This window comes from Aegilops tauschii, chromosome 4 (assembly GCF_002575655.3).
Source record: "Aegilops tauschii subsp. strangulata cultivar AL8/78 chromosome 4, Aet v6.0, whole genome shotgun sequence".
Classification (NCBI taxonomy): Eukaryota; Viridiplantae; Streptophyta; class Magnoliopsida; order Poales; family Poaceae; genus Aegilops; species Aegilops tauschii.
This window is the reverse complement of record NC_053038.3, coordinates 442,605,731-442,675,521: the sequence shown is the minus strand read 5'-3', so window position 1 is coordinate 442,675,521 and position 69,791 is coordinate 442,605,731. Positions and strand designations below refer to the sequence as shown.

The window sequence follows — 69,791 nt, the reverse complement described above, 5'->3', positions numbered from 1 at the left end:
AGAATCTTTTTGAATCGCGGGAATGAAAGACAATTAAATAAAAACCCACTAAAACTTGGCCGAATGCGTACAATAAATTACTGAAGCAGTTATTGGATAGATGGAAAATATGTAGCGTCTCGACCTAAAAAATAAAGTGTAGACAAAGGTACATTGCACATTGACATTTCTATGGAATTCAGGACACATGAAGATAAACCATAGGAATTTTGGTAGCATTGTTTTTTTTCCTCGAAAGACTACATTCATATTTAATTTCTAAGGATTACAGTTGAATTAAAATTTATAAGGCATACTCTAAAGAAAGGTCTACAAGGGTCTAGTCAAATCTTACAACATAGAAAGGTCCATCATCATACTAGACTAGAAGGATTGTGCGCTTTACTGTGTCGTTCTTGTTGTTAGGTTTCTTAAGAAAATAATAACTCAATTTCAAAATATAAGGTGTATTACTTTTTTGAAAAGTCAAACATTTTAAGTTTGATCAAATTTGTAGAGAAATATATCAAAATCCATAATATCAAATCGGTATTTTAGATTCATCACGAAATGAATTTCCATACTTTTTTTGTTTAATATTGTGGATGTCGATATTTTTTCTCTGAACTTAGTCAAAGTAGTGCCCCTTATATTTTATAACTGATAGAATATTTAGTTTGGCGGGTGGGCAGATGATAGAGTGTGTTTTATTTTTATTTATAATACGGTGATTTGGTGGGCCTTTCGTGATGTGATTCTGTGTTATCCGCTAACCAACCTATATTTATGTGGGAAAATTTATGTGTCGGTGGTTGCATACTATATTGATGCTACAATATCACACGGTGGCACTTCTTTTTTCTAGGTGGTGGGAGGGTCCGCGGGATTCATATATTTTTATAGGTCGATTGCTGCTGATTGATTTGAAAAATCATTGACTCGGTAAAAATTGTAAACGAAATCAAAATTGAATGCCTCGGTTGAATGAAAGAGCTTCAAAATTTAAAAACATAGTCAATTAAAAGAATTGAATTAGAGAGCTTGAGAAATGTTGACCCGGTCAAAATCGGAGGACCCAGTTCTAAATTGAATACCTTAATTAATTATGAGGCCCTAAAAATATAGGAAGCATGATGAATAGTATAGAAGAATTGAATGATAAAGCTTTGAGAAATTGTTGACCCGGTCAAAATCAAGTGACCCAATTTTAATTGAAGACTTCAACTGAGTGTGGACTTTTTAAAACTAGGGAGCTTAGTGTTATAGAGGAGTAGCTAACTTAATTATTATTGGAAAATGGCATCCACGATTCAAATGTGGTTCTAAAACGATGGCATCGTGATTGATTTGATAGAGTAGTTGCTACTTTCATCTGGAGATTATCTCTATGTTGTTTACTACTCCCTCCGTTTTAAAATAAATGTCGCGGTTTCGGTACAAAGTCAGCACACTTTGTACCAAATTTGTGACACTTATTTAACGGAGGGAGTATTATTTTCTGAAGAAAAAAAGTTATCAGAATTTTAAGCATTTCAATAAACATCCAATCATTATGATTTATCCCATTCCATCGGTACCTTTTGTCGAAACATCACGGTGGAAAACTAAAAAATGAAATTAAAGTTAGAAAATGATGGATACTTGGATGGTATGAACCTACCTAGAAAAAAATTATTTTAAGTTGCTAAACAGCTTTCCTAAATTATTGCATTTATCTAGAATGTAATTTTAGGCTCTTCAATTTACAACCCCCCTTTAAGAAATAATTTATGGTTCTTTAGTTAATGAATACTATAGTTTGATAAAAACTCACTTCATGTTACAATTTTAATGTGGTAAATCATGTTAAACTCGTCTAGTTAAACCCTTTTTACATGTTTCATTGTATTGGTAACGATTTTTGGTGCAATCGGAACAACACATAGTTTGGATACCTCATCCAGGTTAACATGAAAATAGAAAAGATATATCCATCCTTATTGTTAATGTATTTTCTAGGATATACTGGATTATAAACCATTTGTCATGACTGTAGCTATTTTTGTCAGCAATTTAAGGAAAAAAATCACCGCAAACATAACCTAGCTATAATAAAGTAAATCATACTACCTTCGTCCTGGTTTATAAGTCCCCTTTCTATTTTCTGTCAAATTTTGACTAGAGATTTAACTAACAAAATATTAATGCATGTCACCAAAAATAGTTTCCAGTATATTATTTTTTATGACATGCATTAATATTTTGTTAGTTAAATTTAAGGTCAAAGTTTGGCACAGAATACAATGGGGATTAATAAACCAGGATGGAGGTAGTAATTGAAAACCATCCAACACACATATTTAAAAATTTAGGATTCATGTTTCTTTCATGTGAATGGTTGCACTATAAGCTTAAGCAATGTTGGAAAAGAATATCCCGGATGCGACTGTGGGAGTGTAAAACTTATGGCGTCGCGAGTAAAGTTAATATTGTATATCAGGTACGTATATGTTTGGCTTCAACATACTGAATGTCGGATATCGGGTGATATATCGGACGATATGTAAGATATATCAGAGAAAAGATATCTGGATTTTTTTCAATGTTTTTCATTATTTTTCAGTAAAAGTAAAATGTATGATTCCAATGCTCTAGCACAACAACTTTAGATTCCAAGTTTATGGACTTGGTAATTAAGAAACTATTTGAGACAAATTCACAAAATCCTTTCTCTAGTATTAGAAAAAAATATGTAATATATGTGTATCCACAAAAAATTATGCATGACTTTAATATACAATGAAGTTGTAAATATTTATTCTTTTTTTCATTGCTTTCTGATACAAAATTGTGTTCACCGACCTACCGTCTATAATAGTGGGTAGACTGGGTCACATATCGGCCATATCAATTGATAATTTGGGCCATATCGGATGATATGGGCGAAGCTGATATTTACAAAATAATATATTATATTTATATCAGTAGAGCCCGAAAACTGATATATTGGCCTATATATCGGTCGTATCGGCATAGATTTAAAAGCTTGGTCGTAATAGATTTGATCGGACCCTATTTCTAAGTTGTCTAATGATACGTCTCCAGCGTATCTACAATTTTTGATTGTTCCATGCTAGTATATTATCTGTTTTGTATGTTTTATATGCATTAATATGCTATTTTATATTATTTTTGGGACTAACTTATTAACCTAGAGCCCAGTGTCAGTTTCTATTTTTCCTTGTTTTTGAGTTTTGCAGAAAAAGAATATCAAACAGAGTTCAAACGAAATAAAACTTTAGGATGATTTTTATTGGACCAGAGGACACACGTAGTACTTGGAAACCAAGTCAGAAGAGTCCTGAGGCGACAGCAAGGGTGCAAGGCGCGCCCCAGGGGGGAGGGGGAGCCCCCTACCTTGTGGGTCCCTCGGAGCTCCTCTAACCCTATTCTTCGGTCTATAAATTCCCAAATATTCCCAAACCACCAGAAGCGTCCACCAAAATACTTTTCCGCCGCCATAACCTTCTGTTCCCGTGAGATCTCATCTTGGGGCCTTTTCGGCATCCTGCCCGAGGGGGATTCGATCACGGAGGGCATCTACATCAACCCTATTGCCCTTCCGATGAAGCGTGAGTAGTTTACCACAGACCTACGGGTGCATAGCTAGTAGCTAGATGTCTTCTTCTCTCTCTTTGATTCTCAATACCATGTTCTCCTCGATGTTCTTGGAGACCTATCCGATGTAATCTTCTTTTGCGGTGTGTTTGTCGAGATCGATGAATTGTGGATTTATGATCAGCTTATCTACGAATATTATTTGAATATTCTCTGAATTCTTATATGCATGATTTGATATCTTTGTATTTCTCTTCGAATTATTGGTTTGGTTCGGCCAACTAGATTGGTTTCTTTTTTGCAATGGGAGAGGTGCTTAGTTTTGGGTTTCAATCTTGCGTGATTTCACCCAGTGACAAAGTAGGGTAGCGAGACACGTATTGTATTGTTGCCATCAAGGATAAAAATATGGGGTTTTCATTATATTGCTTGAGTTTATCCCTCTACATCATGTTATCTTACTTAAGGTGTTACTCCGTTCTTTATGAACTTAATACTCTAGATGCATGCTGGATAGCGGTCGATGTGTGGAGTAAGTAGTAGATGCAGGCAAGAGTCGGTCTACTTGACATGGACGTGATGCCTATATTCATAATCATTGCCTTGGATATCGTCATAACTTTGCGCTTTTCTATTAATTGCTCCACGGTAATTTGTTCATCCACCGTATTATTTTCCTTCAACAGAGAAGCCTGTGAAACCTATGACCCCCGGGTCTATTTTCCTTCATATATTTTCAGATCTATATACCAAAAATACCAAAAATACCTTGCTGTAATTTATTTACTTTTACGTTTTAGTAATATTTTATATCTATCTCTATCAGATCTCACATTTGCAAGTGACCGTGAAGGGATTGACAACCCCTTTTTTGCGTTGGGTGCAAGTGTTTGATTGTTTGTGTAGTTGCATATATTGGGGACTTGCGTGTTTCTCCTACTGGACTGATACCTTGGTTTTCTTAACTGAGGGAAATACTTATCTCTAATTTGCGCATCATCCTTTCCTCTCTTCAAGGGAAAAACCAACGCGAGCTTAAGAAGTAGCATCTACTTTTTTGTGAAATTAAGTGATCATTGATACGTCTCCGTCATATCTATATTTTTATTGTTCCATGCCAATATTCGACCACTTTCACATACTTTTGGCAACTTTTTATATACTATTTTTGGGACTAACATATTGATCCAGTGCCCAGTGTCAGTTCCTGTTTGTTGCATGTTTTTTGTTTCATAGAATATCCATATCAAACGGAGTCCAAACGCGATAAAAACTTACGGAGATTTTTTTTGGAATATATGTGATTTTTGGGAAAAAGAATCAACGTGAGACGATGCTCGAGGGGCCCACAAGGATGGAGGGCGCGCCCCTGGTCCTTGTGGCCACCCCATAAGGCGGTTGGTTCCCTTCTTCTGGCGCAAGAAGGCAAATATCCGGATAAAAATCGTGTTAAAATTTCAGCCCAATCGGAGTTACGGATCTCCGGGAATTTAAGAAACGGTGAAAGGCCAGAATCAGGGAGCGCATAAACAGAAGGAAACAGGGAGAGAGATCCAACCTCGGAGGGGCTCCCGCCCCTCTGCCGCCATGGAAGCCAAGGACCAGAGGGGAAACCTTCTCCCATCTAGGGGGAAGGTCAAGGAAGAAGAAGAAGAAGAAGAAGGGGGGGGGGCTCTCTCCCCCTCTCTCCCGGTGGCGCCGGAACACCGTCGGAGCCATCATCGCAACGACAATCTACACAAACAACTTCGCCACCGTCATCACCAACTCTCTCCCCCTCTATGCAGCGGTGTAATACCCCTTCTCCCTGCTGTAATCTCTACTTGAACATGGTGCTCAACTCTATATATTAATTTCCCAATGATGTATGGCTATCCTATGATGTTTGAGTAGATTCATTTTGTCCAATGGGTTCATTGATGATCGTGATTGGTTTGAGTTGCATGTTTTATTATTGGTGTTGTCCTATGGTGCTCTTCGTGTCACGCAAGCGTGAGGGATCCCCGCTGTAGGGTTTGCAATATGTTCATGGTTTGCTTATTGTCTGTGTTGCGTGAGTGATAGAAACACAAACACGGATAAGTGGGTTATGGCGTATGGGAATAAAGGGGACTTGATACTTTAATGCTATGGTTAGGTTTTACCTGAATGATCTTTAGTAGTTACGGATGTTTGCTAGAGTTCCAATCATAAGTGCATGTGATCCAAGAAGATAAAGTATGTTAGCTTATGCATCTCCCTCATATAAAATTGCAATAGTGATTACCGGTCTAGTTATCGATTGCCTGAGGACAAATAACTTTCTTCTGACAAAAAGCTCTCTACTAAAACTAAATTAGTTGTGTCTTTATCTAAACAACCCCTAGTTTCTATTTACGTGTTCTTTATTATCTTGCAAACCTATCCTATCACACCAACAAAGTACTTCTAGTTTCATACTTGTTCTAGGTAAAGCAAACGTTAAGCGTGCGTAGAGTTGTATCGGTGGTCGATAGAACTTGAGGGAATATTTGTTCTACATTTAGCTCCTCATTGGGTTCGACACTTTTACTTATCGAAAGAGGCTACAATTGATCCCCTATACTTGTGGGTTATCAAGACCTTTTTCTGGCGCCATTGCCGGGAGCAATAGCGTGGGGTGAATATTCTCGTGTATGCTTGTTTGCTTTATCACTAAGTAATTTTTATTTTCTGTTCTAAGTTGTTTTCTATCTTTATTTATGGGTAGGAAACGCAAAATACCAAGAAAAAAATAGTTGTACTTACTAAACCAATGGTTGAAGAACCACCTAAAATCTATCATACTATTGAAGCTTTCTACTTGGATCATCTTCGATCCATTTGTGCTCCTGCTGAAAACCCAACTAGCCTAGTTGAGGGAAAATCATTAAATGAGCATGCTTATTTTGTGTGACATCGTTTATCTCAAAAAGGGAAACTTTTATGGCATCGTATTAATACTATTCAATGCTATGCTTGGAATTTATGTGAATTATATGATTCTACGTGTTGTTCTGAAGACCCTAAGAAACACCTTCCTTACTAATGTGAGTTTAGTGATAATGGAATCGTATCTTCGTATGCTAAGTGATGCGGAGCATCCCTCGACTACCCGCACCGACACTCCATCACCACCGCAAGCACCAAGAGGGCCAATGACAAGAGCACGTGCACGCAACATCGAGAACGAGGTCACTTCTTTCCTATTCGAGTCTCGTTTGGGTTCGTGTGAGAATTGGATTCTACCATCATCGGAAACATTGTTCATTCTTAGGTACCAAGAAGATGATCGTGAGAAGGAGAGGATGGAGACTCGAGCGACCACGAAGCAAGGGAAAGAAGAGAAGAAGGAGAAGAAGCAAGGGCCACAGCCCCTGGACACCCGGGTGCCCGACCTCCTTGGCCCCGGGTGCCCGGCCTCTGCCTGGGAGGCGCCCCAGCCGGCCCCGGGTGCCCGGCCCCCTCCCCCAGGCCTCGGCCAACCCCGGGTGCCCGGCCCCTCCCGCGCCTGCCACCAGCCCCCGCCTGGGTGCCCGGACTTGGGGACCCCGGGTGCCCGGCCCTAGCCGCCCAGCCGCCAGCGCCTACACCGGGTGCCCGGGCCTTGGACCCCCGGGTCCTCCGTCCCTCCTCCGCCAACTCCCTGTCCGGTCCGGGTGCCCGGCCCCTTTGCACCGGGTGCCCGGACACCTCCGAGGGTCTGCATGCCTTTTTGGGTTGATGCCCTTGTATCCCCTCCCCCTCCTAATTTCGTCCCTAGACTATAAGTACCTCCCACCTAGCTCATTAGAGGGATAGAATAGATTTGGATGAGATATTTGTGAGCTTTGCTCTTCCCCTACCTCCTTGGGAGATCAAGACCTCTTTGGAGAGGATCCACTTGTGGAATCAAGACCTCCTCCTTGGAGTGGACTACCACCATCAAGACCTCACCTCTTAGGAGTGGGATGAACATCATCATTGTATCTTTCCTTTGATTGTGATTGTGAACTTGTGGATCTTGTGATGCTATTCTAGTGGATGTGTCATTGGGATTTGTTTGAGTGATTTCCTCTTGTGTTCTTGTGTGTTCTTGCCCTTCCCCCCCTCCAAGTGTGAAAAGATCCCCTCTAGGGTTTCACCCTACAACATCTTGGTATCATGAGCAAGGTTGATTCACATCTTGGAGTCCCATCCCCCCATTTGCTAGCTTGATTATGTTGTTTTTCGTCCAAATTCAAAAATCCCCACAAAAATAGCCCCCAAAATTTTTTCTTGCAATTTGTTGGATCTTGTGAGATTTGGTTGTTTTGGTCCATGGATTTGATGTTTGGCAAGTGGATCTAGCCCCTCCCCAACAATCCCCACCCTTCCCACCACGAAATCCACGGAATTTTGCAATTCCCCCAAATTTTCTGCCCAAATCGTCAACCACCGGGTGCCCGCACCTCGAACCACCGGGCACCCGCACCCCCGGGCCATTTTCCCCTGACCACCCCGGGCACCCGCACCTCCCACCCCCGGGTGCCCGCACCCCCCCAAATCAGCCCACTTCTAACACCATTTTGGCCATAATTTCCACCTCCCAAGTCCGTTTTTCGTGTTCTTTAGCTCGTTTGGAAGCTCTTGACACCCCCATCCACATATATCATTACCACCACCTTTAGACTCCATCCAAAAATCATCACAAAAACACCCACCTTCCGCATTTGACTGATTTTGAGTTGCGATTTTTGTTTCCTAAGGTGTTTCGGCTACTTAGGAGCGTGTGACATCGACATCATCGCCTCGGAGTCATCTTCACCGCTAACCGTAAGAAAGGACGGTAACCTCGACGACACTCACCTTTGCTTTTACATTGATAACCCGAGCCATTTTGCGTTGCTTACCCATTGAGACTAGCGAGTTGAGAATTGTCGGGCCATGCTTTTGTGCACTGTAGTGATCGTGTTATCATCTTAGTGCCATAAGTCTCTCCCGTGCATATGTTACATACTTGTCTCATATCATACTTGGCTCGAGCATCAAGCATAGAGAAAAAAAAAGAGAAAGAAGAAAAGCTTTTAAGCAAAAGAGGAGAAACAAAGAGCTCGTAAACAATAGCATTGAGCCATTTTGCATACTCATATCATCTTGGTCACCGCATACATAGCATAGTTGGGATTGAAGATGGCACGTTTCTCTTATAGGTTGGTGCACATGCGTATCTTGCCCATTTGAGCAATCGAGCTAGTGTCTCTCTAGCATTCGCACAACAAGAGCATTTTCCGTGGTTGCACATTTTGAGCTCACCCCTTGGTTGTGCGGATCCCATCTATCTTCCGTGTGTGTGTTCCTAGTGATATCCTTGGGTTTGATCTATTTGCTTTACTTGCATTTTTGTGAAACTTCTCAACCTTATCGATATCTTGACTAACATTTGCTTGAAATTTTTGCCACCATCCTAACCGAGCTACTCCATAAGCCTTTTACTTGTAGGTGTGAGAAACAAGTCCCAGTACCAATTCTCCTATTATAGCATCACGTGGGATCGTACTTGTTTCATTCACAATCTTCGGTAAAGGTAACTTTGATTTTGTTCTCTCTTTTTCCTCCTCACCTCCACTTTCTTATGATGGATAGGCCGAGTTCTTCTACAAATCCACTCTTCATCGAGCAAGACGGCGACATGAACTCCTACGTCACCAAGACTCACCTATTTGGCACACAACGAGCTTTGCATCAAGAGCAACTAGCAATGGGCGACCGCATTGACAATCTCGCCACCGACTTACGCCTCTCCGAGCAACGTACAAGAGACTACTTCGACAACAAGCTCGACGAACAAAAACAAGAGAGCAATGCAAGAATGCACGAGATTCGTGCTTTGTTGGTCAACTGCTCTTCTACCGCGCCGTCCTACTCAAGACGGAGTCACTCGAGTCGACACTCCTACGACACCATCTCCAGCTCAAGTACTCCGACATCAAGCACTCTTCGACGAGCGGCGGGCCAAGACCGTCAAGCCAACCGCAATCCTCTTCACAACATCGATCCTCAATACCAACGTCGAGCACAAGACAATCGTCATCGCCACAATCAAGCTACCCTCGTGGAGGCACAAGCAAGGCAACGCCAACGCCTACAAGAAGAAGAGCGAGCGCGCCAACACCAAGAGGAGCAAGATGCCGAAGCACTTCGACAACAACAACTATGGCGAGAAGTTCAAGCTCAAGCGGCCCTAGATTCACTCTGAGATTCCACATGTGCCGTTGCGCAACGCGGTCGGGAAGCACGTGAGCAAGATGAAGCTCTTCGTCGGGAGATACAAGAAGAAGACGTGCATCACGAAGAACAACAAGAAAGGAGCAACCAAGCGCATATCCCTCGTCCTCCTCCACGGCAAGAACGACAACAAGAGAATCAAGTGCTTCAAGACCCTCCTCCACGCCAAGAGCGACATCTCGAGGAACGAGCATTTGAGGACCTTCCTCCACGGCAAGAGCGACATCAAAACTGCTGCTTCAATGAAGAACTCCTCTACGGCAAGCTCAAGTTCACCATGCCCAAGTTCTTCGGAAGCAATGATCCCGAAGAGTATCTCGCATGGGCCTTGAAGGTGGACAAGATCTTCCGTCTTCACAACTACGACGAGGAAAAGAAGATCGCCATGGCCTCCCTCAAGTTCCAAGACTATGTCCTCATTTGGTGGGAACAAGTGATCGAGCGACGACATACAAGAGGCGAACCACCAATCACAACTTGGACGGAAATGAAGGATGTCATGAGAGCTCGCTTTGTGCCTACACACTACACCCGTGATCTCTTCAAGAAGTTGCAACTCCTCAAACAAGGCACGAAGACGGTAGAAGAATACTACCAAGAAATGGAGATTGCCAAGATACGAGCCAATGTCAAGGAAGACGACGAGCAAACTATGGCACGCTTCTTGAACGGCCTCAACCACCAAATCAAGCGGATTGCCGACTTCCAACCATACTCAAACCTTCTCAAACTAGTTCATCAAGTGACCAAGGCCGAGCGACAAGTCCAAGATGACTTCAAATACGCCAAGTACTCGTCCAAGACTTACGGCTCCTACTTTCAAGCTCCCGAGACTTCGGCAACTCCTACCTCAACTAGAGCATCACCAAGTACCGGCGACAAGTCAAGTTCCAAGCAAGCTACGCCTTCCTCGACTCATTCTCTGGCAAGCACCTACAAATCCAAGACTCCCTCATCTTCGGCGCCACCGAACGACCCCGTCAAGACAAGTTCTTTCAAGTGTTTCACATGTGGTGGCCGAGGACACAAGTCCTTCGAGTGCACCAACAAGCGAACCATGATCTTCAACGATTATGGCACATATGACTCGATGAGTGAAGAAGAAATTGAAGCCCTTGAGCACGTGGCCATGCACCGGCGCGTCAACGAAGATGAAGATGATAAAGTGTTTTGTGACAATGATTCAAGTCCCTCTCTCGTGGTCTCCAATGTCTCGGCGCTCCAACACCATCAAAAGGAAGACCAACGGTGCCACATCTTCCACACCAAGGCCGGCATCAATGGAAGTTCCGTGAAGGTCATCATCGACGGAGGAAGTTGTCACAACTTGGCAAGTGACGAGCTATGTTCCAAGCTCCAATTGGTTAAGAAGAAGCACCCTCGTCCCTATAAGGTGCAATAGCTAAGCGACTCCGGCACTATTCAAGTGGAGCATACGGTGCAAGTTTCTTTCAAGATCGGCACCTACGAGGACTGATACGTCTCCGTCGTATCTACTTTTCCAAACACTTTTGCCCTTGTTTTGGACTCTAACTTGCATGATTTGAATGGAACTAACCCGGACTGACGTTGTTTTCAGCAGACTTTCCATGGTGTTATTTATGTGTAGAAACAAAAGTTCTCGGAATGACCTGAAACTCCACGGAACGTCTATTTGGAAATAATAAAAAATCCTTGCAAAAGATGAAGACCAGGGGGCCCACACCCTGGCCACGAGGGTGGAGGGCGCCCCCCCTAGGGCGCGCCCCCCTACCTCGTGGGCCCCCTGGAGCTCCTCCGACCTCAACTCCAACTCTATATATTTGCTTTCGGGGAGAAAAAAAATCAGAGAGAAGAATTCATCGCGTTTTACGATACGGAGCCGCCGCCAAGCCCTAAAACCTCTCAGGAGGGCTGATCTGGAGTCCGTTCGGGGCTCCGGAGAAGGGGATTCGTCGCCGTCGTCATCATCAACCATCCTCCATCACCAATTTCATGATGCTCACCGCCGTGCTTGAGTAATTCCATCATAGGCTTGCTGGACGGTGATGGGTTGGATGAGATCTATCATGTAATCGAGTTAGTTTTGTTAGGGTTTGATCCCTAGTATCCACTATGTTCTGAGATTGATGTTGCTATGACTTTGCTATGCTTAATGCTTGTCACTAGGGCCTGAGTGCCATGATTTCAGATCTGAACCTATTATGTTTTCATGAATATATGTGAGTTCTTGATCCTATCTTGCAAGTCTATAGTCACCTACTATGTGTTATGATCCGGCAACCCCGAAGTGACAATAATCGGGACCACTCCCGGTGATGACCATCGTTTGAGGAGTTCATGTAGTCATTAGCTTTGTTCTGATTCTCTATTAAAAGGAGGCCTTAATATCCCTTAGTTTCCATTAGGACCCCGCTGCCACGGGAGGGTAGGACAAAAGATGTCATGCAAGTTCTTTTCCATAAGCACGTATGACTATATTTGGAATACATGCCTACATTACATTGATGAATTGGAGCTAGTTCTGCGTCACCCTATGTTATGATTGTTACATGATGAATCACATCCGGCATAATTCTCCATCACCGATCCAATGCCTACGAGCTTTTCACATATTGATCTTCGCTTATTTACTTTCCCGTTGCTACTATTACAATCACTACAAAACACCAAAAATACTATGTTTGCTACCGTTACCACTACTATCGTATTACTTTGCTACTAAATACTTTGCTGCAGATATTAAGTTATCCAGGTGTGGTTGAACTGACAACTCAACTGCTAATACTTGAGAATATTCTTTGGCTCCCCTTGTGTCGAATGAATAAATTTGGGTTGAATACTCTACCCTCGAAAACTGTTGCGATCCCCTATACTTGTGGGTTATCAAGACTATTTTCTGGCGCCGTTGCTAGGGAGCATAGCTCTATTCTTTGAGTCACTTGGGATTTATATCTGCTGGTCACTATGAAGAACTTGAAATATGCTAAGACAACAATTTATCCCTCAACTACGAGGGGAGGTAAGGAACTGCCATCTAGCTCTGCACTTGATTCACCTTCTCTTTTGAGTAAGCTTGCGACACCTAAACCTGCTTCTGTTGTTCATTCTGATATGTCGCATGTTATTGATGATGCCACTTCTGCTATGCATGATACTTATGATGAAACTACTTCTATGCTTAATACTACTGTGCCACTTAGTGAATTTCTTGATGAACAAATTGCTAGGGCTAGAGAGAAAGAAATTATTGAAACTGATTATATTGATGAAAGTGATGATGAAGACTCGCCTGTTATTCCTGAGGGTTATGTTTTTGATAAAGAAGCTTCTTTAGCTATTTTAGCTTGCAAAGATAGGTATGAGCTCAAAAGGTTATTAGCTAAATGGAATCAGCAATCTCTTATGGATAGAATGAAACCTGACCCTGCTTTTTCTACTTCACCTATCTGTGTTACCGATAAGGATTATGAATTCTCTGTTGATCCTGATATAATTACTTTGGTTGAATCTGATCCTTTTCATGGTTATGAATCTGAAACTGTTGTGGCACATCTTACTAAATTAAATGATATAGCCACCCTGTTCACTAATGATGAGAGATCTCGCTACTTTTATATCCTTAAAATATTTCCGTTCTCATTAAAGGGTGATGCTAAGATATGGTTTAATTCTCTTGATCCTGGTTGTGTGCGTAGTCCCCAGGATATGATCTATTACTTCTCTGCTAAATATTTCCCTGCTCATAAGAAACAAGCTGCTTTGAGGGAAATATACAACTTTGTGCAAATTGAAAAAGAGAGTCTCCCACAAGCTTGGGGGAGGCTTCTCAAGTTACTTAATGCTTTGCTTGATCATCCTCTTAAGAAAAATGAAATACTTGATATCTTTTATAATGGACTAACCGATGTTTCCAGAGAGTACCTGGATAGTTGTGTTGGTTCTGTTTTCAGGGAAAGAACACCGGATGAAGCTGAAATTCTATTGAATAATATGTTGACAAATGAAAATAATTGGACACTTCCTGACCCAATTCCTGAGCCTATTCCTAAACCAACTCTGAAGAAGAGAGGTGTTCTATTTCTCAGTCCTGAAGATATGCAAGAGGCAAAGAAATCTATGAAAGAAAAAGGTATTAAAGCTGAAGATGTTAAGAATTTACCTCCTATTGAAGAAATACATGGTCTTAATTTACCGCCTGTTGAAGAAACATATGATCTTAATCCTTCGCCTATTGAAGAAACTCATGGTCTTGATAACCCGACACAGGTAGTAAAGGTAAATTCTCTCTATAGATACGATAAAGCTGAAATCCCTCCTACTAAAATTGCTAGCCAATGCTTGGATGAGTTTGATAACTTTATGGTTAAGCAAGAAGATTTCAATGCTTATTTTGGTAGACAATTAAAACAAAATGCTTATATGATTGAACACTTGGGTGATTATATGGCTAATGTTAGAGGTGAACTTAAACTCATTAGTAAACATGCTTCTATGGTTACCACTCAAGTAGAACAAGTACTTAAGGCTCAAAATGATTTGCTCAATGAATTGAATAGTAAGAAAAATGATTATGCTGTTAGAGTGGCTACTAGAACTGGTAGAATGACTCAGGAACCTTTGTATCCTGAAGGCCACCCTAAGAGAATTGGGCAAGATTCTCAGAGAAATAATATTGATGCACCTAGTCCTTCTAAAAAGAAGAAAAATAAAAATGATAGGACTTTGCATGCTTCTAGTGAACCTATTGCTGAAACACCTGAGAATCCAAATGATATATCTATTTCTGATGCTGAAACACAATCTGGTAATGAACATGAACCTAGTGAAAATGCTAATGATGATGTTCATGATGATGCTCAACCTTGTAATGATAATGATGTAGAAATTGAACCTGCTGTTGATCTTGATAACCCACAATCAAAGAATTAGCGTTATGATAAGAGAGACTTTGTTGCTAGGAAACATGGTAAAGAAAGAGAACCATGGGTTCAGAAACCCATGCCTTTTCCTCCCAAACCATCCAAGAAAAAGGATGACGAGGATTTTGAGCGCTTTGCTGAAATGATTAGACCTATCTTTTTGCGTATGCGATTAACTGATATGCTCAAAATGAATCCTTATGCTAAGTATATGAAGGATATTGTTACAAATAAGAGAAAGATACCGGAAGCTGAGATTTCCACCATGCTTGCTAATTATATTTTTAAGGGTGGAATATCAAAGAAACTAGGAGATCCAGGAGTACCAACTATACCATGCTCCATTAAAAGAAACTATGTTAAAACTGCTTTACGTGATCTTGGAGCCGGTGTTAGTGTTATGCCTCTCTCTTTATATCGTAGACTTGACTTGAATAAGTTGACACCTACTGAAATATCTTTGCAAATGGTAGATAAATCAACTGCTATACCTGTCGGTATTTGTGAGGATGTGCCTGTTGTGGTTGTAAACATTACTATTTCAATGGACTTTGTTATTCTTGATATTCCCGAGGATGATAGTATGTCTACTATTCTTGGAAGACCTTTTTTGAATACTGCAGGGGCTGTTATTGATTGCAACAAAGGCAATGTCACTTTTCATGTTAATGGTAATGAGCATACGGTACACTTTCCGAGGAAACAACCTCAAGTTCATAGTATCAACTCTATTGGAAAAATTCCATCGATTATATTTGGTGGTTTTGAATTTCCTCTTCCTACTGTCAAGAAGAAATATGATATTCTTATTATTGGGGATGTGCATATCCCCGTTGAGGTAACATAGTGTTATTCGGAATTTCTCCGGTTCCATGTTATTCGGAATGAGTTTATTAACAAGACTTGATCAACCTTGTTAGTGGATTCTTTTTGATGAGCATGAGATGGATGAAACTAGAAGACACAACCTTCTGTACCCTCTTTCTACTTTCAGTTATTTAGTTGAAATAAAGTAAAAATAGTATTCTTCTGTCTGTTTTCTGATTTATCCGTGCAATATAAAAATACCCCAAAAATAAAAGTTCTCCAAATGCCCTGAAAATGGAATATGATTTTTTCTAGAATTTTTGAGAATATCTGGCAGTGAGAGCATAGCAGGAGGGGCAAGCACCTGGCCATGAGGGTGGAGGGCGTGCCCTACCCCCCCCCCCCCCAAGGGCGCGCCCCTGCCTCATGGGCCCACGGTGGCCCTCCTCCACTCATTCCTGCACCCATACACTCCTTCTTCCTCCCACAAACACCAATATCCAGCTCAAGCACGAGTTCTAGCTCATTTTGCTGCGATTTTCGATCTCCTTGCTCAAAGCACCTCTCACAAAACTGCTTGGGGAGATTGTTCCTTGGTATGTGACTCCTCCATTGGTCCAATTAGTTTTTGCTCTAGTGCTTTATTCATTGCAAATTTGTGCTGCCTAGGTGACCATGTTCTTGAGCTTGCATGTCAAATTTATATGGTTCCAAGTATTTCTAATGCATGCTATAGGCTCTAGGCACTTGTAGGAGTAGTTGCTATCAATTTTATTGAGGTCCGTTCACTTTTGTTTGAAGTTACTAAAAAATTCCGAATATTTCAGAAAATAATGAAGAGATTTTTGAGGGGCTCGTCGAGCCGAAGCTCGAAGGAAAAGCAACATGAAGAAGCACAGAGGCCCAAATATAATTTACCTCGCACCGCGGAGGTTCGGCCGTGTGAATGGCCTTCCGATAATTTCTTGAGAGAAGCCGGGATTTATGATGATTTTCATTGGCTGAGAATGCTGGCCTCACCGACTTCCTCCGCGACCAACGTCATCAGTATCTCTTACTCACTAATACTTTTGTGCAAAACTTCTACTATTTTCCTAAAGAAACACCTCCTTCAGTAGAGTTTCATTTATATGATGTTGTTAAGAAAATGCCACTAGAAGAATTTTGCAAGGTTTGCAAAATACCTTTCGAGGGTACCTTAGATGAACCACATCGTAAATATGTGGACGGGTTTATTGACACCATTACTGTGGGGGAAACTAGGAAGGTTTCCGATGCAAGAATCACTAGCATACATTTTCCTGTTTTACGCTACTTTGCCATATTTGCTAGTCGTTGCCTGATTGGTCGCAGAAACTGTGGAAACCTTAGTGTTCTTGATATTATCATTTTGTTCCATGGTTTATTTTCTGATAACTCTGTTAGTATGGGCGGTATTATTGCTAAACGGTGAAGTTTGAACCGTACTAAGGGTCCCATCTTTGGAGGTATTTATGCTTCACGCCTTGCTGCACATTATAACATACCTATTAGGCTCTATGAGAAAGAAGAAAAATTGCTGCCCAATGCTTATTTAGATTATAAGAGTATGGTAGTGCATGATTTCATTGTTAAGAATAGGGAAGGGGAGCTTAAATACAAATTGTTCTTTGATAAACATCACCATGAGACTATTACCTTGCCTGCTCCTTCCCTGTTTAATTTATCTGAAGGTCCGTATCTCGTTCCGTGGGCGGCCATTCAAGCTTACCGGAACCCTACACCAGCCCCGGAGCCAGAACCACAATTTGAGCCTCCACGACAGTCTGATTACTTTTGGGAACCGGAGATGACTGCCAGCCAGTGGCAGTCAGAGTCCTCTTCATCTCAGTACGACCCCAGCTACACCTACGGGTATCCGCCAGGCCATCCTTGGCAATGAACCAACTTAGGCCAAAAGCCTAAGCTTGGGGGAGTACGTATTTCCCACCGACATTACATTTATGTTCACACACTCATTGCTAAATGTCGGTGCTCATACTTTTTCATTGTAATATCCATGCTAGTTTATTTTCTTTTTCCTGCTTTCTTCTTGTGTGTTTAATAAAATTTAAGAAAAACAAAAAAATTAGTGTAATTTTTAGTTAGTTTACTTTTCTTGCTATAGTAGTAATAATTAAAAAGAAAACCCAAAAAGATTTCCCGTTCTTCTTTTGCTTGTTGGGAGCTTTCCCGTGTAAATAGTTTTTATTTCTTTTCTTTTCTTTGGGGGTCGATAGGAGAAGACCATGATTAAATTGTTGAAGTGGCTCTTATATGCATTATTGTTGATTTAACCAAGAGCCCATATTACCTTGTCTTCTCCTGTTTATTGAATGCTCGCAGATTCCAGCTTAGTCCAATGCATGTGCACTCTTATTATTATTCACATCGTTTGGTCGTACAAGTGAAAGGCAATTATGATGATATATGATGGACTGCCTGAGATGAGAAAAGCTGGTATGAACTCGACCTCTCTTGTTTTTGTAAATATGATGAGTTCATCGTTCCTGATTCAGCTTATTATGAATAAATATGTTTGCAATGACAATTAGAGATCATAGTTGCTCGTGCCATGCTTGATTAGCTATGAGTTATAATGGTTTACCTTGCGTGCCAACATGCTATTAAAATGGTTGTGATGTGGTATGATGGGGTGGTATCCTCCTTTGAATGATTTAAGTGACTTGACTTGGCACATGTTCACACATGTAGTTGAAATAAAATCAACATAGCCTTCACAATATTTATGTTCATGGTGGATTATATCCTACTCATGCTTGCATCCAATGTTTATTAATTTTAATGCATGTTTATGAATGTTGTCGCTCTCTAGTTGGTCGCTTCCCAGTCTTTTGCTAGCCTTCACTTGTACTAAGCGGGAATACTGCTTGTGCATCCAATCCCTTAAACCCAAAAGTTATTCCATATGAGTCCACTATACCTTCCTATATGCGGTATTTACCTGTCGTTCCAAGTAAATTTGTATGTGCCAAACTCTAAACCTTCAAATAAACATTCTGTTTTGTATGCTCGAATAGCTCATGTATCAACTAGGGCTGCCCTTATCTTCCATGTTAGGCGGGTTATTCTCAAGAGGAGTGGACTCCGCTCCTCATTCACGAGAAAATGGCTGGTCTCCGGGATGCCCAGTCCCATGCTTTATGCAAACTAAATCAAAATAATTGCAAACAAAACTCCCCCTAGTTCTGTTGCTAGTTGGAGACACTCGTTGTTTCGAGCAAGTCATGGATTGATGCTTGTTGGTGGAGGGGGAGTATAAACTTTACCATTCTGTTTAGGAACCGCCTATAATGTGTGTAGCATGAAAGATATCGCCATCTCTTGGTTGTTATGTTGACAATGAAAGTATGCCGCTCAAAATATTATTTATCTCTATTTCAAAACCGAGCTCTGGCACCTCTACAAATCCCTGCTTCCCTTTGCGAAGGGCCTATCCATTTACTTTTATGTTGAGTCATCACCCTCTTATTAAAAAGCACTAGCTGGAGAGTACAGCTGTCATTTGCATCCATTACTATTAATTTATATTGGGTATGACTATGACTGGATCTATTTTACCATGAATTACAATGTCTAGTCAGTCCTTGATCTTTAAAGGTGCTCTGCATTTATGTTTTGCGGTCTCAGAAAGGGTTAGTGAGATACCATCTTGTTATATCATATTATGATTGTTTTGAGAAAGTGTTGTCATCCGAGATTTATTATTATGGCTCGCTAGTTGATTATGCTATTGATATGAGTAAACATGAGACCTAAGAGTTATTGCAAATTTGGTTAGTCATAATCTTTGCTGAAAACTTGAATGCTGGCTTTACATATTTACAACAACAAGAGCAAACAGAGTTTGTAAAAGTTTTTCTTTATCACTTTCAGTTTATCAACTGAATTTCTTGTGGACAAGCAAAGGTTTAAGCTTGGGGGAGTTGATACGTCTCCGTCGTATCTACTTTTCCAAACACTTTTGCCCTTGTTTTGGACTCTAACTTGCATGATTTGAATGGAACTAACCCGGACTGACGCTGTTTTCAGCAGACTTTCCATGGTGTTATTTATGTGCAGAAACAAAAGTTCTCGGAATGACCTGAAACTCCACGGAACATCTATTTGGAAATAATAAAAAATCCTTGCAAAAGATGAAGACCAGGGGGCCCACACCCTGGCCACGAGGGTGCAGGGCGCCCCCCTAGGGCGCGCCCCCCTACCTCGTGGGCCCCCTGGAGCTCCTCCGACCTCAACTCCAACTCTATATATTTGCTTTCGGGGAGAAAAAATCAGAGAGAAGAATTCATCGCGTTTTACGATACAGAGCCACCGCCAAGCCCTAAAACCTCTCGGGAGGGCTGATCTGGAGTCCGTTCGGGGCTCCGGAGAGGGGGATTCGTCGCCGTCATCATCATCAACCATCCTCCATCACCAATTTCATGATGCTCACCGCCGTGCTTGAGTAATTCCATCGTAGGCTTGCTAGACGGTGATGGGTTGGATGAGATCTATCATGTAGTTTTGTTAGGGTTTGATCCCTAGTATCCACTATGTTCTGAGATTGATGTTGCTATGACTTTCCTATGCTTAATGCTTGTCACTAGGTCCTGAGTGCCATGATTTCAGATCTGAACCTATTATGTTTTCATGAATATATGTGAGTTCTTGATCCTATCTTGCAAGTCTATAGTCACCTACTATGTGTTATGATCCGGCAACCCCGAAGTGACAATAATCGGGACCACTCCCGGTGATGACCATAGTTTGAGGAGTTCATGTATTCACTAGCTTTGTTCCGATTCTCTATTAAAAGGAGGCCTTAATATCCCTTAGTTTCCATTAGGACCCCGCTGCCACGGGAGGGTAGGACAAAAGATGTCATGCAAGTTATTTTCCGTAAGCACGTATGACTATATTTGGAATACATGCCTACATTACATTGATGAATTGGAGCTAGTTCTGTGTCACCCTATGTTATGATTGTTACATGATGAACCACATCCGGCATAATTCTCCATCACCGATCCAATGCCTACGAGCTTTTCACATATTGATCTTCGCTTATTTACTTTCCCGTTGCTACTGTTACAATCACTACAAAACACCAAAAATACTACTTTTGCTACCGTTACTTTTGTTACCGTTACCACTACTATCATATTACTTTGCTACTAAATACTTTGCTGCAGATATTAAGTTATCCAGGTGTGGTTGAACTGACAACTCAACTGCTAATACTTGAGAATATTCTTTGGCTCCCCTTGTGTCGAATCAATAAATTTGGGTTGAATACTCTACCCTCGAAAACTGTTGCGACCCCCTATACGTGTGGGTTATCAAGGACACCTTGGAGTGTGATGTAGTTCCTATGTTGGTGTGCCGCCTTCTCTTGGGATGACCTTGGCAATTCGATCGCGGAGTCATCCACAACGGAAGAACAAACCACTATAGCTTCAAGATGAAAGGCAAGGAATATGTGCTCCGACCAATGTCCTCAAGCCAAGTGATCGCCGATAAGCAAGCATCCACCCATCGTGGAGATCCTAGTGAGAGAGTGAACCACCAAAAAGAAAGTGAGAGCCACAAGCCAAAATTGAGCGCCTCTTCGCCAAGAGAGAAAAACTTAGTCCTCCTAGCCACAAAAAGAGAGATGAGAGAAGTGTGTGAGAACCCATCGAGTGTCATCCACTTTGTCCTCCTATGCAAAGATGAGGTGGCAAAAACTAACACTCCTAATCCTCTTCCTCTAGTGTTTTCTAATTTGTTGCAAGAATTCGAGGATGTCTTTCCCGATGAGCTACCTCCCGGTCTTCCTCCTCTACGTGGCATTGAACATAGGATCGACCTCATCCTCGGAGCACCTCTTCCGAACAAGGCTCCCTACCGCGTCAACCCCGAAGAAACTAAGGAGATCCAACGGCAAGTACAATAACTCATCGACAACGGCCATGTACATGAAAGCTTAAGCCCTTGTGTCGTTCCGGTTATACTTGTGCCCAAGCAAGATGGTAGTTTTCGCATGTGCTCCGATTGTAGAGCCATCAATGCTATCACCGTTCATTATAGGCATCCCATACCTTGCCTTGATGATATGCTAGATGAACTTAGCGGTGCCACTATTTTCTCAAAAAATGATCTCAAGAGTGGTTACTATCAAATACGCATACAAGAGGGTGATGAATGGGAAACCGCTTTCAAAAAAAAATTTGGTTTGTATGAGTGGTTGGTTATGCCTATGGGTTTATCGGAAGCACCCGGTACTTTCATGCATCTTATGCATTATGTGTTTCGCCCTTACATTGGTGAGTTTGTTGTGGTCTACTTCGATGATATCCTTGTTTTTAGCAAATCTCTCAAAGAGCATGTCACCCACCTTCGCACCGTTTTGCAAACCCTTCGCAAGGAACGTCTTTTTGCAAACATGAAAACGTGCACTTTTGGAGTTGACAAGCTTTTTTTCTTGGGTTTTGTTGTTTCCTCAAAGGGTGTTCATGTTGATGAGTCTAAAATAGAAGCAATTAAAACTTGGCCACAACCCACTAATTTGCAACAAGTGCGTAGTTTTCTTGGCCTTGTGGGTTTCTATCGTCGCTTTGTGAAAGATTTTAGCTCTATTGTCGCACCTTTGCATGCCTTGAGTAAGAAGAATGCACCCTTTGTTTGGGGACCTTTGCAATCAACCGCTTTTGATGAGCTCAAATCATTGCTTACTCATGCTTCGATTCTTGCTTTGCCCAACTTTGACAAAACTTTTGAGGTTCATTGTGATGTGAGTGGTAATGGAATTGGTGGAGTTTTGATGCAAGAAAAGCGAGCTATTGCATATTTTAGTGAAAAACTCTCCGGTGCTCAACTTAACTACCCCATCTATGATAAAGAATTGTATGCTTTAGTGCGTGTGTTGCATGTTTGGGAACATTATCTTAGACCGCATGAGTTTGTCATACATACCGATCATGAGACTCTAAAGTACCTTAAAGGTCAAACCAAGGTGAATAAACGGCATGCTAAATGGACTGAATTTATTGAATCTTTCCCCTATGTGATCAAGTACATTAAGGGCAAAGAGAATGTTGTGGCGGATGCCCTTTCCGCAAATGCATGTTACTTACTCAACTTGAATTGAATGTTATTGGATTTGATCATATCAAAGATTTATATGAGAATGATGTGACTTTTGCTACTCCTTATGCTAAGTGTGTGACGCATACTTCCTGGGAACGATACTACATCAAAGATGGTTATCTTATGAGAGATAACAAACTATGCATTCTCGAGTCTTCTCTTCGTTTGTTACTTTTGCAAGAGGCTCATGGAGGTGGACTCATGGGACACTTTGGTCGCGACAAGACTTTTTCCACGCTCTCCAAGACTATTTTTGGCCCAAGATGTTTCACGATGTCGCCCGCTTCACCAACCGATGCTTTACATGTTGCAAAGCTAAGTCACAATCTCAATCCCATGGTTTACATATGCCACTTCCTATTCCACATCAACCTTGGGAAGATATTAGCATGGATTTTGTGCTTGGATTACCTAGGACTCAAAATGGCAAGGACTCCATATTTGTCGTTGTGGACCGTTTCTCTAAAATGGCTCATTTTGTCCCATGCAATAAGATAGACGATGCTTCACATGTTGCCAATCTCTTTTGTAGGGAAATATTGAGATTGCATGGTGTGCCAAAGACAATTGTGTCGGATCGAGACGTCAAGTTCTTAAGCTACTTTTGGAAGACGCTATGCGCCAAGCTCGGAATCAAGCTACTCTTCTCCACGGTGTATCATCCTCAAACCGATGGCCAAACGGAAGTCACCAACCGGACGCTTGCAACTCTCCTACGCGTGTTGATAAATAAGAACATCAAGGAGTGGGAGGAGTGCCTACCCATCGCCGAGTACGCCTACAACCGCACAAGACACTCTACAACCGGCAAGTCCCCCTTCGAGGTTGTCTACGGCTTCAACCCTTTGTCACCTTTGGACATTCTCCCTCTACCGCTTCAAGAACGAGCAAACATGGACGCTAGCGCAAGGGCCACCTACCTCAAGAAGATGCATGAAGAAACACGTTCCACGATCGAGCGCCAAGCACACCGACTCGCCTCCAAGCTCAACATCAACAAGTCTCCGATGGTGTTCCAACTGGGTGATCAAGTATGGATACATCTCCGCAAAGACCGCTTCCACAAGGAACGCAAGTCCAAGCTACTCCCGAGAGCCGACGGACCATTCAAGGTGATCGCACGCTACAACGACAACGCCTACAAAGTTGACATCCCACGCGACAAGTACAACATAAGCGACATCTTCAACGTCAAAGACTTGGCCAAGTACCATGGTGATGAAGAGAACGATCCGTGGACGGATCTCTCCCAAGGGGGGGGGGAGATGATGCGGAGCATCCCTCGACTACCCGCACCGACACTCTATCACCACCGCAAGCACCAAGAGGGCCAATGACAAGAGCACGTGCACGCAACATCGAGAACGAGGTCACTTCTTTCCTATTCGAGTCTCGTTTGGGTTCGTGTAAGAATTGGATTCAACCATCATCGGAAACATTGTTCATTCTTAGGTACCAAGAAGATGATCGTGAGAAGGAGAGGACGGAGACTCGAGCGACCACGAAGCAAGGGAAAGAAGAGAAGAAGGAGAAGAAGCAAGGGCCACAGCCCCTGGACACCCCGGGTGTCCGGCCTCCTTGGCCCCGGGTGCCCGGCCTCTGCCTGGGAGGCGCCCCAGCCGGCCCCAGGTGCCCGGCCCCTCCCCCAGGCCTCGGCCAACCCCGGGTGCCCGGGCCCTCAACCCCGGGTGCCCGGCCCCTCCAGCGCCTGCCACCAGCCCCCGCCCGGGTGCCTGGACATGGCGGCCCCGGGTACCCGGCCCTAGCCACCCAGCCGCTAGCGCCTACACCGGGTGCCCGGGCCTTGGACCCCCGGGTGCCCGATGCCTCCTTCGCCAACTCCCTGTTCGGTCCGGGTGCCCGGCCCCTTTGCACCGGGTGCCCGGACACTTCCGAGGGCCTGCGTGCCTTTTTGGGTTGATGCCCTTGTATCCCCCTCCCCCTCCTAATTTCGTCCCTAGACTATAAGTACCTCCCACCTAGCTCATTAGAGGGATAGAATAGATTTGGATGAGATATTTGTGAGCTTTGCTCTTCCCCTACCTCCTTGGGAGATCAAGACCTCTTTGGAGAGGATCCACTTGTGGAATCAAGACCTCCTCCTTGGAGTGGACTACCACCATCAAGACCTCACCTCTTAGGAGTGGGATGAACATCATCATTGTATCTTTCCTTTGATTGTGATTGTGAACTTGTGGATCTTGTGATGCTATTCTAGTGGATGTGTCATTGGGATTTGTTTGAGTGATTTCCTCTTGTGTTCTTGTGTGTTCTTGCCCTTTTCCCCCTCCAAGTGTGAAAATATCCCCTCTAGGGTTTCACCCTACAACACCAAGGGTGTTTATAATTACTATGATGTTCAACAAATTAAAGAATTTGTTGCTTTTAAGGGTGTTTATGAAATTGCTTCTTTGATTGAAAAGTATGATGCTACTCTTTACAAATCTTTTTTTTTGCCATACTTAAATATTGCTATGAAAATTATTCTTCTAATGCTTATATTAAACCATATGTTGAGGACTTCTCCGCTGTCCAAGAAGAGACTAATATTTAACTTGCTATAGTAGCTCCATTAAGGATTATGTTGATGCGTTGCATTATGCCAATATGAATTATGCTTATGGAGATGAACTTGCTATAGTTCCTTATGTTAAGAATGAAATTGTTGCTATTGCACCCACACATTATAGTCCTATTATCTTTTTGAATTCTCCAAACTACACTATATCGGAGAAGTTTGCTCTTATTAAGGATTATGTTGATGGGTTGCACTTTGCTACTACACATGATGATTTTGATAAATATAATATGCATGTTCTTGCTGCTCCTACTTGCAATTATTATGAGAGAGGAAATACATCTCCGCCTCTCTATGCTTCCAATACAATAGAATTGCAAGAAATTGTTTATACTATGCATTGGCCTTTACTTTGTGTGCACGAATTGTTCTTTTATGACATGCCGATGCATAAGAAGAGAGTTAGACTTCGTCATTATATGATATATGTTACTTTGTGCTCACTACTAAATTACAAATCATTGCTAATTAAAATTGGCTTTGATATACCTTGGGATCCGGATGGATCCATTACTTGAGCACTATATGCCTAGCTTAATGGCTTTAAATAAAGCGCAGACAGGCAGACAACCTGGAAGTTTTAGAGAGTCATTTATTTTTGTTGAGTGCTTTTAAAGAGTTTAAAAACCAATAAAATAAAGTGGGGAACTTAAAAACATTTTCAAAAAGAAAAGCGAAAGTGTGAAAGACGAGCATTGTTAAAATGGGAGCTAGCCTTGAACTTTGTTCATGCCCATGGAAACTTTGTGAACCTTGATTACAGAAACTTTTCAACAAAAATAATAATCCTCTTGTACAATTCCATTGTATTATAAAAATAATGTGCCAAGATTTCCCTTTAGGATGATTAGATTTCTTGTTTGGTATGTGCGGTGTAAAAACAGAAACTTTGGCTGTAGTGCGTGATTTTACATTTTTACTGGAAAGTCAAACGCTTCTGAAACTTTTTGTACAGTACTTCTATACAAATTGTTTATTTTGTCCTAATTTTTCAGAAGTTTTGGAGTTACATAAGTATGGTTGATGTTCAGATTACTACAGACTGTCCTGTTTAGGACAAATTCTGTTTTTGATGCATTGTTTTGCTCGTTTTGATGAAACTATCGATTGTATCGGTGGTATAAGCCATGGAAAAGTTATATTACAGTAGGTACAATGCAAAACTAAAATATGAATGAGTTTGCAGCAGTACTTAAAGTGGTGATTTGTTTTATTGTACTAACGGATCTCACGAGGGTTTTGTTAAGTTTTGTGTGATTGAAGTTTTCAAGTTTTGGGTGAGATCACGATGGATGAAGGAATAAGGAGTGGCAAGAGCCTAAGCTGGGGGATGTCCGAGGCACCCCAAGGTAATATTCAAGAACTCCTCCCCTCTTTCTTCTAACAATCTTCGGCAATTTTACTTAGAGCTATATTTTTATTCGTCACATGATATGCGTAAATCTTGGAGCGCCGTGTGCCTTTTTATTTTAATAATGCACCATGCTGGTATGAGATAGTCCTTGGTTGATTTATAGAATGCTCTTTGCACTTCACTTATATCTTTTGAGTGTGGCTTTATAGAATGCTTCATGAGTTTCACTTATATGATTTGAAGTTTGGATTGTTTGTTTCCCTACACATAGAAAACCGCCATTTGTAGAATGCTCTTTTGCTTCACTTATATTTATTAGAGCGTGGGCATATCTTTTGTAGAATTAAACTCTCTTGCTTCACTTATATATATTTAGAGAGTTGACAGGAATTGGTCATTCACATGGTTAGTCATAAAATCCTACATAAAACTTGTAGATCACTGAATATGATATGTTTGATTCCTTACAATAGTTTTGCGATATAAAGATGGTGATATTAGAGTCATTCTAGCGAGTAGTTGTGAATTTGAGAAATACTTGTGTTAAATTTTGTGATTCCCATAGCATGCACGTATGGTGAACCGTTATGTGATGAAGTCGGAGTATGATTTATTTATTGATTGTCTTCCTTATGAGTGGTGGTCGGGGACGAGCGATGGTCTTTTCATGCCAATATACCCCCCTAGGAGAATGCGCGTAGTACTTTGTTTTGATAACTAATAGATTTTTGCAATAAGTATGTGAGTTCTTTATGACTAATGTTGAGTCCATGGATTATACGCACTCTCACCCTTCCACCATTACTAGCCTCTCTAGTGCCGTGCAACTTTCGCCGGTGCCATAAACCAACCATATAACTTCCTCAAAACAGCCACCATACCTACCTATTATGGCATTTCCATAGCCATTCCAAGATATATTGCCATGCAACTTTCCACCATTCTGTTTATCATGACATGCTCCATCATTGTCATATTGCTTTGCATGATCATGTAGTTGACATCGTATTTTTGGCAAAGCCACCGTTCATAATTCTTTCATACATGTCACTCTTAATTCATTGCACATCCCGGTACACTGCCGGAGGCATTCATATAGAGTCATATTTTGTTCTAAGTATCGAGTTGTAATTCTTGAGTTGTAAGTAAATAAAAGTGTGATGATCATCATTATTAGGGCATTGTCACAGTGAGGAAAGGATGATGGAGACTATGATTCCCCCATAAGTCGGGATGAGACTCCGGACGAAAAATAAAAAAATAAAACAAAGAGGCCAAACAAATAGTGGGCCCAAAAAACAAAAAAAAAATGAGAGAAAAAGAGAGAAGGGGCAATGCTACTATCCTTTTACCATACTTGTGCTTCAAAGTAGCACCATGTTCTTCATAGAGAGAGTCTCCTATGTTTTCACTTTCATATACTAGTGGGAATGTTTCATTATAGAACTTGGCTTGTATATTCCGATGATGGGCTTCCTCAAATGCCCGAGGTCTTCATGAGCAAGCAAGTTGGATGCACACCCACTTAGTTTTCAGTTTGAGCTTTCATACACTTATAGCTCTAGTGCATCCGTTGTATGGCAATCCCTACTCCTCGCATTGACATCGATTGATGGGCATCTCCATAGCCCATTAATTTGCCTAGTTGATGTGAGACTTTCTCCCTTTTTGTCTTCTCCATACAACCTCCACCATCATATTCTACTCCACCTATAGTGCTATATCCATGGCTCACGCTCATGTATTGCGTGAAAGTTGAAAAAGTTTGAGAACATCAAAAGTATGAAACAATCGCTTGGCTTGTCATCAGGGTTGTGCATGATTTAATACTTTGTGTGATGAAGATGGAGCATAGCCAGACTATATGATTTTGTAGGGATAAGCTTTCTTTGGCCATGTTATTTTGAGAAGACATGCTTGCTTTATTAGTATGCTTGAGGTATTGTTGTCTTAACGTCAAATGATAGACTATTGCTTTGAATCACTTGTGTCTTTGCCATGATTAGGTTATATGATCAAGATTATGATAGGTAGCATTCCACATCAAAAATTATCTATTTTATCATTTACCTACTCGAGGACGAGCAGGAATTAAGCTTGGGGATGCTGATACGTCTCCGTCGTATTTATAATTTTTTATTGTTCCATGCTAATATTCTACCACTTTTACATACTTGTGGCAAATTTTTATACTATTTTTGGGACTAACATATTGATCCAGTGCCCAGTGACAGTTCCTGTTTGTTGCATGTTTTTTGTTTCACAAAAGTTCCATATCTAACGGAGTCCAAACGCGATAAAAACTTACGGAGATTTTTTGTGGAATATATGTGATTTTTGGGAAAAAGAATCAACGTGAGACGATGCTCGAGGGGCCCACAAGGACGGAGGGCGCGCCCGAGGGGGTAGGGCGCGTCCCTGGTCCTTGTGGCCACCCCGTAGGGCTGTTGGTGCCCTTCTTCTGGCGCAAGAAAGCTAATATCCGGATAAAAATTGTGTTAAAATTTCAGCCCAATCAGAGTTACGGATCTCCGGGAATTTAAGAAACGGTGAAAGGCCAGAATTAGGGAGCGCGGAAACAGAAGGAAATAGGGAAAGAGATCCAATCTCGGAGGGGCTCCCGGCCCTCCGCCGCCATGGAAGCAAGGACCAGAGGGGAAACCCTTCTCCCATCTAGGGGGAAGGTCAAGGAAGAAGAAGAAGAAGGGGGGCTCTCTCCCCCTCTCTCCCAGTGGCGCCGGAACGCTGCCGGGGCCATCATCGCAACGACAATCTACACCAACAACTTTGCCGTCGTCATCACCAACTCTCTCCCCCTATATGCAGCATCGTAACACCCCTTCTCCCCGCTGTAATCTCTACTTGTACATGGTGCTCAGTGCTATATATTATTTCCCAATGATGTATGGTTATCCTATGATGTTTGAGTAGATCTGTTTTGTCCTATGGGTTCATTGATGATCGTGATTGGTTTGAGTTGCATGTTTTATTATTGGTGCTGTCCTATGGTGCTCTCTGTGTCGCGCAAGCGTGAGGGATCCCCGCTGTAGGGTTTGCAATATGTTCATGGTTTGCTTATTGTCTGCGTTGCGTGAGTGATAGAAACACAAACACAGATAAGTGGGTTATGGCGTATGGGAATAAAGAGGACTTGATACTTTAATCCTATGGTTGGGTTTTACCTTAATGATCTTTAGTAGTTACGGATGTTTTCTAGAGTTCCAATCTTAAGTGCATATGATCCAAGAAGAGAAAGTATGTTAGCTTATGCATCTCCCTAATATAAAATTGCAATAGTGATTACCGGTCTAGTTATAGATTGCCTAAGGACAAATAACTTTCTTCTGACAAGAATTCTCTACTAAAACTAACTTAGTTGTGTCTTTATCTAAACAACTCCTAGTTTTTATTTACGTGCTCTTTATTATCTTGCAAACCTACCATATCACACCTACAAAGTACTTTTAGTTTCATACTTGTTCTAGGTAAAGCAAACGTTAAGCGTGCGTAGAGTTGTATCGGTGGTCGATAGAACTTTAGGGAATATTTGTTCTAACTTTAGCTCCTCATTGGGTTCGACACTCTTACTTATAGAAAGAGGCTACAATTGATCCCGTATACTTGTGGGTTATCAATCATAGTTTAAAGAATTTCTATCAGCATCCAATCATTATGATTTATTCCATCCCTTCAACACTATTTGTCAAAACAAAATCCATGTTAGAAAACTAAATGATGAGATGAAATGAAAATTAGAGAATGATGGATACTTGGAGGGTATGAACCTACCTAGAAACACATATATGTTATAAGTTCATGACTGGTTTTGTTAAAGTTACTACTCTCCTTTCCAAAACATAAGGTGTGATCTTTCATGCACGACTTTGACCATTAATATATACTAAAGTGCATTGATTGAACATGTATAAATGCATCGCCATATTTGTCTTCCAAACTAATTTTAGTTCATATGTCTTTATACTAATTTTTTAGGTATGCAATAAGTAGAAATCATCGTCAAAGTTGTGTGACGAAGACCCAAAAAAGTCAAGCACGCCTTATATTTTGAGAACGAGGGAGTATATTATCTAGAATGCAATTCTACGCTCAAATATACAATTTACATGGATGCCACACAATTGGGAATAACAAAGCCCCTTTAAGAAATAATTTTCAATCCTTTAGCTAATAAATACTAGCTTGATCAAAATTAACTTTATGTTGCAATTCGTAATGCTGTAAATGGTTTTAATCTCGTCTAGGTAACCCAAATAAGTCCACCACAAAAATAATCCACCACCAACAAACAAAAACATAATCGACAACCATCCAACTAAAATATTTAAAGTTTTAGGATTTATGTTACTTTCCGTCAAAGGTTGCACTATAATTCTCATTGTGGTCTTTTTTTTTGAAAGATCCAGGCTTGTTGGATTTTCATTGGCTTAGCAGGGGAGAGGTTACAAAAAGGTTGATCAAGTGATCGAAGTCTTTTCGGGGGGGGGGGGGAGAGAAGCACGCAGACTTGCTTCCACCCTCCCTACAGAATTACATGGCCGATGTCTCGCGTTATCTCCCCGAAAGGAGGCTAGTCTCCATTGTTCCATATCCCTCCGGCAGGCTGCGATCACGTCGCGTGAGCTCGACGTCTTCCTTCTGAAGGTGCAGTTGTTCCTCTCCTGCCAAATGTGCCAAGCAAGCAGGGCCACCATTGTTTTGACACCCTTTCTTTCCGTCGGTGCCATTGAGTCGATGATCGCGGTGATTGCCTCGGTGGTGGTCGTGCATGCACTCCAGGAAGCAGGGGAGAGCGCAGCGCAGCCACCCCAGGAAGCTGCACTTGCCCAAATTTCTCACGAGGTTTGGCATTCCCACAACAAATGAAAGGAGGACTCCAGATTTCAGTTGCAGAGCTGGCAGAAGTAGGAGCTCTCCCATCCCCTTCGTTGTAGACGATCGTTGCACCACAGCTGGTCGTGGTGAAGCAGCCATAGGAAGAACTTTATCTTCCCTGGTGCCCAAATCTTCCAGACCAGGCGATGCATGCTCTCCCTCGGTTGCTCTGGGAATTGGATGTTGTAAGCTGCCCTTGCTGAGTATTGGCCTCCTGCTTTCCACATGATCTCGTCCTCTACTCCTTCCCACATCTCCAAGTTAGCCTCCCGGATGCGGTTCCGCAGCAGCATGAACCGGGGGATGATCGCCACATTGTGTTGCCGTGCCTGAGGTCGAGGACCCATCTGTCTCCCCGTAGGGCCTCCGCCACCGTGCGGTTCTTTCTGATGGAGTGGTTGTACAACACGGGGAAGGCTTGCCGGAGCGGCTGCTCACCCAACCAGGAGCAGTTCCAGAAGAGAGCTCTGTTGTCGTTTTCGACCACCACCCTTGTTGCCGAGGCGAAGAGCGTCCGGTCCTTGTCGTCGCACGGCGTCCCCGTGACCCACGACCTGCCTAGGTCGTTCCATGCTAGCCAGAGCCATCAGAGGCGGAGGGCGCGCGCGAAGCGTTCCATGTCAGGAATACCAAGGCCGCCGCGGTCCACAGGAGAAGTGACCAGCCACTAGTTCACTTTGCACTTTCCTCCGGTGATCTCCTCATCTTGCGCCCACAGGAACCGTTGCCTTGCCTTGTCGATGTCCTTGTAGACTTTCTTCGGGGCGCGCAGGACAACAAGCGCAAAGGCAGGCAGCGCAGACAGTACGCTCCGAACCAACACTCGACGCCATGTGATTGGCATCAGTCGGCCCTTCCAGGCCGCTAATTCTTGCACGGACATGGTCGATGATGTATTGGATATGCACGAGCCGCAACCTACCGGTGCAGAGAGGGAGGCCGCCTAGGTACCTCATCGGGAAAACTACTCAGTTGCCGCCGAAATTGTGCATGAAGTTCGTGAGGTCTACGCTGTCGCACTTCAGTGTTGCCACTGACGATTTTTGCGGGTTACTACGCAGCCCCGTTGCCTTGCCGAACCCCTCGAGGATCTGCATGAGAGTGTCGACCTCTAATCGCTCCGGGTTGGCGAAGATGATCGTGTCGTCGGCGTAGAGCGTGACTCGTAGGCGTGACTCATTGTGGTGTTAAAGACGACAAATTTGCAATGGCCTAAACCCTAATATTTGGAAGGAAATGTAACTTTGCACGTCAGCACATTTTTATTATATTTGTGCCCAATAATTAACCCTTCAATTTTAGCATGCCAATAATTTGGTCTTTTTTCAATAGTATTTATCTTTTGGCATGACCGATTGATCGTGCTTAAATTGACCAAATCAACTGCAGTTGAACCATCATCCGAAATTTGGCTAGCCAAGTTTTCAATATAGGATTCCTTTAGGCTTAGGCTAAACGGTGGGTACATGTGATGTTCTCCCACGACCGAGAACATGCCGCACAGGCCTAGACTTGCGCCTTGGGGTCCGACAGACCGCATCCTCAGACGAGCTAACAGAAAAATGCTGAAAAAACCTAACAAACCGAGCCCTTGCCATGGCCGCGAACTTGGGCCAAAAACGGCTGCCATGGGAAAAAAAAGGTGACGGCTAGTTTGTTCAACATGTGTTTCATGTGCACATTTAAGAAAATCATGCTGAAGGCAAGTTTGACTTTTAAATCCGTTGGTACCAATGCAACCACAGTTTGATCCCACCATTCAACATTTAGCACATTGCGAATTGCAACATAAAGTGATTTAGGATAGGGATATGCGGCGACCAATTTGGTGCCAACACAAGAGTGGCTGCCAAGCAGGCGGGAATGCAAGCTGCAGAGCTGATGCAAACATTACCCTAATTAAAAACTTAGTTGGCGTGCTGAAGCATTTCATTTGTCTTCTTGGCGCAGAGAATCTGGTGCACGTGATGCCCTCCGCAGTTCCATGCTTTCAGCTGGATTCGTGCAAAGGCAGCTTGCATTGCATTGCATTCCCTAGTGCCACCAGTCGCACCGGCTTATCCATAGCCGGTCGTGTGGTTTTTGGTCTCTGGCGATCGGCTGACTGAGTCATCAACTGACAGGGAGCACAATTTCGTGTGTTTCCAAATCCAAACTGAAGCCTTCGCTCGCTGTCTGCCTGCTGTTGCAATGGCCTAGAGGTGAGACATCGTTTGAGGTTGTGGTCCATTGACCATCTGTTCCATGCAGCTCAGCTCACGGCTCACTCGCATTCAGTGAATTGTGATAGTGGTACCTGCCAACTCTGCCTCGCCGTGGTTAAATAGTGGTACCTACCACCACGATCCGGATTGCCTCGGCGGCAAATCGTCAACAGCTCCGCAGGCGATTTTCGAAATCGAAAGGCCCCCTCTCGTCATTCAACCCCTTGCATTCACCGCACGTAGTACGTACTGGTTTGCTACTTCAATCGTGTCCTACATCTTGCTCTGTAGCTGTACCGAAGGCGCCGATCCGGCAAATGGGCAGACAAAATTACGACCCAAACACACGAATGGCTGCACACACGTCACGGTAAAACAAACAATGTGATCGGTTGATCATCGACGCACGAGTGCATCACAGAGTGGCGCTCTGCCGAATCTGCGCGCAAGTCCGGGAGATTGCTTCCTGCAGCGCAACAGGCGTGGCGTCTGCGTCTGCACGCATGTCCCGGGGCCCGGACAGTAGATCGAGTGGCCAAGGTCCGGTGCGGCGCGAGCGTACGTGCGAGCAGCGCGACTGCGCCGTCCTCCCCGTCGCCGCGCCGAGGCAGGCGCTTCGACGGACGATGGATGGATGGATTTGATGGGGGCAGGTGGCAGCAGCGCCCGTGCGCGCGCGCGCGCGCGCTGACGCCCGCCCATGACCTGTCCCGGGGCGCTTGTCCGCGCTCGCTTGTCGCGGGCGACGCGGGCGGGCGGTGCTCCAAGTGGACGCGGCGGGGGAGGGCTTCCGGCCGGGCCGGTGGGTCATCACCCCGGGCCCTGGGGTTGGTTCGTCACGGTGGTACGTACGTCGGGTGAATGGGTCACAGTCCGGAGCTCCGGATTCCAAGTCCAGGCTGCCGCGGGAGAACCGCGGTGCATTTGCGTGAACCGCGCGCACTGCACGGGTGCTTTCTCTATCGTGGCGTATGCCTGAGAAATTTAGAATTTCGCGCGCAGCTGTCGAGTACCGGTTGAGATCAGTTCTGGGGTCAACTTGCAAGCAGGGAGCTGGTGGGTTACCAAACCAACTACAATGACAAGCTATTATTCTGGGAAAGAGGGGAGACGGTTTTTCGGACCTAGGTACATTGAACGCAGTATATACAACTTGCCAAAAATAATATAGCTCGTTGATGGACGAGCACTCCCCGGAGAGGCGGGAGGCCTGCGGGTACACGTGGAAGCCGGGCATCGGGTTGCAAGCCGACGCGCGGAGCGAGTCGGGCAGCACCATCCGAGAAAACGCCGATGAGCCGGTGCTGGCCGCGGCGACGACAGCGTTGAGGAGGCTGTGCTGGCTAGGGTTTAGCCCTAGCATGTAGAGCGCCTCCCTCGTTAAGGCGGCAACGCGGGCGGTGGTGTCCTCCTGCTGCGCGGCGGCCTCATCCCTTGCGTCCGCGGCGTGCCTCCGGTCCTTCCTCTTGGCCGACTCCCTTGCCCTCTGTGTGGGCGTCAGCGGCTTTTTTGGCTTGGCCGCGGCGGCGGTCTTGCGCGGCACGAGACTTGCCTTTCCCGGAGGGGGCGGCGGCGCCGGACGAGGCGAGGGAGGCGAGGCCGGCGGCGGCGTCGAGGTCGATGGCGGGTGTGGGGCGGGAGCGCGCGGGCGGGAGGTGTTTTGGGGGAAATGGAGGAAAATGATGGTGGCTGCCACCGACCGGCGGGCCCGGGGAGAGGAGTAGGCACGCGCGTGCGTCCGTCTCGTGTCCGCGCCGACGCAAATCCGGCTCAAAATTGGGCCGGGAATGGGTCGCCATGCGGACACCAAGCGGACGCCTTTTCTGTCCGCGCCGACCCAAACGGACGCCAGCGGATGAAATGGGTCACCCCATTGGAGTTGCTTTCATGCACATAGGTATAGGTATAGATTTAGCAAACCCATTTTGTAAAATAATATGACCATTTATGATTTAAGTAAAAGAGAAGATAACAGTGTAGCTTTAAATTTCAAAACATAAATGGTAGCATTCTCAATTTATCAGTTCCAAACAGCTCGCAATTCATCATATTAGAGCATCTACGCCATGTATCTCCATATCCCATCAAACGTTCGGGCGGCCTGTCCGATCATTGCTTGGACAGGAAAAAAAATCCAACCAACTGGAGCACTTATACTCAGCCCAAATGTCTAGGCTGACCCGACACCTCCATATTCAATCCATATCTAGAACAGATATGGGGAGGCCGGGATGCGTCTGCCACATCAGACTAACTGCAGGAGACTGTCTTGAATCTCTTGAAGACATCGCGACTTGCTCTCTTCCTCTTATTTTTTTTGCCTCGTCCGCACAACCACCATTGGACCTCCGCCGGCCCGAACCCACAATGCTGCCGGCTGTGCCGCCACCGAATGTCGCCCTGGTACATGCAACTCCTCTGATTGGGTGAACAAACCCGCTGATTCAAAGAAAAATTGTAACATTTTGTAATTCGGAATGGAAGGAGTATATTTTAGTTTAATTTTGTGCATATCACCTAATGTCTTCTTAAGCAACCTTTCCAATTGTCTTAGTGTACGACGGGGACACGAGTAAAAAATGTGTACAACGGTCGTCGGGGATGAAATTGCCCATGCGCCATGAAAAACAAAGCAAAACCATGGGCACGCCACCAGCGGCGACACGGACCAAAAAAGTGTACGACAAAGACACAGGCGAAAAACGCGTACGAGGAGTGTCGAGGACAAAACTGATTGTAACTGTGTATTTGTTTGGTATAAAAAGTTTTTGATTGGGAAGAAGTATGTAAGATTCATCACCTGTATATTTTTAGGAATAGATTTGTCATAAGAGCATTTTCAATAGCTGCCCTATTTAGGGAAGCAAAAAGTGTTTGAAGTAAAATATAGGACACAAAAAGGTGTTTGGCATGACAAAATGAGGGTCTCCAACAGTTGCCCTAAATTAGGGCAACATAAACATGGAAACTCCTCATTTTTAAAATGAATATACAAACTACTTCGATCTCACATTGCATACTTTGATTCAAACTTAAACATGCAAGGTTTAAACATAGAACGAGCTAAATATCCAAACATTACATAGATTAAACGGACATCCAAACTAGATCACCCTAAACACTACTACGGCCAACTCCTACAGACACCCTACAAGTTGTCCCGGTCAATCTCGTCGGACTCCCCACTCTCCTTACCATCACTCTCACACGCAAGGTCATTCCAGTCAGACTCCACCTTGTCACTCTTCTTACCATCACTCTCACATGCAAGGTCATTCCAATCAATCTCGGAACCCTCATCGCCGGTCTCCACCTTCACCACCTATGAAGGCCCTGCCTCGTCCTCTTCTTCTCATGGTCATGCTCCCAGAATCATTCCACCTATATGCCTGCACGAGGTGTGAATTCTTCCTCGCAAACCTCGCCATCGCCGCCTCGTCGCTCCCTCGGGCGTCCCTCCGCTTGAGGACGATGCGGGTGTCCTACAACGGGCGGGATTTGGTCATTGTCTTGCCGTTTTTTGTGTGCTGCCTTGCAAATTTCTTTTGCATTTAGAGCAGCCGCTGGAGGCTGTATTCTGGCTCCAAAAAACTCTAAAAAAACGGATAAGCCCTAAAATAGGCCTGTTATTGGAGTTGCTCACAATGCTCCATACCATTACTAATTTTCCTCGTGGCCTAGCTTATCATAAAAGCTAATACAGAGTTTGAGCATGAAAAACTGACTATTACTTTTACGGCTTAGGAAATGCTTTATAACTTTATTACATAGACATCACGTGCGCTCACCACAACTTCAGCGATCATTGCTGGTACATCTGATAGAAGTGCCTCTCAGATTACAAGCGTAGCCTAGCATCACGGCAACAAGAATGAATGTTGCAACTAGAAAACCACACACAGGCTTGCATATTTAGGCCTTCAACTTGCACAGCACACCTGGCTCCCTCCTGAGCAAAGCATCAGTTTCGACCGCTATTCGAATAGCGCTAACGAATGAGAGCAAGTACCAGAGTCGCACCGAGGTCCATACTTGCATTCAAAGGGAGATTTCAAGAGGGGACCGTAAGAGGGGCGAACTCGGTACGAGGATTCCAAAACATCTCTTCCCGACAGGGGTGAACCTATAATTCAAAGTGTTATCATCACCGCCATGTCAAACCAGAAAAAAATAATCTAAAGAGTGCAAAACAAGAACTAATATTTGAATGGCTCGTATTCAGAAATTCAACCATGTTTCCCTTGTACGTCATGAATTAATCAGAAGCACGGGTAAAATTCAAACCATTGCCATCATAAAAAAAATACTAAAACTAAAACTTCTTAAAGATAAAGTTAGCTTGATATGCTTAACTATAGGATATTAAAAAATAAAATTATAGAATTTATTGGTGTTTTCATTCATCAAATGGAAACCACGGAAGAGTTAAACAAACACATGCCATTGTAACTGGATTAAAAGCTAAAACTGATGGTTGCATCAGATAATAAGCAGGGTTTTGGAAACATATCAAACTTCAGGGGGACCAGCTTCATATTTAACAAAATTTTACACCGTTTGCACAGGTAAATTCACAAGGGGAAAAAAGAAGAGACAAACAGAGCACATTAATGCAAAGGCATCAGATATTAAGCAGAGATTATTAGTACACACATGGAAGTTTCCGTTGAGTGTAGAATATCTGATCAGTTGCCAGCACTAAGGGTCAAAGCTTTTGAGAAAAACATCTTAACAGAAAATCTCAGTTAGATCAGTTGACTAGGAAATCTCGGCTAGACCTTAAACTATCCACACCCGCAGCATCCCCATCAGAACTCAGTCGAGAAAAGAACTGGAGATATAAGAAGGATCACCCGTCCATTCTTAGACCATGAGGACTGGCTCTATTTTTCTGTTGTGCTTCCATATTGTTCAAATAGGGCCAGGGCATCTCCAGAGTAGTGGTTTGAGTTGTTCAAATAAGGCCAGGGCATCTCATGCTGATCATCAACCAGATAGGGTGCTTCCAGAACGCCAACACGCCACCATGGAATGAGAAATAGAAGCTAAGCCACTGTTTGACATTTACATGCTATCAACGTCCCATCGACTTGTATGTTTGTTGTTCTGATTCAGTAAATTTCATCAAAAGAGAAAGCAATACAGTTCCTTGACATCCAATCACGTCACAAGAAGTTCTGTGCTGGACTGCGATTGCTTTCTGCTTACCATCTTCTCATGGCCCGGGAATCATACATATTAGCTTACAGGCTTGAATACCTTTAAGAGAAGAAAGACAGGAAAGATCCAAAATACAAAGACAACTCAGTCCCTTAGATGTTCTTTGACCATGCGATCATTTCCGCAGGAGTCATTACAGGTCTGTAACTGTAAAATTGGCTCATCACAGTTGTCAAAATCAGAACACCAAGAGAGCATCAATGGGGATTTTGTGTGTGACAAGAACATGTATTAAGAGCCACCGGTGCAATAAAAATAAGATACTGGTAATACTATTAACGTTTTTCAGAAAATTTCAACATCAATACGCACATTGAAGGCTTAAGAGCCTTGAGAGATTCAAAGAAAGGATCTAGCAACATTAACTCTCAAATATGGCAGGGCAAAAACTCTCTGGCAGAAACTGTCAACATTTGCGCAATGCAAATAAACGAGTTTACACGACAAACAAAAATAAAAACAATGATAACAATGGGGATGCTAACAAGGCTCAGACATCCAAGGAAGGAATTAGCAGCATTAGCTCTCAAGCCTGGCTGGGCGAAAGCTCTTAGTCAGCAACTGCGAATGTTTTGAGAAACAAGCCTTAAATTTATCATCATTGCCAGACAATATCAGTGATGATTAGTTGCCGCTGTTTACAACATAAAAAAAGCAAAAGACCTGAGCTGTTTTAAACCTCAAAAAGCAGCAAAATTATCGTCTTTTCAATCTGACGGTAATTGCATTCTAGATCTAATTTGGAAGATAAGATTGCCCAACGATTGTTGTGGTTAAAAATTTCAAGGTCTATCATCAAAATGTAAATGCCTTCACAGGAACTGTGGCAGAAAGTGTCCAAAGATTGTTTTCAAGGTTTCATCCACTGACAACAACGAAATAAAGAAAAAGCTGATGGGCTCAGATGCGAAGATTCAAGGTTTCATCCATTGACACTAACAAAATAAACAAAAAGCTGATGGGTTCAGATGCCAAGAGCATATGCACAACCTAAAAAGCACGGACACGGGGACGGAAAGACGGGGATACGCATACAGGGATACAGGATACGGCATTTTTCAAAAACAGCCATTCAGGGATACGTCGAGTATATATAAAATAAAATAAAAATATGCCATATAATATACAATTAAGACAGAAAATTAATGAGAAAGAGATCATCCACTGACAACAACGAAATAAACAAAAAGCTGATGGGCTCAGATAAGATTCAAGGTTTCATCCATTGACACTAACAAAATAAACAAAAAGCTGATGGGTTCAGATGCCAAGATGAAGCATATGCACAACCTAAAAAGCACGGACACGGGGACGGAAAGACGGGGATACGCATACAGGGATACAGGATACGGCATTTTTCAAAAACAGCCATTCAGGGATACGTCGAGTATATATAAAATAAAATAAAAATATGCCATATAATATACAATTAAGACAGAAAATTAATGAGAAAGAGATCATCCACTGACACTAACAAAATAAACAAAAAGCTGATGGGTTCAGATGCCAAGATGAAGCATATGCACAACCTAAAAAGCACGGACACGGGGACGGAAAGACGGGGATACGCATACAGGGATACGGGATACGGCATTTTTCAAAAACAGCCATTCAGGGATACGTCGAGTATATATAAAATAAAATAAAAATATGCCATATAATATACAATTAAGACAGAAAATTAATGAGAAAGAGATCATAATAGAGGATAGTGCCCCATTTGGTGTCTCTTTTATCAAGTGATGATTGATTGATCCTCATCCCCCCATGTCATGTTGTCATTGCAAGCTGCATCTATCTTGCAAAACACATCAAACACAGACAGTACAGAAGATTAGAAGACAAGACATAATTGGAAGACAATGCAAGCATGAGAAGCAGCAGCACCACCAGCATAAGCGGCAGCTCAAGCAAGCAGCAAGCCAGCAAGCAACCTCCAGCAGCACAAGCAAATCTGAAGGATAAAAGAGGAAGAGGTTGAGGAAAGAGGAGAGGGGAGAGGCTGCTGGGTTACCTGCGAGGCTGGGGGTAGTACCAGCGGTCGCCGGTCGAATCCAGGCGCCGCCGCCGGCGGTGGCGACGAGTCAAGGCGGCGGCGGCTTCGATCCAGGAGGCTGGCGGCGCGGGGAGGCTGGGAGGGAGCACTTCGTCCTTGAGACGAGAGCGGGAGTTCCTCCAAATAGGTTAGGTATACTGGGTTGGTCCGAGGCTGTTTTGGGCCCGGCCGTGTCCCAAACGAATCCCGCACGTGTCCCAGCGTATCCCTATGTTTTTTCTTTTTTCAAAATTGAAATTCGGGGGATACTGCAAATTTCGCGTATTCCGGCGTATCCCGCCGTATCCCCGTATCCTGCCGTATCAGAACGGCAGTTCGGCACTTCCAGCCATGTCCATGCTTCACAACTCAAGCCACCCTCAGATAAAATGTAGAACTATGCATCAATAACTCCTAACAATCCAAACAGATAATGTAACTGGAAGGTAAGAAGAAGCAAACGATCAATAACATCCAAGAGAGATTGTTCGACGATACAGAGTTGCTCAGTGGTGGCAATATTTAATTGGTTCGATTCATACAGCGATGTCGTCAATGCTTTCAGAAGAGGGAGCTTATTATCCTCATCGCAACTACATCCCCCAAAAGAAACAAACAAAATCAAACACAAAAGATACATTGAGAATTGAGAGAAAAGAACAATGAACCACAGAAAAACAAAATCAGGTATCAGATGGCTCGGTTCAGCGGGGTAATCGGCATACAAATCAACTCCGGAGAGAAAATCTTTGATTAGGTCTGTTGAGCTTGAATATTTGCAAATCGTCACTGCCATCACCAAAGAAAAAGAACAAGTCTGCAAAGAAAAATCAACCAACTAGAAAAGATGACTAACAGAGCGCAAATATAATATCACCATCTACCGAGTCAGATTCAGAAGTATGTCAATCAGCACAGATCCACCAATGCAGACCCTAAGACTGGGGCGACAAATATGAAATCATCATCCTCAAATTGGTTTGGAAAAACATTGCAAGCATCAAAGTATCTGTTGTGCATTCGCAATCAAAGTTTAAAGTGATCTGAAGAACCTAATCCTTCTGACAACAAGCTGAACTTCGAAAATTAGTGAACAGATCACAACAACCACAGAAGATATCTCAAAAACAAACGAATAGGAACTCGCTAAGAACGTGGCAACTGATAATCACACTGGAAGATCATATTTATTGTACAAAAATTCAACATATTTAATGAGCAGATAGAAATTGATTCTCTATTTAGTTTAGTTTAATCATAAGCCAAATACCAAAACAGAATTAACATGAAAAACCAAGATAGTATATAATAAGAGGACTCAGAATATGGGTGGTGATATAGCAGGATGGTCGGCAAGGCAAATAAATGCCAGTTACGACAAACGAGACCAAATATCAATCTTCACCATCCTCGAAGGAATCTATACATCTACACCATAATAATGTAGGGTTCTACATGTAAATGCGAAAAAGACAAAAAAAACTTTTGTTTGATTCTCCTGAAAAGGATGAGGATGAAAGGTCGTCAGATAGGAGCAAAAGACTATTTTTTGTTCAAGTAATCACGATTTGATCATATGAACTATGAACTTGTGATCATCATTCGACCTGGGCAAACCACTGAATCAACAGGCAAACCAAAACGAATTAACAGAAAAAAAACACAGAAGAATTCCAGGAATCATGATGCCTCAGAAGGAAGGCAGTAGGTTATGTAATCATTAGTGATTTCATTGAGAAAAGGTCACGCTAATCATTAGCGGCTTCACACAACATCAGAACACATCAAATAAAACTGCAGATAAAGAAATGAAAAAGATTGGCCTCATAGAGAAGATTAGATCGCTCCACATGACGAGAATTCAGACATATGCTTGTCTATAGATTAGTTTAATCCTCGGCACAGACAAACAAAAAGACTAAGGACTCAGAGTATGGTGGTGATATATAACAGAATTCTTAAACATTAGTTTGGAGTCCAAGAACAAAACAATCTCAGGGCGAATAAGCACAAAAAGGAAGAATCTAATGAAACCATATTGTTGGTGCTCAGATTCTATGGGTATATAGGAGTCGTTCACAGGGATCTCCCATCAGTACGAGGAATGTTTTATAATCACTGCACCAGCAAAGGTTCAAATTTAAATCAGTGCCACAAGAACTTGAATTAAACTAGATAAAAAGGCATCACAAACTACAGAAGCACATAGGATAAACTGGAATTTGGGGGCAAGTATAACCCAAGATCGATCTAGACATCATCAGAAATAAAGGAAACACAAAGTAAGAACACAACATAAGTGAACTTTATCAAGGATGCATCAGATCTCCAAGGTGAAAAGGGTGTGACATCACAGAAACAAATTACCCATAAAACTTGTGTCTCATCATTTGCATCAATAATACTCATCCCAGAACAACAAACAACTTGAAAAAACAAGATTTCAAAAGAACAAGAAAGAGAGACAGCAAGAAACAATTCAGGCTCGTTTTAGTAGCATATACAAAGAAGATTTCCAATATTTCAAAAACAAAATATATTACTTTCTCGTATCAAACCAGTGATGACGATCAGACTAGATTCAGTATATAGGCCATTATGCTGGCCAATCAAACCAATAGGGAAATAAATCATTCATCATCTCACTTCCACCGATTGAATTAGAAAATTAATAGATGATATTACTCTACAAAGAATAAAACAATCGGCAAGTAAAATCAGATAACTTTTTCTAGGAAGCAAGAAGATGATCAGATTCGGTTCAGTACTTTAGGCCATCATATCAGCCAATCAAACCAATAGGGAAATTAATCTTATTCATCATCTCATCTCATTAAAACAAAAAAAAATATTTTCCAAGAAAAGTACCAAGAACGCAAAAGACATGAGGGAGGCAGGATGCATCAGATCTCCCAAGGTGAAAAGAGTGACATCAAAGAAATGCCTCAGACACAAATTACCCATAAACTCGTGTTTATCAAAAACAGGCGTTCAAACAACAAAAAAGAAATACTTAAAAATGAAAGAACAAAACTCAGTAGAGAATGATCAGATAGAGCTAATACATGATTCAATGGACATCATACCGTCCATCAATAAAATTATTTAATCCTCATTTCACCCACAGGAATCAAAATCGGGAAATTAAACCAATAGGGAAATTAAATAAAAAATGTCAAAAAGAGAGAGGTCAGATTTGGTTCAGTATTGAGGCCATCATATCAGCCAATCAAACCAATAGGGAAATTAATCTATTCATCATCTTATCTCCCACTGATTAAACCAAAAATTAAATATAGTTAAACTCAGCCTCAGAAATGGTTAAACTCAATCACATCTAAATTAACATTTTACAAGAAAATACAGAGCTTAGTTAAACTCAGCAAAGACGTTAAACAAATTGTTAGTTTTATCAGTTAAAAAAACAGAGGTCAACCTGAAAACAGCAAGAAAAGTTTGATGTGATAATCAAGAACCTCAGACTTGCCCGTGGATGTCATGTGGATACAGCGCCTCCAGGTAGGTTCATCCTGTAAACAGGATCCTGGAGCCATATGCACCTCTAAATGTTGGGCATAGCATCATTGGGATTTCAGACAATTTTCAGAACGAATTACAAGCTCCAAATTTAGATCAAGAACACATGGAAGATACACAGGTTTAACAGAAACATTAATCATGATTTTCCAGGTATCACCACTGGGATGACACAGCTTTTGTCAATTGCAATGGCTCAGATCAATATAACAGGTTTTTCAGTCATGAATTCTCAGAAGCAGAACTGGCATGTTTGCTGAAAGTGTTTATCATCACCGCCATATCAAACCAGAAAATACAGAGATTAGTTTACCAGTTTGTCTAATTTACATCTACTCTCTCTGTTCCTAAATATTTGTATTTTTAGATATTTCAAATGGACTACCAGTTGAAATCTCTAAAAAGACAAATATTTAGTAACGGAGGGAGTAGAGGCTTTTTAAGGATGTCACATCTAAGCTCCCACAAATATATAATGCAGGACAAGAAACAAAAAAACTAAGAAAAAAAATAGATCACAAACAGAGTGGACATCAGTTTAGATGTGACATAATTATGTCACATCTAGATGTGTCCTAGACCCTTAGTTTACAGGCACAAATACTGTTAAGAGAAGCAATCAAAACAAACACTGCAATATCTAAACTACTGGCAGGTAAGATGCCCGGTGCATGTAGCTCCCGCTTGCAGGGTCCGGGGAAGGGTCCTACCACTGCCAGCAACGATTCAAAATAAAAAGACAACTCAGTCCCTTAGATGTTCTTTGACCATGCGATCATTTCCACAGGAGTCATTACAGGTCTGTAACTGTAAAATGGGCTCATCACAGTTGTCAAAATCAAAACACCAAGAGAGTATCAACGGGGATTTTGTGTGTGTGACATGTACATGTATGTAAAAGCCGCCAGTGCCCCGGGAGAGAGAACTCGGAGGGCACACAAGAGGGGCGAACTCAGGATACAACAGGGTGATGTTGCTTCAAGGGAACGAGTCCATTGGGAACCGATCAGACTCAAGAGACTGATCATCCCAATGACCAGATGATGAAGCACAAACAAATCACAAGTTGAGACCAGATGACGAAGCACCCCAAATTCAGAGTAAATGTGACCCTATAATTCGAATGGACGACATGCATAGATACAACAGATGGCGATCCTCGTATCCATTCAACTTCTAAAAAGTGAAAATCCAAAAAGGAATATTAAATAGAATGAAACAAAGCAAGATGGATCATACTTCTGGCTTGGAATCCTCTAATAAAGATTACAGTGGCACACAGTATAATCGTAGTCGATAATTTGGGAAAGGGACCTCACATCCATCAATTTTCTGAGGAGCACTGCTACATGTAGCTTCATATATGTGAAACTATCATATCTACATGTAGTATAAGGGATGTGTGTGTGACAAAACAGCACATTTTTCGTTATTTTCGTCAATCGTGCCAACTCTGCTTTATTGCAGGGCGTATGAACTTCCCTCCATCAGTAGAAATTGCAAAAGCATCCACAGTAGCAAGGACGCAGTAACAAAACATTACAAATGGTATTTCATTGCTCAGTCATATGACATGACTTCTCATTGACACCAAAGGCATCTCTGAAGTCTGACATGCGAAAATTCATAATTCATCAATGCAATGCCACAAAACTAGGCAAATACGAGAAAACATCTAAAAAGACAATTACAAGAAAAATGGATGAACGGAGATGCATTTGCACGAGGAATCAGAAGGAAATTACAGATGGTTATCAGTTACTGGACATCAGAAACACAGAACAACTTTTCTTCATCACACCCCATGAAGATCAACTTTTCATAACAAAAAACAAGAGAAAATAAGAAAATTTGGCAAAGTGATCATCAGAGACTTAAATACTAAGAATCAGATCATGGATCATATTGTTGCAGTATTCTCTCATCATTTGATACACAAAGACTTAGTATTATCAGATACACGGACCAACTTTTCATCACATCCCACAAGAGATCAACTTTTGGAAACAAAACACGAGAGAGAAAAAAAAGTGATCATCAGAGACTTAAATACTAAGAATCACGGTTGCAAGGCACAAGGACAAGGGTGAGGCAGTCCTGAAACATTACAGATGGTATTTCATTGCTCAGTAATATGAAATGACTTCTCATTGAAGCCAAAGACATCTCTGAAGTCTGACATGCGAAAATTCATAATTCATCAACGCAATGCCAAAAAACTAGGCAAATACGAGATAGCATCTAAAAAGACAATTACAAGAAAAATGTCTGAACAAAGATGCACTTGCACAAGGGATCAGAAGGAAATTAAAGATGGTTATCAGTCACAGGACATCAGAAACATGGACCTTTTCTTCACATCCCATGAGGATCAACTTTTGAAAAAAAAAACAAGCGAGAAAAAAACAAGAAAATTTGGCAAAGTGATCATCAGAGACTTAAATACTAAGAATCAGATCATGGATCATATTGTTGCAGTATTCTCTCATCACTTGATACACAGAGGCTTAGTTTTATCACTTAAAAAGAATAAGTCATGTGATCATCAGCAACCTCAGACTTGCGCGTGGATGTCATGTGAATACAGGGACTCCAGGTAGGTTCGTCCTGTAAACAGGATCCTGGAGCCATCTGCACCTCCAGATGTTGGGCATAGCATCACTGGCATTTCAGAAAAAATTACAAGCTCCTAATTCAGGATCAACAAGAACACATGCAAGATACAAAGGTTTAACAGCTATATTAATTATGAATATCCAGATATCACCAGTGGGATAGGACACATCAACATTGTTCTTGTAAACCATCTCTCTGATTAGGTTCAAATTACTTCCCAAAACAACTATACCATTAGAATGTTCCAGTTATTTTGGTACACAGCTTTTATCAATTGCAATGGCTCAAGATGAATATAACAGGTTTGTCAGTCATGAATTCTCAGAAGCAGAACTGTTTGCTGAAAGAGTTTCATCACCTATTAAACCAGAAAACACAAATCTAAAGAACGCAAAAATAAGAATTAACATTCGTATGGCTCATATTAAGAAATTCAACCATATATCCACTTGTACTTCATGAATTAACACAGGTATGATGGCATTAAGAAAACACCAATACTAACAGCAACCAAATTGCTCAGCTAACCTCTTCAAAAACTGGGTAGAAAGTTGAAACTGATGGGTGGCATCAGATAATAAGCAAAGTTTTGTAAACATATCAAAGATTCAGTGTTTAGCATATCATATCTCACATCATTTGCAACCCTTGATTTGCACAGGAAGATAAATAAATTCACAAGGGGAAAAAAGAAGAGACAAGGCCAGCGGTACGGCTCAATTTTTTTGAGAAAACATCAGAAACGGGAAACTTTGGTTAGACCATTTGAGTCCAGAGCAACAGCAATACGGTGCAAAGGGTTGGTAAGTACACCACACCACACCACCCTCCATTATCACCACACCTCTTTCCTCTGGACCTTCCTCCACCAGCACCACGTAGTCCATTCTCTGCATAGGCTGCTTTTGTCAAACGCTATGTTTGTCGTTCCAATTTATAAGGTTGTTCAAATTGGAAGACAATACAGAGTTCAATCAAATTCATCAAAAGAGAGAGCAATATAGTTCCTCAACATTCAATCACATCACAAGAAATTCCACCCTGGATAGCGAGAAGCACATTTGCTTTCTGCTTAACATTTTCTCATTGTCCAAGAACCATACGGATTAGTTTACAAGCACAAATACGGTGAAGAGAAGCAGATAAAAAATAAGGCAGCAACATCTAAACTGCTGACAGCAAAAATCCAAAATACAAAGACAACTCAGTCCCTTAGATGTTCTTTGACCATGCGATCATTTCCACAGGAGTCATTACAGGTCTGTAACTGTAAAATTGGCTCATCACGGTTGTCAAAATCAAAATACCAAGAAAGTGTCGACGGGCATATGTGCATGTATGTAAGAGCCGCTGTTGCCCTGGGAGAAAAAACTCAGGGCACACAACAGGGGGAACTAAGGATACAACAGGATGCTTTTGCTTCAAGGTAACGAGTCCAGTGGGAACCGACCAGACTCAAGAGACTGATCATCCCAATGACCAGATGATGAAGCACAAACAGATCACAAGTTGAGACCAGATGACAAAGCACACAAAATTCAGAGTGTGTTGTTCATGATCTATTGGTGATTTACTGGGTGTTGGGAGAAATCGATGCCTGAAGGCACCCCAACAGAGGTTCTTGTATTCAGCATGTTAGGAGATATGCTGACCGTAGGTGGATCATTTATCATTGTTGTGCACTGACTTTGCTTACCACAAATGATTATAGAGCTGCTAAATCTAAATAGTACATTAAGTAAAATTAAGATAAATCGTTGAGTGTTTAAAGTTTTGTTGAAGGCAAATAGGACTGATATTCTGAACAGACAAACGTCAGAGTTTGTTTCTTCAGATATCTTGCAGCGGGTTCTGCTGACAAGATGATTCAGGCAGGGAATGTATGAGTGAATCTCATGCCATTATTTAACTCCCATCTCATAGAATCAAGAGACAAAGCTGATTTCAGCCTCTTCCAAAAATCAGAGATATTTGTGAGAGATAGTTAAACTCAACTTGTTCTCAGTTCAAAAATAGCAGAACTCAAATTGAGAACAGCAACAGAAGTTTCATCTGAAACTCAGACTTGCCCATGAATGTCATGTGGGTACAGCGCCTCCAGGTAGGTTCATCCTGTAAACAGGATCCTGGAGCCAACTGTACCTCCAAATCTTGGGCATAGCATCATCGGCAATTCAGATGGTGTTTCACAACAAATCACCTGCCACTAATCCTGATTCATAATGCAAGGAAGAAACTAATGTAATCAATCATTAATTTCAGTTACCAAAACTGGGAGATCAAGTAAAAAATCAAAGTGCAATGGCTCAGATCTTGTATAACAGGTTTTTCAGTCATGAATTGTCAGAAGCAGAACTGGCATGTTTGCTGAAAGTGTTTATCATCACGGCCATTGTCAAACCAGAAAACACAAATCTATAAAAGGAGCTTATATTTGTATGGCTCATATTAAGAAATTCAACCATGTTTTCCCTTGTACTTCATGAACTAATCAGAAGCGCGGGTAAGATTCAAATCACTGCCATCAATCAAAACAAAAATACACTAAAGAGTCATGTAAAGTGGGTTCAAACCGATGGGTGGCATCAGATAATAAGCGGAGTTTTGTAAACATATCAAAGATTCAGTGTTTAGCATACAATATTTCACATCATCTGCCACCCTACGGTAATACTGATACATTTGCAAGGAAATATAGAGCGATAGTGCAAGGCATCAGATAATAAGCGGAGATTATTAGTCCACACATGGAATTTTCCATTGAGAGTGTAGGATATCTGATCATCACTTGCCAGCACGAAGAATATTTTTTTTTCGAAAACTATGTTTTAACTAAAAATCTCGGTTAGTCTATTTGACTCCAGAGCAATGGCAAACGCTGCTAAGGGTTGGTAAGTAAACCATCTCACTATCCGCGCCGGCTGTGCCCCCATTAGATCCGAGCCCAGTGAAAACTGAACTACGTCTAAGAGGATGAATATGAGCCGAGCGCAAACATGAACAGAACAAAAAAAAAATTAACAGATCGGACTCCTAGTGTTTCTCTCGGATGCCAACCACAGGGGCAGGCACGGATGATGCAGACATATCAACATGGCATCAGTTCAGACCGCCCGTCTGCTTGTACTCTCGTCATCGAGAAAGATTTCGGAACCAGAGATTATCTGATCTGATGATTCCAATCTAATCCCACAAGAAAAACTCAGAAGCAACACGAACGTACCACATCTATCTACAGAGTAGAAACGAGGCGGAAGCGGAGGAAGAGCGGCTGCGGCCTTGGATGAGAGGAGGCAGGGGCGGAGGCGATGGTGGCGGCCGTGTTGGCTGTTGCTTGGGAGGAAAGCGGCTCATATAGAGGAGGAGGGAGGTTAGGTTTCGGTAGTCGGTAGCAACGGAAATCAACCTTAACATGGGCCTTCGGCCGAAACTTCATAACTGGGCTGGGAAGTAAGAGAAGCCCATCGCCAGAACTGGGCTGATCGCGACCCGCCAGCCGCGAAAGCGACGCGAGTGAGCGAAATCACTCACAGGCGGCCGTCGCAACGGACAACCCAGTCCGGCCCACCGATGCCGACGTGGAGGGTCCGACGTCCGAGCGAGCGAAAACCGCAGCCATGCGAGACCCCCACTCCCAGCGACGCTCCCCGCCACAAACCCACGCTGCGCCCGCCACCTGCTCGGCCGTTCCCCGCTGCCACACCCACACGCGCCCGTCGCCATGGCCGGCGCCCCGCGCAGGTCCGACGTCGACTTCGCGGACGTCTTCGGCGGCCCGCCCCGCCGCTCGTCGGGGAGCGACCGCGGGCGGCGCTCCTCGCTCGACTCGCCCTCCGGCTCCGGCTCCGGCCCCGCGTCCAGGGAGCGGAGCGGGGCCGAGGAGAGGCCCGTCTTCGGGGACCGCACCAGCTCCGGCTTCGCGTCCAGGGAGCGGCGGAGCGGCGGGGAGAGCGGGCCCGGGGAGAGGCCCGTCTTCGGGGACCGCACCAGCTCCGAGCGGAGGCAGCTCGGCCAGGAGTTCTACAAGGATATCTTCCCGGGGGCCGAGCCGCCGGCGTCGCCCAGGCCGGGCGGCGCCTCCGGCGATCGGGACGTGTTTGGCGCGCCCACGTCGCCCGGCGGGTCCACCAGCCGCCTGCTGTCGCGGTCCAGGTATTTGGTTTAGTTATTAGCATTCTGCGGGATTTTCATACTGAACTACTGAACTGATACATCGGTGCCTATTGTTCTTGCCGATTATAGATACTGTCACGCTGAGAAATGCGACATTGTATACCGTTTATTTCTCTAGTGTGGAATTTAAACAAAGAAATGATAGAGCATTGGACATGACCCTGTTATCTGGCTGCTCCAAATTGGCTGCACTCTTTTGGGGTGACACTGAAGATATTGACCATTTCCTGCTTGGCTGCGCTGATCAGGGAATTATATGGTCGTTTCTGATGGACTGGTTGGGTTATACTCATCGGGCGCCTTACCTTCACTCAGTGTTCAAGGATTGGTGGATGCAGCCAGAGAGTGGTTTGATAAGGTGTGCAGGCATGGTATCGACAGTTTCGTCATTCTGACGTCATGATGTAAGGAAAGAAACAATAAGACCTTCAACGATGTGGCTTGGCCGCTGTCCCACGTCATCCAAATGATCAAAGATCATTTCATCATATGGAGAATGGCTGGGGCGAGAGGATTGGGCTATCTGCTTTGATTTGTGGCCATAGTGCAGTTTTTCTTTTCTTTTTGCTCAGAGCCGTTATTCTCTATTTTAATTGATTTGTTCGAATATGCTATATTTAATGATTGATGTCCATTTCCCCTGCATTATCTTGTAAATAACCACTATCTGATTACACCTTGTGAAATTTAACTCCACATAGGAATGCACAGAACTACTTATCATACTTTATTTTTATTTTGCTTATATCTGCTTCTTGCAGCTTCTCCATGAAGTTCACCAGAGGTGTGGACAGTTCAGTGCCTACTTCTCCATCCCGGCATATATCCAACAGAAATGATGATGACACATCTTATGGTTACAGTGTTCCAGCTTCACCGAATTCATCCACGAACAGTTCTCTTGCCCAGGGGGTATCCCAGCAAGATTCGAAGAGGAATCCCTTCTCGTGGCATCGATATCCCTTCCTATCCCGGTTCCGTTCAAGTGGAGATAAGAAGGACAGCTCTCAACATGTTAACTCTATGGACAGTGAATGTGAAGGGACTCCTATTAGTTCAGCAAGCTTCATCAGCAGTGACAAGTTCCATTTTTCATTCTATAAGTGGGCAGGGAAAGGAGCTTTGTTAATGTTGCCAGCTAGTGTGCAAGAAAAAGATGGAAATATTATTGGGGTTAGAAGCTTCCCTCAAGTAGTTGTGCAAGGCATCGACCTAATTGATGAGGAAGAAAGCATGTCAACTGCCACGCCTGCATCAAAAAGTCAGACCGACTATGAAGATTACAAATCTGGGAAAGATGGCTTGTTTGAAAGAAAACACAGTATAAACTCAACAACCAGGGAGGAATCTTCAGTGTTTGATGACTACCTGCAGGGTGATAAATCCAAAGAAGCAGGTACCTTTTTATTTAGAACGCTGCTCGCATGTCATTAAGTACGTAGTCTGTCAGCTTATGTAACTTCTGTACCAGTAAACGGCATGCCTCTTTTCTAGGACAGTAATATAAAGTGTTTTCGTGTCGTTTTGATGTAACTTTATTGAGGCTGGTGCTCTCTCTCTCTTCAGGAACAAAGAAGAGTATCAATAATGCAAAGAACAATGTATCAGCAGGGAGCCCCAGAACTCAAAGTTCACGTCCACCTTCAGACGAGAAAAGTCGTGGTAGCAGAGTGCTAAAGGATTTCATCAAAATCTTCAGTCCTGAGGTTTCACCAAAGCGAAAAGCGGCAGTTGAGGCTCAAGATCAGTCCAGTGGAAAAAATGGAAGCAAAGGTGGAGTTGAAGATAAATTTAGCATCTCGGATTTAGAGACTGGTGAGGATATTAAGACGGATAAAACAAACAATCAGAATGCATTTTCCCCTGCAGCTGCTCAAGTAAGTCAAATCTGTGTGGTCATATTTCCTGGATACTTCGTTGAATGCTGATCAAGCTCTGAATTATAAATGTGTGAAATTTTCCTTTGTACTATCTTTAAACAAGATAAGCAGTTTGACATTACACAGATACACCAGTTAGATTAATCTTTAATTTCATTCAGATAAGAGACGTACAAGGTAGGATGGAGAAACCCGTCCTTACAGTCGATGATGAAATACTCACAAGAACAGGCAAACTCTCGGGAACCGAAGATGTTAAACCTCCATCTGCTGATAGTAAGTATACCTGAATGAATTAATGAATCAAACCTGTGAATTGTTTTTGCTTTCTAGGAATAACTTTAATTGGTTAAACCATTGGTTGCTTTTTCAATAACCCTGCAGCACATAAATCCCACATAGTTCTTTCTAGTCTCTGGGTGTCCTCTATAACATTTTTGGGGCTTGCAATACTCGGTATGTAGCAGGGGGGGGGGGGGGGGGGGGTACTGTAGGACCGTAAGTGGTTTATTCATGTTTGGCCATAAGTTTCTCCAGATGCTGGTTGGCAAAAACATTTCTGTATGATTGTTGTCATCATTTTACTGAACTTGTGTCGCTAGCGTAATCTCCAAGAACTCATCTGTGATGTATTTCTTGTTGTTGTGTTTCCTAGAGTCGTTCCATGTTGAAACAGAGGAAAAGGTGCGTGACACAACAAGTCGTGAGGAAAGTCACATGGAAAATCTTGAAGAATGTGTGGTACGTGCAAAGTCTTTCTGTTATTAAAAAACGAATTATTCTAGCCTTGTAGGTATAAGAAAATACAATTGTTATTGTTGGTTTGTATACTGAGCAGCCATGCTAACCCTGCTTGCTATAATCGGTATATAAACTCCAAGGACCCTGAAAGTTGAAATTCCATCATTGGACTGGTATATAGTATTACTGCTGTTCTGCTAAGCAAGCTGACTATGTCAGTTTACAGCCAGTTAATTGCTAACCTACATGTCTTATAACAAGGCACTGTCAAAGGTTGAGACACAAGCCCATGACAACTTGGAATTCGCCAGTTTCTATGCTAATAGCCAGTTTCTTGCTCTTCTTCAGAGCCATGTTGACTGTTTCAACGTTTTAAACTTTCACACTTTTAACAGGTACTGTTATGAACCATTATGCCTATCCGCAAACAACACGTACACTGACCATAACCATTTACGTCATCATCTCAGAATGACATGGCATGGATAGCCCTTTTTTTTCCGAATAAGGGCATAGATAGGCCTAACTGTAACACCCAAATGTTTCTGATTTAACTTATGGTAATGCTGTTCAGTTAAAGCTGTCTACGTAAGTGTTACATTTGGACATGAGTTGCTACCCTCCCACACAATATTTTAAAGAGAGCACATCTCCACACCCTGTTATTCTGGTCTCAAGAGATTCAACATATGCACCATTAGAGTGCCATACCTACTATATTCAGCTGTAACCCAGGGCCAACATGAAAAATAACATTATCTTACAATAGGAAATAATGTAAGAATCCAACTTAGATATAGTTTCCTAATTTATACCATGAAACCTGACCTAGTGATGATTCATTAGCAGAAACCACCAGCATTTGAGCAGTTTGTCATTAAATTTTGGGGACCAGACTAATAAAAGTGTGTGCCTCTAACAAAAGATAAGTATGAAAGTTGTTCAGCCCATTAGATGTTTTCTCTAACCTTTTTTTTGTGTTTTACCATCTCTTATTTTACAAACCAGGTTGAGCATTTGGACGAAGATCAGATTCTTCAGGATGACAATGAAAAGGAACAAATAAAGGTACCACACGAAATAGGAATCAGAGTTCACAACTTGTTGCTTCTTTCCCATGAACTTCCTGTTCTATATCTCAGCTCTATTGCTTGTTGCAATGTAGATATCTCAATCCAAAATCCGGGAGTGGTCAAAGGGAAAAGAAGGAAATATTCGGTCATTGCTTTCTACACTGCAATATGTAAGTGCAAGAGCATCGTTTGCATGTAATCTCATAGTGTATGGTATCTCTGAATTCCCCAGGGCAATGTTTCACGTCCACATTTGCAATTTTTTGTTGACTCGTCTTCTGCACTAACCCATTATTAAAATAAATTACTATCTTCTTCCTACTTTATTGGCACATTGAAGATCAATGCCAAGTTATGTACATAAAGAAAGATATCTCTTGAACAGGTGTTGTTTTTGTTAAACGAGGCTTTCCTCCTTTTTTTCTCTTTAGAGTATGACATAATGATACCAGGGTTATGCTTTTTTTTTAACTTCATGTGTTTCTGTAGGTTCTCTGGCCTGAGAGTGGATGGAAACCAGTTCCATTGGTTAACATAATTGAAGGAGCAGCGGTTAAGAAAGCTTATCAGAAGGCGTTGTTATGTCTTCATCCAGATAAGTTGCAACAGCGAGGAGCTGCCATGCATCAAAAGTATATAGCAGAAAAGGTTTTTGAGATTCTACAGGTACCATGGATTATCCCAAATGCCTTTATGTAAAAGAAAAATAAATAACGTTATGGATTGACTAGAAGTTCACAACAAATGGCTAAGTTACTTCAGGGTAATTGCTCTATACCATTTTTAAAATCATTTTTTAGGGTGAAACTCTATGCTTGTCCGATTGGAAGTGGTGATAGCTAGTTTGGTATGTGGTTTATGGCATAGCTGATGGTGGAGTTCACAACAAGTTGTTAACTTATGTCAGGGTACTAGTTGTATAGCAGTTTTTTTTTCCTTTTTTGTGAAACTCTATACCGGCTCAATTGAAGGTTAGGATAGCTAGTTTGGTATGCCGTCTGCAAGCAAAACTGACAGTGTAGGGCAACGTGATATTATGCAATTCTGCTCCACTGCCGTTGCCTTTTACTTATTACTCCAACCTGATTTTACTCAAATCTGTTGGTGGTTTTCAAAATCATCTCAAATGCGCATATCAGAGGCTTTAACTTGCTAACCAAATCATTTGAAATTAAGTATCAAACCTGTAGTATGGATTTCTAGTTGATTTTGTAGAAAATAATATCTTATGTGATGGCTGCGACCATTTCTCACACTGATTCATTGTTCTGAAGAAAAATTGTTTCGACTAACCAAAATAATTTACACGATCCCCCTTTTGTTTCTGCAGGAGGCATGGAAGGAATTCAATTCGGTCACTTTTGGATAGTCTTTCATAGCTTTTTTGTTCAGCATGTCTACACTGTCTGCCCTCGTGCCAAAATGGACATGGATAGTCTTATCTACGATAATGTGTAGAAATGGTACAAGGACATTTTGTAAGCTGGCAAACTGCGCCTTATGTACTTGTTTTGGCGTAAATGCAACTGTCAATTGTAGAACCGACCAATGCTGCCCTTTGCTAAAAAAAGAAAGATTTTAGCAATTAAATTGCAGTGTTGGGTTCTGGTGTATTTGTTGGGAAACATAGTAGAAAACCAAAAAAACCGTGCGTACGTACACCCAAGATCAATATGAAGATGCATAAAGGGTTGAAATCACGATCGTTACCGTCATTGAGTTGCAGCGGAAGAAGAACGTGTCGGTGTAAGTCGTACTTGGAGTCCCTCGAACTGTCAATGAACGATCCCGTGAACAGCCCACGAATAATCCCTCGAACCGAAGACCGAAAACAAGGCCTCTCTACTTGGTTGCAAGCGTGCAACCTTCACGATCCAGCAGTGCTTCACCGTCTAGAGCTAATCGTCGCCAGAGAATTAGAGAGAGGAGATTATAACCACATTGGGCTTCTAATTATAAGGATTAGAGGAACTAGACCTAGCTCTAATTAGTCAACTAGGACCAACTAAAACTAGAAGAACTAGAGAAGGCTCCAAAAACTTGTGTGTCCATAGAATGGAAACCCTCTCATATATATATAGGTTGGAGGGGAGAGGAGGGGCGCCACAAGGGGAGGGAAAGTCCCTCTACATTGGTCGACCAAGAGGGGGAGGAGTCCCCTCCAATTCGGCATCCCTTCCCTTCCCAAGTGGGAAAAGGGGGGCGCCACCTCTACTTGGGCTTTGGTGGCCCAAGTTGCCTTCCACCACTAGGCCTTTCATATATAATTTAGGGATAATTGGTTTTATACCCTTAGTTGTGTCCCCCTCGTCAGGATTGCCCCTAGTTTCTGAAAACACGTGCTCTTGCCCAACCCACTTTGGCGTCTTGTGCCTTTGCCCTTTGACCGTTTGACCGTCACTTTGAAAACTTCATAACTAATTCATACTAAATCAAAAAATGCAAATAAGATACCAAAATGTTCGGGAAAACATCACATGTATGTCGATGCCACTTGCATTCATGACAAAAGTGTTGGGAAGGGCCCATCCGAGTTTTAGCTCTTATGATACCACCATGTCATTTGTCATACTTTGCCACCAACTTTTTTTTGAACTTTTTAGATTGTACTGTTCATGGTGGTATCATAAGAGCTAAAACTCGTCACTTACCAACACTTTTGTCATGAATGCAAGTGACATTGACATACATGTGATGTTTTCCAAACATTTTGGTATCTTATTTGCATTTTTCTGATTTAGTATGAATTAGTTGTGAAGTTTTGAAAGTGACGATCAAAGGGCAAAAGCATAAGACGCCAAAGTGGGTTGGGAAAGACCACGTGTTTTCAAAAACTAGGGGCAATCCTGACGAGGGGGACTCAACTAAGGGTATAAAACCAATTATCCCTATAATTTAACAGCCCCAGAAATATTTTCCACCTATATATTATTTATCGGTAATACCCGATACTCTCTGAAACCCTTCCGGTGACCTCAAAACACTTACAGATCCTGTCAAAACTGTTTCGAATATTAATGGAACACTTTCACAAATATGTTCTCATCACTCCCGTCCTACTAACACTCAGCAGATCGTGATTGCCTTAAGCTTGTGACCCCGTAGGTTCAGTAACTCATAGACATGAATGAAACCCTTCGTTCAGTGATCGATAGCGGAACCGTGGACGTCCATATCAATCCCTATGAGCATACGAATGAAATTCGAGTGAATCTTTGGTTATCATGTGATGTTCCCTTTGCTTCGCGATACTTCACAAAACCCGGGATGCATCGGTATCCTCCTGAGTCATCACATGCTCATTATACCATTATTCTCTTACAGGTTTTGTTCTTCTTTCTCGTTGTCGTGTTCCGGCATCCCCGTGACGTAGCCACGTGTCTGGCCAAACGATAATGGATGTCGCCACAACGAGAGGGCCCTAAGAATATCTCTCCATCATCGAGGGAGAAAATCCCACTCTCGAGCTATCTAGTCCCTTGTTAAACTTTTCTATGAACCTGTAAGTTATCGTTATGATCACGGTGTTACATGTGACGTTTGAGCAACCCCAAAAATCCATCGTACAGTAAGAAGTGATTACGATACTCTCATGGTCTAAGGAGCAAAATCACATGTTAACACTCATATTATTGCAATTAATTACAGACAATATTATCTCAATTCATAATAAACAAGTTTGGGTCGATTCAATATGATCGTTCTTCCAATGTCATAATCTCAATGTTGTTTTAGAACTATCACTACACTTAACGATATCCTAAGATCTGGAAAATGTGATCACCAATAACACTTGAGCTAGTCTTAGAGGCGAGACTAGGCACCTTTTTTTATGGTTTATCATTTCACACGTGCATATGAGTTTTCCACTGAATCGCATATTCCAGGTATAAACAATTAATTATGAATATAAAAAAATATAAGAATACAATATTATTGCCTCTAGGGCATATTTCCAATAGTCTCCCACTCGCACTAGCACTACTGCAGGATACTGCTAACGCGACACTACGATCAGAGTCCCTTTGACGAAACTGTGTGTGATCCATTAATCGCAAACGGTGATGTAAAAAAACCCGTAAAAAAAGATGCAAAACGTTTGCAATGGCGTATACATCAAACACGGTTCATATTACAGTTGCGTGTGTGATGCGTGACAAATGGTTAATCCATAAGAACTGTTTGCGATGAGGCAGAACAACAGAAACGGGCGGCTATATAAAGGTGTGTGGGATATACGGCATATAGTTCGCTCGGATGAACTGTTTGCTATTAGGGAATGCAACAGAAACGGTTAGCCAGATCAAGATGTGTGATATACGACATACGGTTCACTCGGACAAAGTGTTCTCGATTAAGGAACATAATAGAAACGGTTCAACTTAACAAGATGTGTGTGATATGCGGCACACACTTCACATAGATGAACTATTTGCGATGAGCCAAAAGAACAAAAACGATTCATGTAAACAAGATGAGTGTGATACGCGACAAATAGCCCACTTGGATGAACTGTTTGCGAGGAGAAAATATAATACAGACGATTACTACAGTTAATTCGTGTGCGATTCTGTGTGTACAAAAAAACTTTGAAAAATGCAAATTAGTTGCTTGCGGTGGCTAGGAGTAGCACACACGATGCGTCTGCGAGTACTCATGTGCGTGAAGGAAATATGCCCTAGAGGCAATAATAAAGTTGTTATTTATATTTCCTTATATCATAATAAATGTTTATTATTCATGCTAGAATTGTATTAACCGGAAACTTAGTACGTGTGTGAATACATAGACAAACAGAGTGCCACTAGTATGCCTCTACTTGACTAGCTCGTTGAATCAAAGATGGTTAAGTTTCCAAGCCATAGACATGAGTTGTTATTTGATTAACGGGATCACATCATTAGAAAATGATGTGATTGACTTGACCCATTCCGTTAGCCTAGCACTTGATCGTTTAGTTTATTTGCTATTGCTTTCTTTATGACTTATACATGTTCCTATGACTATGAGATTATGCAACTCCCGAATACCGGAGGAACACTTAGTGTGCTACCAAACGTCACAACGTAACTGGGTGATTATAAAGGTGCTCTACAGGTGTCTCCAATGGTGTTTGTTGAGTTGGCATAGATCGAGATTAGGATTTGTCACTCCGATTGTCGGAGAGGTATCTCTGGGCCCTCTCGGTAATGCACATCACTATAAGCCTTGCAAGCAATGTGACTAATGAGTTAGTTGCGGGATGATGCATTACGGAATGAGTAAAGAGACTTATCGGTAACGACATTGAACTAGGTATTGAGAAACCGACGATCGAATCTCGGGCAAGTAACATACCGATGACAAAGGGAACAACGTATGTTGTTATGCGGTTTGACCGATAAAGATCTTTGTAGAATATTGATACGTCTCCAACGTATCTATAATTTTTGATTGTTCCATGCTATTATATATTCTGTTTTGGATGTTTAATGGGCTTTATTATACACTTTTATATTATTTTTGGGACTAATCTATTAACCGGAGGCCTAGCCCAAATTGCTATTTTTTGCCTATTTTAGTGTTTCGAAGGAAAAGGATATCAAATGGAGTCCAAACGGAATGAAACCTTCGGGAATGTGATTTTCGGAACAAACGTGATCCAGAGGACTTGTAGTGAACGTCAAGCAATCAACGAGGAGGCCATGAGGCAGGGGGCGCGCCTACCCCCTTGGGCGCGCCCTCCACCCTCGTGGGCCCCTCGTAGCTCCACTGACCTACTTCTTCCTCCTATATATACCTGCGTGCCCCGAAAACATCAGATACGGAGCCAAAACCCTATTTCCACCGCCGCAACCTTCTGTACCCGTGAGATCCCATCTTGGGGCCTTTTCTGGCGCTTCGCCGGAGGGGGCATTGATCACGGAGGGCTTCTACATAAACACCATAGCCTCTCCGATGATGTGTGAGTAGTTTACCTCAGACCTTCGGGTCCATAGTTATTAGCTAGTGGCTTCTTCCCTCTCTTTAGATCTCGATGCAAAGTTCTCCTCGATTCTCTTGGAGATCTATTCAATGCAACTCTTCTTTTTGCAGTGTGTTTGTCGAGATCCGATGAATTGTGGGTTTATGATCAAGATTATCTATGAACAATATTTGAATCTCCTCTGAATTCTTTTATGTATGATTGGTTATCTTTGCAAGTCTCTTCGAATTATCAGTTTGGTTTGGCCTACTAGATTGATCTTTCTTGCAATGGGAGAAGTGCTTAGCTTTGGGTTCAATCTTGCGGTGCTCGATCCCAGTGACAGTAGGGGAAACGACACGTATTGTATTGTTGCCATCGAGGATAAAAAGATGGGGTTTATATCATATTGCATGAGTTTATCCCTCTACATCATGTCATCTTGCTTAAAGCATTACTCTGTTCTTATGAACATAATACTCTAGATGCATGCTGGATAGCGGTCGATGTGTGGAGTAATAGTAGTAGATGCAGGCAGGAGTCGGTCTACTTGTCATGGACGTGATGCCTATATACATGATCATACCTAGATATTCTCATAACTATGCTCAATTCTATCAACTGCTCGACAGTAATTCGTTTACCCACCGTAATACTTATGCTATCTTGAGAGAAGCCACTAGTGAAACCTATGGCCCCCGGGTCTATTTTCCATCATATTAATCTCCTGTCAACAAACTATTTATTTTGCCGTTTATTTTGCTTTCTTTACTTTTAGTCTTTATCATAAAATACCAAAAATATTATCTTATCATCTCTATCAGATCTCACTTTTGCAAGTGGCCGTGAAGGGATTGACAACCCCTTTATCGCTTTGGTTGCAAGGTTCTTATTTGTTTGTGTAGGTGCGTGGGACTCGAGCGTGGTCTCCTACTGGATTGATACCTTGGTTCTCAAAAATTGAGGGAAATACTTACGCTACTTTACTGCATCACCCTTTCCTCTTCAAGGGAAAACCAACGCAGTGCTCAAGAGGTAGCAAGAAGGATTTCTGGCGCCGTTTCCGGGGAGTCTACGCACAAGTCAAGACATACCAAATACCCATCACAAACTCTTATCCCTCGCATTACATTATTTGCCATTTGCCTCTCGTTTTCCTCTCCCCCACTTCACCCTTGCCGTTTTATTCGCCCTCTTTTTTCGTTCGCCTCTTTTTCGCTTGCCTCTTGTTTGCTTGTGTGTTGGATTGCTTGTTTGTCACGATGGCTCAAGACAATACTAAATTGTGTGACTTTACCAATACCAACAACAATGATTTTCTTAGCACTCCGATTGCTCCTCTTACTAATGCTGAATCTTGTGAAATTAATGTTGCTTTGCTGAATCTTGTCATGAAAGATCAATTCGTCGGCTTCCTAGTGAAGATGCCGCTACCCATCTAAATAGCTTTGTTGATTTGTGTGATATGCAAAATAAGAAATATGTGGACAATGATATTGTTAAATTGAAGCTATTTCCCTTTTCGCTTAGAGATCGAGCTAAAACTTGGTTTTCATCTTTGCCTAAAAATAGTATTGATTCTTGGAATAAGTGCAAAGATGCTTTTATCTCTAAGTATTTTCCTCCCGCTAAAATCATCTCCCTTAGAAACGATATTATGAATTTTAAGCAACTTGATCATGAACATGTTGCACAAGCTTTGGAGAGGATGAAATTAATGATACGTAATTGCCCTACTCATGGTTTGAATTTGTGGATGATTATACAATTTTTTTTATGCCGGATTGAATTTTGCTTCTAGAAATCTTTTAGATTCGGCCGCAGGAGGCACTTTTATGGAAATCACTTTAGGGGAAGCCACTAAACTCCTAGACAATATTATGGTTAATTACTCTCAATGGCACACCGAAAGATCTACTAGTAAAAAGGTTCATGCGATTGAAGAAATCAATGTTTTGAGTGAAAAGATGGATGAACTTATGAAATTTTTTGCTAATAAGAGTGTTTCTTCCGATCCTAATGATATGCCTTTGTCTACCTTGATTGAAAATAATAATGATTCTATGGATGTGAATTTTGTTGATAGGAATAATTTTGGTAACAATGCTTATAGAGAAAATTTTAATCCTAGGCCGTATCCTAGTAATTCCTCTAATAATTATGGTAATTCCTACAACAATTCTTATGGAAATTTTAATAAGATGCCCTCTGATTTTGAGACTAGTGTTAAAGAATTTATGATTTCTCAAAAGAATTTCAATGCTTTGCTTGAAGATAAATTGCCTAAGATTGATGAATTGGCTAGAAACGTGGATAGAATTTCTCTTGATGTTGATTGTTTGAAAATTAGATCTACTCTACCTAAGCATGATATCAATGAGTCTCTCAAAGCCATGAGAATTTCCATTGATGAGTGCAAAGAAAGAACCGCTAGGATGCGTGCTAAGAAAGATTGCTTTGTAAAAGCGTGTTCTTCTAATTTTTATGAGAATAAAAATGAAGATCTAAAAGTTATTGATGTGTCCTCTATTAAATCTTTGTTTTGCAATATGAATCTTGATAATGATGGGACTGGAGATGAGTCAACTTTAGTTAGAAGGCTTCCCAAAAATTCGGAGTTTTTAGATCTTGATGCAAAAATTGGTAAAAGTGGGATTGAAGAGGTCAAAACTTTAGATATCAATGAACCCACTATCTTGGATTTCAAGGAACTTAATTATGATAATTGCTCTTTAATAGATTGTATTTCCTTGTTGCAATCCATGCCAAATTCTCCTCATGCTTATAGTCAAAATAAAGCTTTTACCAAACATATCGTTGATGCTTTAATGCAATCTTATGAAGAAAAACTTGAGTTGGAAGTTTCTATCCCTAGAAAACTTTATGATGAGTGGGAGCCTACTATTAAAATTAAAATTAAAGATCATGAATGCTATGCTTTGTGTGATTTGGGTGCTAGTGTTTCCACGATTCCAAAAACTTTGTGTGATTTGCTAGGTTTCCGTGAATTTGATGATTGTTCTCTAAACTTGCATCTTGCGGATTCCACTATTAAGAAACCTATGGGAAGAATTAATGATGTTCTTATTGTTACAAATAGGAACTATGTGCCCGTAGATTTCATTGTTCTTGATATAGATTGCAATCCTTCATGTCCTATTATTCTTGGTAGACCTTTCCTTAGAACGATTGGTGCAATTATTGATATGAAGGAAGGAAATATTAGATTCTAATTTCCGTTAAGGAAAGACATGGAACACTTTCCTAGAAAGAAAATAAAATTACCTTATGAATCTATTATGAGAGCCACTTATGGATTGCCTACCAAAGATGGCAATACCTAGATCTATCCTTGCTTTTATGCCTAGCTAGGGGCGTTAAACGATAGCGCTTGTTGGGAGGCAACCCAATTTTTTTTCTTTTTGCTCCTGTTTAGGAATAAATCTTTGATCTAGCCTCTGGTTAGATTTGTTTTTTGTTTTAATTAGTGTTTGTGCCAAGTAAAACCTATAGGATCTTCTTGGATGATAATTATTTGATCTTGCTGAAAATTCCAGAAACTTTCTGTTCACTAAAACAATTGTCTAAAATCACCAGAACGTGATAAAATACTGATTACAATTGCAGCAGATCAATAAACAAATTATTTAGGTCGTCCTATTTTGGTAGATTTTTCTGAGTTACAGAAGTTTGCGTTAGATACAGATTACTACAGACTATTCTGTTTTTGACAGATTCTGTTTTTCGTGTGTTGTTTGCTTATTTTGATGAGTCTATGGTTAGTAAAATAGTTTATAAACCATAGAGAAGTTGGAATACAGTAGGTTTAACACCAATATAAATAAAGAATGAGTTCATTACAGTACCTTGAAGTGGTGTTTTGTTTTCTTTTGCTAACGGAGCTCGCGAGATTTTCTGTTAAGTTTTGTGTTGTGAAGTTTTCAAGTTTTGGGTAAAGATTTGATGGATTGTGGAACAAGGAGTGGCAAGATACTAAGCTTGGGGATGCCCAAGGCACCCCAAGGTAAATCCAAGGACACCAAAAAGCCAAAGCTTGGGGATGCCCCGGAAGGCATCCCCACTTTCGTCTTCGTCCATTGGTAACTTTACTTGGAGCTATATTTTTATTCACCACATGATATGTGTTTTGCTTGGAGCGTCTTGTATGATTTGAGTCTTTGCTTTTAGTTTACTACAATCATCCTCGCTGAATACACTTTTGAGAGAGACACACATGATTCAGAATTTATTAGAATATTCTATGTGCTTCACTTATATCTTTTGAGGTATATAATTTTTGTTCTAGTGCTTCACTTATATCTTTTAGAGCACGATGGTGGTTTTGTTTTATAGAAACTATTGTTCTCTCAGGCTTCACTTATATCATTTTGAGAGTCCTACAAAACAGCATGGTAATTTTCTTAAATTGTGAAATCAGTCCTAATATGATAGGCATCCAGGATTAGTAAAAACTTTCTTACAAGTGCGTTGAATACTAAGAAAAGTTTGATGCTTGATGATTGTTTTGAGATATGGAGGTAGTAATATTAATGTTGTGCTAGTTGAGTAGTTGTGAATTTGAGAAATACTTGTGTTGAAGCTTGCAAGTCCCGTAGCATGCACGTATGGTAAACGTTGTGTAACAAATTTGAAACATGAGGTGTTCTTTGATTGTCCTCCTTATGAGTGGCGGTCGGGGACGAGCGATGGTCTTTTCCTACCAATTTATCCCCCTAGGAGCATGCGCGCAGTGCTTGGTTTTTGATTACTTGCAGATTTTTGCAATAAGTATGTGAGTTCTTTATGACTAATGTTGAGTCCATGGATTATACGCACTCTCACCCTTCCATCATTGCTAGCCTCTTCGGTACCATGCATTGCCCTTTCTCACCTTGAGAGTTGGTGCAAACTTCGCCGGTGCATCCAAACCCCGTGATACGATACGCTCTATCACACATAAACCTCCTTATATCTTCCTCAAAACAGCCACCATACCTACCTATTATGGTATTTCCATAGCCATTCCGAGATATATTGCCATGCAACTTTCCACCGTTCCATTATAATGACACGTTTCATCATTGTCATATTGCCTTGCATGATCATGTAGTTGACATCGTATTTGTGGCAAAGCCACCATGCCTATTATTTCATACATGTCACTCTTGATTCATTGCCCATCCCGGTACACCGCCAGAGGCATTCATATAGAGTCATACTTTGTTCTAGTATCGAGTTGTACTCATTGAGTTGTAAATAAATAGAAGTGTGATGATCATCATTCATAGAGCATTGTCCCAAAAAAAAAGAAAGGCCAAGAAAAAAAGAAAGGCCCAAAAAAAGAAAATAAAGAAGGGACAATGCTACTATCCTTTTTTTCCACACTTGTGCTTCAAAGTAGCACCATGATCTTTATGATAGAGAGTCTCTTGTTTTGTCACTTTCATATACTAGTGGGAATTTTTCATTATAGAACTTGGCTTGTATATTCCAACAATGGTCTTCCTCAAATGCCCTAGGTCTTCATGAGCAAGCAAGTTGGATGCAAACCCACTTAGTTTCTTTTGTTGAGCTTTCATGCATTTATAGCTCTAGTGCGTCCGTTGCATGGCAATCCCTGTTGGATATATGCCCTAGAGGCAATAATAAATTGGTTATTATTATATTTCCTTGTTCATGATAATCGTTTATTATCCATGCTAGAATTGTATTGATAGGAAACTCAGATACATGTGTGGATACATAGACAACACCGTGTCCCTAGTAAGCCTCTAGTTGACTAGCTCGTTGATCAATAGATGGTTACGGTTTCCTGACCATGGACATTGGATGTCGTTGATAACGGGATCACATCATTAGGAGAATGATGTGATGGACACGACCCAATCCTAAGCCTAGCACAAGATCATGTAGTTCGTTTGCTAAGAGCTTTTCTAATGTCAAGTATCATTTCCTTAGACCATGAGATTGTGCAACTCCCGGATACCGTAGGAATGCTTTGGGTGTACCAAACGTCACAACGTAACTGGGTGGCTATAAAGGTGCACTACAGGTATCTCCGAAAGTGTTTGTTGGGTTGGCACGAATCGAGACTGGGATTTGTCACTCCGTGTAAACGGAGAGGTATCTCTGGGCCCACTCGGTAGGACATCATCATAATGTGCACAATGTGACCAAGGAGTTGATCACGGTATGATGTGTTACGGAACGAGTAAAGAGACTTGCCGGTAACGAGATTGAACAAGGTATCGGGATACCGACGATCGAATCTCGGGCAAGTAACATACCGATTGACAAAGGGAATTGTATACGGGATTGATTGAATCCTCGACATCATGGTTCATCCGATGAGATCATCGAGGAGCATGTGGGAGCCAACATGGGTATCCAGATCCCGCTGTTGGTTATTGACCGGAGAGTCGTCTCGGTCATGTCTGCATGTCTCCCGAACCCGTAGGGTCTACACACTTAAGGTTCGGTGACGCTAGGGTTATAGAGATATTAGTATGCGGTAACCCGAAAGTTGTTCGGAGTCCCGGATGAGATCCCGGACGTCACGAGGAGTTCCGGAATGGTCCAGAGGTAAAGATTTATATATGGGAAGTCTTATTTTGGTCGCCGGAAAAGTTCCGCGCATTATCGGTATTGTAGCGGGAGTGCCTAAAGGGGTCCGGGGGTCCACCAGCCCCGGGGGGGCCACATGGGCTGTAGGGGTGTGCGCCTTGGCCTATATGGGCCAAGGGCACCAGCCCCAAGAGGCCCATGCGCCAAGAGATAAGGGAAAGGGAGAGTCCTAAAAGGGGAAGGCACCTCCGAGGTGCCTTGGGGAGGATGGACTCCTCCCTGGCCGCACCCTTCCTTGGAGGAAGGGCCAAGGCTGCGCCCCCCCTCTCCCTTGGCCCTATATATAGTGGGGGGAGGGAGGGCAGCAAGACCTAAGCCCTGGCGCCTCCCTCTCCCTCCCGTGACACATCTCCCTCCTCCCGCAGCGCTTGGCGAAGCCCTGTTGGAATCCCGCTACTTCCACCACCACGCCGTCGTGCTGCTGGATCTCCATCAACCTCTCCTCCCCCCTTGCTGGATCAAGAAGGAGGAGACGTCGCTGCTCCGTACGTGTGTTGAACGCGGAGGTGTCGTCCGTTCGGCGCTAGGATCATCGGTGATTTGGATCACGACGAGTACGACTCCATCAACCCCGTTCTCTTGAACGCTTCCGCTCGCGATCTACAAGGGTATGTAGATGCACTCCTTCCCTCTCGTTGCTAGTAAACTCCATAGATTGATCTTGGTGATGCGTAGAAAATTTTGAATTTTTGCTACGTTACCCAACAGTGGCATCATGAGCTAGGTCTATGCGTAGTTTCTATGCACGAGTAGAACACAAAGTAGTTGTGGGCGTCGATTTTGTCAATTTACTTGCCGTTACTAGTCTTATCTTGATTCGGCGGCATCATGGGATGAAGCGGCCCGGACCGACCATACACGTACACTTACGTGAGACAGGTTCCACCGACTGACATGCACTAGTTGCATAAGGTGGCTAGCGGGTGTCTGTCTCTCCCACTTTAGTCGGATCGGATTCGATGAAAAGGGTCCTTATGAAGGGTAAATAGAAATTGGCATATCACGTTGTGTCTTTTGCGTAGGTAAGAAACGTTCTTGCTAGAAACCCATAGCAGCCACGTAAAACATGCAACAACAATTAGAGGACGTCTAACTTGTTTTTGCAGGGTATGCTATGTGATGTGATATGGCCAAAAGGATGTGATGAATGATATATGCGATGTATGAGATTGATCATGTTCTTGTAATAGGAATCACAACTTGCATGTCGATGAGTATGACAACCGGAAGGAGCCATAGGAGTTGTCTTGATTTATTGTATGACCTGCGTGTCAATGAAAACGCCATGTAATTACTTTACTTTATTGCTAAACGTTAGCCATAGTAGTAGAAGTAATAGTTGGCAAGACAACTTCATGAAGACACGATGATGGAGATCATGGTGTCATGCCAGTGACGAAGGTGATCATGCCGCGCCTCGAAGATGGAGATCAAAGGCGCATGATGATATTGGCCATATCATGTCACTTTATGATTTGCATGTGATGTTTATCATGTTTACATCTTATTTGCTTAGAACGACGGTAGCATAAATAAGATGATCCCTCACTAAAATTTCAAGAGACGTGTTCCCCCTAACTATGCACCGTTGCGAAGGTTCGTTGTTTCGAAGCACCACGTGATGATCGGGTGTGATAGATTCTAACGTTCGAATACAACGGGTGTTGACGAGCCTAGCATGTACAGACATGGCCTCGGAACACATGCGAAACACTTAGGTTGACTTGACGAGCCTAGCATGTACAGACATGGCCTCGGAACACAGGAGATCGAAAGGTCGAACATGAGTCGTATAGTAGATACGATCAACATGGAGATGTCACCGATGATGACTAGTCCGTCTCACGTGATGATCGGACACGGCCTAGTTTGACTCGGATCATGTATCACTTAGATGACTAGGGGGATGTCTATCTGAGTGGGAGTTCATTAAATAATCAGATGAACTTCATTATCATGAACATAGTGAAAAGGTCTTTTCAAATTATGTCATATCTTACGCTTTAGTTCTACTATTTAAGATATGTTCCTAGAGAAAATTTAGTTGAAAGTTGGTAGTAGCAATTATGCGGACTGGGTCCGTAAACTGAGGATTGTCCTCATTGCTGCACAGAAGGCTTATGTCCTTAATGCACCGCTCGGTGTGCTGAACCTCAGCGTCGTCTGTAGATGTTGCGAAACATCTGACATACATGTTTTGATGACTACGTGATAGTTCAGTGCGTAATGCTAACGGTTTAGAA

General features: G+C 42.2%; 1 protein-coding gene, 1 long non-coding RNA gene, 27 other non-coding genes and 6 pseudogenes across 30 annotated transcripts; 1 reads left to right on the top strand and 34 right to left on the bottom strand.

Annotated features, from left to right (window-relative positions):
* Window positions 1-37,913: 37,913 nt before the first annotated feature.
* LOC120963710 (small nucleolar RNA U36a) lies at window positions 37,914-37,997 on the bottom strand. Its single transcript, XR_005755459.1, has one exon. It is a non-coding gene; the product is annotated as a small nucleolar RNA U36a (small nucleolar RNA).
* Window positions 37,998-38,220: 223 nt separating this feature from the next.
* LOC120963069 (uncharacterized) lies at window positions 38,221-50,459 on the bottom strand. 2 transcript variants are annotated; one of them, XR_005754811.3, is made up of 3 exons: window positions 50,337-50,459; window positions 40,940-48,003; window positions 38,221-40,719 (listed from the first exon to the last, which is right to left on the bottom strand). It is a non-coding gene; the product is annotated as an uncharacterized lncRNA (long non-coding RNA). The 2 variants fall into 2 exon arrangements; XR_005754812.3 differs by having other exon boundaries at window positions 40,940-50,453.
* LOC120963657 (small nucleolar RNA R16) lies at window positions 38,320-38,402 on the bottom strand. Its single transcript, XR_005755408.1, has one exon. It is a non-coding gene; the product is annotated as a small nucleolar RNA R16 (small nucleolar RNA).
* On the bottom strand, window positions 39,004-39,099 carry LOC120963613 (small nucleolar RNA SNORD25; annotated as a pseudogene).
* On the bottom strand, window positions 39,412-39,532 carry LOC120963739 (small nucleolar RNA SNORD14). Its single transcript, XR_005755485.1, has one exon. It is a non-coding gene; the product is annotated as a small nucleolar RNA SNORD14 (small nucleolar RNA).
* Window positions 41,463-41,558, bottom strand: LOC120963610 (small nucleolar RNA R30/Z108). Its single transcript, XR_005755370.1, has one exon. It is a non-coding gene; the product is annotated as a small nucleolar RNA R30/Z108 (small nucleolar RNA).
* LOC120963695 (small nucleolar RNA Z107/R87) lies at window positions 41,654-41,757 on the bottom strand. Its single transcript, XR_005755444.1, has one exon. It is a non-coding gene; the product is annotated as a small nucleolar RNA Z107/R87 (small nucleolar RNA).
* Window positions 41,846-41,932, bottom strand: LOC120963706 (small nucleolar RNA U31b). The gene has a single exon (XR_005755455.1). It is a non-coding gene; the product is annotated as a small nucleolar RNA U31b (small nucleolar RNA).
* Window positions 42,275-42,370, bottom strand: LOC120963680 (small nucleolar RNA Z43). Its single transcript, XR_005755430.1, has one exon. It is a non-coding gene; the product is annotated as a small nucleolar RNA Z43 (small nucleolar RNA).
* Window positions 42,477-42,571, bottom strand: LOC120963665 (small nucleolar RNA snR60/Z15/Z230/Z193/J17). The gene has a single exon (XR_005755416.1). It is a non-coding gene; the product is annotated as a small nucleolar RNA snR60/Z15/Z230/Z193/J17 (small nucleolar RNA).
* On the bottom strand, window positions 43,003-43,088 carry LOC120963705 (small nucleolar RNA snoR8a). The gene has a single exon (XR_005755454.1). It is a non-coding gene; the product is annotated as a small nucleolar RNA snoR8a (small nucleolar RNA).
* Window positions 43,273-43,359, bottom strand: LOC120963688 (small nucleolar RNA Z101; annotated as a pseudogene).
* On the bottom strand, window positions 43,525-43,608 carry LOC120963694 (small nucleolar RNA Z102/R77). Its single transcript, XR_005755443.1, has one exon. It is a non-coding gene; the product is annotated as a small nucleolar RNA Z102/R77 (small nucleolar RNA).
* On the bottom strand, window positions 43,705-43,791 carry LOC120963691 (small nucleolar RNA Z102/R77). Its single transcript, XR_005755440.1, has one exon. It is a non-coding gene; the product is annotated as a small nucleolar RNA Z102/R77 (small nucleolar RNA).
* Window positions 43,856-43,954, bottom strand: LOC120963689 (small nucleolar RNA Z101). Its single transcript, XR_005755438.1, has one exon. It is a non-coding gene; the product is annotated as a small nucleolar RNA Z101 (small nucleolar RNA).
* On the bottom strand, window positions 44,003-44,083 carry LOC120963693 (small nucleolar RNA Z102/R77). The gene has a single exon (XR_005755442.1). It is a non-coding gene; the product is annotated as a small nucleolar RNA Z102/R77 (small nucleolar RNA).
* On the bottom strand, window positions 44,145-44,232 carry LOC120963692 (small nucleolar RNA Z102/R77). The gene has a single exon (XR_005755441.1). It is a non-coding gene; the product is annotated as a small nucleolar RNA Z102/R77 (small nucleolar RNA).
* Window positions 44,435-44,549, bottom strand: LOC120963642 (small nucleolar RNA Z278). The gene has a single exon (XR_005755393.1). It is a non-coding gene; the product is annotated as a small nucleolar RNA Z278 (small nucleolar RNA).
* LOC120963624 (small nucleolar RNA Z223) lies at window positions 44,687-44,781 on the bottom strand. The gene has a single exon (XR_005755380.1). It is a non-coding gene; the product is annotated as a small nucleolar RNA Z223 (small nucleolar RNA).
* LOC120963612 (small nucleolar RNA SNORD25) lies at window positions 45,236-45,331 on the bottom strand (annotated as a pseudogene).
* Window positions 45,726-45,822, bottom strand: LOC120963635 (small nucleolar RNA Z103). Its single transcript, XR_005755391.1, has one exon. It is a non-coding gene; the product is annotated as a small nucleolar RNA Z103 (small nucleolar RNA).
* On the bottom strand, window positions 46,051-46,143 carry LOC120963653 (small nucleolar RNA R64/Z200 family). The gene has a single exon (XR_005755404.1). It is a non-coding gene; the product is annotated as a small nucleolar RNA R64/Z200 family (small nucleolar RNA).
* LOC120963641 (small nucleolar RNA Z199) lies at window positions 46,359-46,432 on the bottom strand (annotated as a pseudogene).
* On the bottom strand, window positions 46,617-46,709 carry LOC120963652 (small nucleolar RNA R64/Z200 family). The gene has a single exon (XR_005755403.1). It is a non-coding gene; the product is annotated as a small nucleolar RNA R64/Z200 family (small nucleolar RNA).
* LOC120963640 (small nucleolar RNA Z199) lies at window positions 46,923-46,996 on the bottom strand (annotated as a pseudogene).
* LOC120963643 (small nucleolar RNA Z278) lies at window positions 47,049-47,163 on the bottom strand. The gene has a single exon (XR_005755394.1). It is a non-coding gene; the product is annotated as a small nucleolar RNA Z278 (small nucleolar RNA).
* Window positions 47,394-47,482, bottom strand: LOC120963627 (small nucleolar RNA Z223). Its single transcript, XR_005755383.1, has one exon. It is a non-coding gene; the product is annotated as a small nucleolar RNA Z223 (small nucleolar RNA).
* LOC120963656 (small nucleolar RNA R16) lies at window positions 47,677-47,760 on the bottom strand. The gene has a single exon (XR_005755407.1). It is a non-coding gene; the product is annotated as a small nucleolar RNA R16 (small nucleolar RNA).
* On the bottom strand, window positions 48,312-48,407 carry LOC120963614 (small nucleolar RNA SNORD25; annotated as a pseudogene).
* Window positions 49,170-49,284, bottom strand: LOC120963644 (small nucleolar RNA Z278). The gene has a single exon (XR_005755395.1). It is a non-coding gene; the product is annotated as a small nucleolar RNA Z278 (small nucleolar RNA).
* Window positions 49,413-49,508, bottom strand: LOC120963625 (small nucleolar RNA Z223). Its single transcript, XR_005755381.1, has one exon. It is a non-coding gene; the product is annotated as a small nucleolar RNA Z223 (small nucleolar RNA).
* Window positions 49,553-49,637, bottom strand: LOC120963708 (small nucleolar RNA U36a). The gene has a single exon (XR_005755457.1). It is a non-coding gene; the product is annotated as a small nucleolar RNA U36a (small nucleolar RNA).
* On the bottom strand, window positions 49,692-49,775 carry LOC120963654 (small nucleolar RNA R16). Its single transcript, XR_005755405.1, has one exon. It is a non-coding gene; the product is annotated as a small nucleolar RNA R16 (small nucleolar RNA).
* On the bottom strand, window positions 49,822-49,909 carry LOC120963655 (small nucleolar RNA R16). The gene has a single exon (XR_005755406.1). It is a non-coding gene; the product is annotated as a small nucleolar RNA R16 (small nucleolar RNA).
* A 211-nt stretch (window positions 50,460-50,670) lies between the features above and the next one.
* Window positions 50,671-56,570, top strand: LOC109743331 (uncharacterized). Its single transcript, XM_020302410.4, has 9 exons — window positions 50,671-51,265; window positions 52,048-52,682; window positions 52,853-53,163; window positions 53,328-53,442; window positions 53,822-53,907; window positions 54,916-54,975; window positions 55,073-55,150; window positions 55,470-55,646; window positions 56,311-56,570. The coding sequence occupies exons 1-9, from the start codon at window positions 50,835-50,837 to the stop codon at window positions 56,347-56,349; spliced, it is 1,932 nt and encodes a 643-aa protein (XP_020157999.1). The 5' UTR covers window positions 50,671-50,834; the 3' UTR covers window positions 56,350-56,570.
* Window positions 56,571-69,791: the final 13,221 nt, after the last annotated feature.

Excerpts from the sequence above, each read along its gene's own strand:
- LOC109743331 (XM_020302410.4), top strand. The coding sequence starts at position 50,835 with ATGGCCGGCGCCCCGCGCAGGTCCGACGTCGACTTCGCGGACGTCTTC. Across the intron at positions 51,266-52,047 it reads CGCCTGCTGTCGCGGTCCAG|CTTCTCCATGAAGTTCACCA; the intron begins GTATTTGGTTTA and ends TGCTTCTTGCAG. Across the intron at positions 55,151-55,469 it reads TGCTTTCTACACTGCAATAT|GTTCTCTGGCCTGAGAGTGG; the intron begins GTAAGTGCAAGA and ends GTGTTTCTGTAG.